At 45.2% G+C, this 60,948-nt stretch overlaps 2 protein-coding genes and 1 long non-coding RNA gene across 4 annotated transcripts in view; all 3 read right to left on the bottom strand.

Annotated features, from left to right (window-relative positions):
• Window positions 1–11,524: 11,524 nt before the first annotated feature.
• Window positions 11,525–15,852, bottom strand: LOC142823588 (uncharacterized). The gene is made up of 3 exons (XR_012898755.1): window positions 15,721–15,852; window positions 14,226–14,291; window positions 11,525–12,130 (listed from the first exon to the last, which is right to left on the bottom strand). It is a non-coding gene; the product is annotated as an uncharacterized LOC142823588 (long non-coding RNA).
• Window positions 15,853–17,163: 1,311 nt separating this feature from the next.
• Window positions 17,164–46,642, bottom strand: LOC142823584 (maestro heat-like repeat-containing protein family member 2B). The gene is made up of 23 exons (XM_075914860.1): window positions 46,616–46,642; window positions 43,098–43,205; window positions 42,640–42,759; window positions 42,273–42,395; window positions 40,965–41,117; window positions 39,626–39,652; window positions 39,197–39,319; window positions 38,703–38,782; window positions 38,108–38,243; window positions 37,843–37,938; window positions 37,055–37,159; window positions 34,485–34,608; window positions 32,966–33,075; window positions 30,723–30,875; window positions 29,301–29,455; window positions 27,600–27,762; window positions 26,960–27,156; window positions 25,546–25,683; window positions 25,226–25,337; window positions 20,603–20,749; window positions 19,413–19,595; window positions 18,373–18,528; window positions 17,164–17,340 (listed from the first exon to the last, which is right to left on the bottom strand). Exons 1-23 carry the CDS (start codon window positions 46,640–46,642, stop codon window positions 17,164–17,166), a joined length of 2,913 nt encoding a protein of 970 aa, XP_075770975.1.
• Window positions 46,643–59,985: 13,343 nt separating this feature from the next.
• The window catches only part of LOC142823589 (maestro heat-like repeat-containing protein family member 2B), a 17,613-nt gene continuing 16,650 nt past the window's right edge, over window positions 59,986–60,948 (bottom strand). For both annotated transcript variants that reach the window (XM_075914864.1, XM_075914865.1), the window contains 2 exons: window positions 60,366–60,435; window positions 59,986–60,251 (listed from right to left, as the gene is read on the bottom strand). In XM_075914864.1, coding sequence (XP_075770979.1) covers window positions 60,130–60,251; window positions 60,366–60,435 — 192 coding nt within the window. In that variant the 3' untranslated portion in view covers window positions 59,986–60,129. The remainder of the gene's footprint in view (window positions 60,252–60,365; window positions 60,436–60,948) is intronic.

The following is a 60,948-nucleotide window of genomic DNA, read 5'->3' as shown; positions in this document are numbered from 1 at the left end:
AAGCTTTCCCTGCTGCTTCCATTGGCCAGATTCATGGTGCCTGAGAGCGACAGGAGGTACAGAGCCAGGTAAGTGTCGTCCCCTCCGCCCCACCTTCATATCCAAACTTCACACTCCCATTCCCGTGAGGCACCATTACTTTTTACCCTGCAAGGTAAAGTAAGGGCTGGCAGAGCCTTGAGAAGATTGGATGGGTGGCTCACGGACTGGTGGTGTTATCGAGTTAACATCAAGTCAACTCAGGGATGGTCTAGACAGTATTTGGTCCTGCCATGAGGGCAGGGGACTGGACTCGATGACCTCTCAAGGTCCCTTCCAGTGCTAGTATTCTGTGATTCTATGATTCAAGCCTGAGAAATTCTTCCTCTTGCTGAAGGGGTAACAAGATGAGTCAGAGCCCTAGGCACTCCAAGAAAATGACATACATACCCCTGTAAGCTCCTTTTCCTCCTCCGTGTCTTGGCCAAACCCACATACGGCCAGACCTTCAAATATGTTCAAACCATGTTCATATATGTTATGGACTGTTATAAAGAGAATGTGATCAACTGTTCTCCATGTGGACTGAAAGTAGGAGAAGTAGCAATCAGCTTAATCTGCAGCAAGGGAGATTTAGGTTCAATATTAGGAGAAACTTTCTAAGTAACTATAAAAACAGTTAAGCTACGGAGTAGGCTTCAAAGGGAGGTTCTGGAATCTCCATCACTGCAGGTTTTTAAGAACCAGTTAGACAAAAGTGTGTAGGAATACTTGGTCCTGCCTCAGCACAGGGAGCTGGACTAGGGGGTCTTTCTAGGTCACTTCCACCCTGCATTTCTATGATTCTCTGTAGAGCTTAACTGGTGATCATCACAGCGAAACTGACCCTCCAGCCTTCACCCAGCTCCCGTCCAATGTGAATTATTAACAAATGAGCTGGTCCCTGATATAGAGAAGTCATAAGACCAGTGAGCCTAGCAGCTCTGTCAGTGATATCTCAGGACAGCCATTCCCTCATAGAACAGTGGGGGAAGCTAGGGGATCCAATCGTTCCTCCCTGATAAAGGTCTGCAAAGCACAAACAGGGACTTAGCTTAAAAAAGCAGAGATGCCTTCCCTCAATCACTATTACAGGCACCTATCCTAAGTCTGTAAGTAAACACATGGGCTACGTCTACATTGGCCCCTTTTCTGGAAGAGGCACGTTAATTTCAGAGGTCGTAATAGGGAAATCCGCGGGGGATTTAAATATCCCCCGCGGCATTTAAATAAAAATGTCCGCTGCTTTTTTCCAGCTTTTAGAAAAGACGGAAAAGAGCGTCTACACTGGCCCCGAACCTCCGGAAAAAACGCCCTTTTCCGGAGGATCTTATTCCTACTTATTCAAAGTAGCATCTACACAGCCAAACTGCTATTTCGAAATTAATTTGAAATAGCGGAGCACTTATTCCAAATTTGGTAAACCTCATTCCATGAGGAATAAAGCCAAATTCAAAATAGCTATTTCGAAATAAGTGCTGTGTAAACACATCAAAATAGGGGGCCTCCAGCCTTCCCAGGGTGCCCTGGTGGCCACTCTAGCCTCAACCAAGATCACTCCTCTCCTTCCTCCCTCCCCGGAGCCTTTAAGGGTTGACTCTGGCCACAGTGTCTGTGCCAGTTCCAAGCCTGCCAGGCCAGAGCCAGCAGTCACTACCCCTGACCCAGTGGCCCCCAAACATGAGCCAGCAAAGACTGGCAGCCAGCCCTCCACCACTCGCCAGGAGCAGTCTGCCAGCTCCCAGGAGCCTGACAGGGGCTGGAGAAGGCGGGCGCCTTCCTGGTCCAGGGTGGAGATCATGGACCTTATTCAGGTTTGGGGGGATTGCCCCCAATGTCCATGATCTCTGCGCTAGAGAGAGGAATGCGGCCATCAATGGCAGGATAGCTGCCAGCGTGGCACTAAAGGCCACATGTGAACCCAGGAGCAAGTTTGCGTGAAAATCAAGTTGGTCTGGAGAGCCCCCCAACCCTGAGCCTTGACCTTCCCCTTCCCTTTCTTCCCCTTGCTTCCTCCCCCCAAGTTTTCACCCTCCCCTCTCCCCCCCCTCTTCTCCCCTCTCCCGCCTCCTTTCCCCAGTCTCACCAGAGTTTCATTCTCCCCCCTCTCCCCCGGGGTTTTGTTAAATAAAGATAGTTTGTGTTCATGAAAATACGTGTATTTTATTTGACATCAGGAAGGGGGGTTAGGGAGAGGTAAGTGGAAGGACGTGAGGGAGGAATGAGGCACAAGCCCCCAGTGGGGCAGACCAGAGAGGCTCTGAGGGCTCCTCAGGATGGAAGCTCGCCCGCAGGGCCTCCTGGATACTGACAGCCCCCTGATGGACCTCTCAGATGGCAGCCTGCAGAAAGTTCAGACAGGTCCGCAGCAACGCGTCCATGAAAAGCACCAGAGTGCCCAGAGGCAGCTCTGGCTTCATGTTGCAGAGTGCTGTGATGTCCCGAGTGAAGGCAACCAGAGCACACAGAGACAAAATGGTTTCCTGTCCCTCATGGAGGTAGGCAAGCAAGCAGGAAAACCTGAGAACTGGCTGTCCAGGGGGGTGCCTTTAAGCACAGGCCTCAGAAAGCCTCAGGCAGCAGCCACACGAAGTAACTCCTGATCTGATGCCCTGCGGGACCTGGTTCTGTCCGGCCTTAAATGCGATTCACCGTCCACTCAGTGTGGACGCTCTATTTCAAAATAGCAAAAGGCTATTTCAAAATGCATTTTGTGTGTAGACGCGCTATTTCGAAATAAGATATTTTGAAATAATGCTGTAGTGTAGACATACTCTGAAAGAAGAAATCAGGCCCCTGAGTAATTGAAACAGATACTTCAAAGAGTTTAATTGGAAACATGTGCACAGTAAATACAAACACTATATTATTTACAGGGGAGGGTTATTTACAGGTGACTGTTTGTGACACACAGCATGGCCAGCACCTGAGAAATAAACTTAAAGAGTCATCAGCATTTGTACAATGCCCCTTAATAAATATAATAACATGGGTTGGGATTAAGCTGCTGGATATGGAATGGAAAACAATCTCCAAAACAGGAAACACCACAAGATTAGGGGAACTCCTATTACCTAATATAGTGAATTATCAGAAAGTGTCAATTCAACAGGGGAAAACACTGATCCCCTTCCCATATTCAACCATCACAGGAAGATTCTCTCCCCACTGAGAACCACAGACAATGATATCCCAGACCCCCTCAGCCTTTTACCCTCCTTTGCTAACTGTTGTCTGGTGACTCCTCATAGGCCCAGAACCCAGGAGGGCAAGAGTAAAGTGCTGAGAGAGACTAGAAACCTAACTATTCAGGAAACTTTTTCTATAAGGTGGAGGATCATAGCCTCTAAATTTGGAGGACGAATGATATGTGCACAGTAAAAACAAACACTATATTATTTACAGGGGAGGGTTATTTACAGGTGACTGTTTGTGAGACACAGCATGGCCAGCACCTGAGAAATAAACTTAAAGAGTCATCAGCATTTGTACAATGCCCCTTAATAAATATAATAACATGGGTTGGGATTAAGCTGCTGGATATGGAATGGAAAACAATCTCCAAAACAGGAAACACCACAAGATTAGGGGAACTCCTATTACCTAATATAGTGAATTATCAGAAAGTGTCAATTCAACAGGGGAAAACACTGATCCCCTTCCCATATTCAGCCATCACAGGAAGATTCTCTCCCCACTGAGAACCACAGACAATGATATCCCAGACCCCCTCAGCCTTTTACCCTCCTTTGCTAACTGTTGTCTGGTGACTCCTCATAGGCCCAGAACCCAGGAGGGCAAGAGTAAAGTGCTGAGAGAGACTAGAAACCTAACTATTCAGGAAACTTTTTCTATGAGGTGGAGGATTATAGCCTCTAAATTTGGAGGACGAATGATATCTGCTGAGTATCTTCTTTGAAGGGCAGAGTGTTCTGAACTCCCAATAACATCAGAGGGAGTTTGAGGACACTCAGCAACTTATGGGACTGGACAATACAAGCACAGTTAAAGGCCCTGGATATCTAAAGGAAATCACCAAAATCCACAGTTAGATGTTTAAATGCCAATTAAAGCCACCCTTAGTGAATTCCTCTGGCATGTGTAATCCCCTAAGTAGTATAAGGGCCCTACCATCAATCAAACGTTAGCCCTGCCCCCTGACCCCGGAAGTCCCGCCCCCTGACCGCCAGAATTCCCTTCTCCCCTGTCACCGGAAGTCCGGCCACTGGATGGTAGTACGTCTGGGTCAAGAGGGACAGCTGACCGGGTGTCATGTGACCCCCGTTAGGCCCGCCCCCTGTCACTGGAAGTCCCTCCCTTGGGGGTAATATATCTGGGGTCAAGAGGGGCAGGTGACCGGAAGTAAGGAGTGTCATGTGACCCCTCTAAGGACTCGCCCCGCCTCCCTCAACCAATCAGGAAGGGTTTTTCCCCTGTAGGACCGCCCCGCGAACTGCTTTGAGCAAGCGGGGGGGCAGTTCTGGGACCCGATGACCCGCCCAGCAGTGGGTCGTGTGACCCCTCTAAGAACTTGCCCCGCCTCCCTCTACCAATCAGGAGGGGGTTTTTCCCTGTAGGACCACCCCGCAAACCCCTTTGACCAAATGGGGGGCAGTTTTGGGACCGGATGACCCGCCCAGCAGTGGGTTGTGTGACCCCTCTAAGAACTCGCCCCACCTCCCTCTACCAATCAGGAGGGGTTTTTTCCCTGTAGGACCACCCCACGAATCGCTTTGACCAATCCGGGGAGTGCAGTTCCGGGACCCGTTGACCAGACCTGAGGCGGGTCGTGTGACCCCTCTAAGAGCTTCCCGTGACACCCTTTGCCAATCAGAGCATAGCACTTCCCCGTAAGTTCTAGCGCCACACAAAAGAGGCCATCTTGTTCCAAGAGCGCGTGTTTCAGAGAGCGTGCAAACGCTGAGCGGAAACATGGCTTCTTTCACCAACTTTGTTTTGGTGCCGAGAAGAAAGCGCTACATCAGCGACAGTTCCGAGGAGGAAGGAGAAGTTGAAGGGAGCCCTTTGGCCCAGCCGCTGATGGATACACCAATATCTGACGCCGAAACCCAACCGCTCACGATGCAGCCAGACAAGCTAGATGGCCTGGAGGAAGAAGGTGCCCATGGCTCTCAGGAGTCGGACAAGACGCATGGAAAAGAAGCCAAATAGGTAAATGAAAGATCGAAGTTGGGGCATCATGGGGTTAGGAAACCGGGATTTTGTAAACTTTAAAAAAAAAATGACCAGAGCGTCTTACATTATTTCTTTCTGGCAATCTTTTGACAGCTTGACGATGCCTTTCTAGCTGACCGTCAGACCCGGGACAGCATTGCATCGGACGAGGAAGACGAACCGGGCCCACCTTGTTTTTGCTCAACACCGATACAAAGCATTGAAGAGAACACCAAGGATGACGGCCATGAAGAATTCAGGAGGTGGCTGTGCATTGACCTAGTTGAGCCAGTGCCACATCATAAGCGTAAAAAAGTTATGCGCTCTATTGTACGCGTTGGTGTTTATACCGTCCTTAGTCACTGTCTTAGGGAAAAGCTTTTTGAGGACTGTGAGGGTTGTGTCATAAATGCACCAGCCCAGCGGTACCATGACTGTTTGACTTGGACTCCAGAGGGTCTAAACTGCAAACTCCGGGGCCTATGTGCTGAACTGTGTTTGGAAAGCTTATTAAATACTGTTATTGCCGTAGGTCCGTGGTCCCCAACACGGTGCCCGCGGGCGCCATGGCGCCCGCAGGGGCATTTGCATGCACCCGCCAGGTGCTCGGGGCTGACCTGGCCCTGGGTACATAGCGCGTGGCGCTTGCGCGGGGGAGGCACGCTGGCCCCGGCCGCGCGGCGCTTGAGGGTGGGGGTGCCGGCCCCGGGCGCGCGGTGCTTGGCGGAGATGAGCATTACTATGGGGTTCTGGATGTGAAAAAGTTGTTCGGAGCGAAAAATTATTGTGAGTTTTGCCACACAGTATACAGTCATGACCACTCTTGCAGGTATTGTTGCCGCCTCTGCTTGAGCGGAACGTGCTCAGACAGCGTGGGCGTGCCGCTGCGGTGTCCTAGCTGTAGACTATTTTGTCGAGCCAAAGAGTGCTTAGTCAGACACATAGACTGCGCATCGAAAAAACAAGTCAAATGCCTGTCTGAAACTTTGTGTGATGTGTGTCAGTCTTACGTGGACAAGCGGCACCGCTGTAAAGGGCGACGCTGTAAGCAGTGTAAGGGCTTGCTTGTTGGCAACATTGACAATCATTTCTGTTTTATGGACAGCCTTAGAAAGCCCGAAGCCTCAGAAAAGTATATTTTTTATGATTTCGAATGCTTAAAAGAAAGAAGCATCTGGTGAAGCAGTCTGGGGGGTTTATCGGCCCTTTGTTAAGTTTTGCTGTCCCTCTGATAACAGGGCTTTTGAATAACCGATAATGGAGTATGCAGAAAAAATGTACCTGGTGCCTAGCCATCAGCTGGAGCAATTAAGGGCTCCCCCTCCAGTGGAGGAAAATATCAGAACAACTGCAACTCGCTTACTGGATGCTGAAATGAAGTCTGTTCTTCAAAGGACTGACTTAGCCGAATACGAAAAGGCTAAACTCTACAGCGCTGTGCTTCAGAGATACCTAACGTACGTGAGGCAAAGTGATGCAGATAAAAGGAAAATAAGTCTGTTTCTACCAGAACAGAGTGACACCGCCAAACCTCCAGAAACAGAAAACACCTCAGACTCTGTGGCTCAGGAGCTGTTGGATAACGTGAATAAGCGTTATAAGAAAAACGCCTCAGTGTTGCTAAATAAGCTGGGCCAGGATAAAACTATCGCTTCCTGGAATGATAAAGGTGCATTTGTGTACAAAGGCTCGGTGGTTAATGGTTCTAACATGCTTGACTTAGTCAGAGCCGTCACCCAGACGCGTTCTGTCCCTAGCAGACATGTACCTAAAGGATGGGATGTGTTTATCAATGCCATGGCAGAACTAAACGTCCCATCTTCCATCATGGGCAGTGCAGACAACAGAGTTCTTTTGGAACGCCTGAAGGCCTCAGCCACTGACGCTGGGATGGATCGAGAAACACCAACTCCTTTTTTGCCTTCTAAAAAACAAAAATTGGCTAAACTGTCTGACTGGCTCAGTGTGTGAAGTTTGTCATGTTCTAAAAATAATTTTTGAACTTGATCACATTTTGCTTTAAATAAAACACTTCTCTATATATAGAATATCTATTTAATATATATATATTATGTCTAGGTATTTTTTCTGAATTGTTCATTGTTTTTAAGAAGAAAAATTAAGAAAAACAACCATCAGTTGCCTTTAAACCCCTCACCTGGGGTGCTTTACTGCGTGTCAATTTAATTTTCACATCCACCCCGTTCAACAAAAGTTTTTCTTGAAAAAACAGGTCGCTGTGTAGATGACCCAACAACTCCATTGTCCTGCTCTGGGACGTCAGCCTTGCACGCCTCACAAATCCTAGATTCTCACCATCCAGCTCTGTTTTTTCGTGTTGTCCAGGAGTGTCTTTGTAAAACAGTCAGGCGGAAAATTGTGTAGCGAGGGTGTCGTCTCTGTAATTGAGAACCGATTCGATAAAGGCCCTGTAAGGGTAACAGTTGTTGCTTTGGCTTACAAGGCGGTCTCCCAATGTAACGTCCAATTGACTGAAAATAGAGGCCACTGGGTAATTCACCAGGCCTACCGCGGCATCCCTGGGGAGTGCAGTCCCATCGCCTTTTACTATCTTGCAACAAAGGTAGAGTAGCGTGTTGTTTAAATCCATATAATCTATGCCATTCCCTGCTATAAAAAAGTCGATGGGGGCAGTTTCTGTCACGGCTGACAGAGGCGGCACCTCGATGTAGATGCTTTTCTCAATGCTGGTCTGCGTAGGGGCTATCTGAAACAAGTCTAGTTCAGATTTGGTGCACTCTTCCGACCCGCAGTGAACGAAAGCCATGTTGACTAAAATATATCTCTTTTACCAGGTACAGAGCGTGTCCTCTTTCTCCCTGGCTTCCTCTTGGACTTTTGCTTATGGCCTGTCCTGCGTGTCAAGGCTCTTCTTTTAAAGGGTTTCGGGGGTCCTGTGCGTCGCGGATATGACGCATTTCTCTTTCTCTTCCTCCTTTTAATATACATCAGCCCTGACCCTTCCTGTTTAGCCGGATTCCCCACCTTCTCCAAGACAGCCTGGGAAACGTGGCCTACCACATCTCTGGCTATGTTTTGAGCGGCTGTTTTTATGTGGGGTTTAATAATCTCTAGCCCTCTTCGCAAAAGCGGTACAGCTTTTCGAAAAAGGCTACGGAATATACCGCCCACGCCGGCCCCGTACATCACAGGGGCTCCATGATATCCAGGAAGGGCATATCCAGCCTGGGCTTTGTAATAGTTGCTGTAGACTTTGGCGTCACCGTAATTTTTTACGATCGCCATAATAGTGTTTTGCTTTTTAGAAACCTCGCTCTTTCCGGGAACGCAGGTGCAGCTTCACAATCACCTTGCCAAAGCGAAATGAAACGCATCTGTTTTGATCCGTCTTTATTTCAATGGTGATGGTGTCGATGTGGTGTTGACTGATGGGTACGTAATGAGGCTTATCGTAGGTGATGGTAACAAACTCATTGTTATTTCCTCTGACAGGGACGCAGCGTAACAGGGGGACAGAAAAGTCCCCCACAAACTGGTGTTCTACAATATCCGTGTATAGATACAAGGAGTTGAAACCCCCTGTGATGTCTGCTGAGAAGGGACTCTTCTGGACACTGTGCCCGGGGGCCAAACCCAGAATGTTAGCTAGCTCCCCGAGGGTAGAAAACGTAGCAGTAGCATCGGTGGATTTAAGTCTACATTTTCTACTCACGGGGTCATAATTCATGATAACATCAGGCAGTCCAGAATGACGTGCCACAATGCTATTCATATGTTCCAATAATTCAGGTATAGTTGAGTAATAACCTCGCCGTAGGATATAACTCCATGGTTTATCTCCAAAGGTGATTTGGAAAGGCGTGTCCTCAGTAATGTTGTTCCAGCTGTTTGGATATTGTATTTCCGCTAACCCCACTTCCTAGGCCCCCGGGAGATCCAACGACTTTATTAGCTGTATTGTAAAGGCCGAGCTGGTGTTTTGGGGAAAAACCCCAGAGCTGGCGTTGCTGGGCAGAGTGATGTAGAAGCCCCCGTCCTCCATTTCTCTCCTTGCAGGTGGGATTGTTTTTATTCTCGCTTAAACGTTACAGAGTTGAGAAGCTTCTACCCAACTGTTAAATTTGTTGGGCCACCCCAGCCATTTCACCAATAGCTGCTTTTTTCTTCCTTTCCCTTTCTCTGCTAGAACTTTTTCAATCCTGTAAATCCTGTCTTGTTTGGGGTTCACCTTTTGTAATTCTTCAGGGTAAAACGACCCCGTCACTGTCTCACCCTCGTAATCTTTTAATCGGTAGACAGGTCTCTCACCCCTGGTTAAGGCTTCATCCACTATGAATATCTCATCGGTAAATGTTTGTTCATAACCATTTTTAAAGGCACCTTTGGTTTTAGAGAGTCTCACGTGGTCCCCTTTTCTAAAAGGAACAACAGCCTGTTTTATTTTAACATCATCTCCATAAACAGTTTTCCAGACCTTCAGAGAATTTGCGGGGTTCACATCAGCAGGTCTGGTCCGTATAGTTCTGTGAAAGCTCCAGCTGTAACTCTTTATAAACTCAGATAATATGTCAATGTAGCGAAAGGTATTGTGGGCTGTAAAATATCTCCACATCCTAGATTTTAAAGTTCTGTTAAATCGCTCCACAACCCCCGCTTTGACTTCATTGTTAGGAACAAAATGGTGGACACCGTGCCGCTTTAACAATCCACTTAAAGGTTTGTTTAAAAATTCTTTTCCCCGATCCGTTTGTAATTTTTGAGGCACGCGACCTTCGCTGAAAATAGCTTTAAAGGCCTTGGCTACCTCCTTGCCCGTCTTGTCCTTTAGGCCTAAGGCCCAGGCATATTTTGATAAAATGTCTATCACTGTTAAAATATACTTAAAACTGCTGTTGCGTTTGGAGAACCGGTCCATATCCACCAAATCTGCTTGCCATTGTGCATCCATGTCTGAGACAATGGTCTTGTCTCTTTTAAAATGTATTTGAGCAGGCTTGTGCAAAGAGTAAGCGTCTTGGTCCGAAAGCCATGATGTTACCTGTCTTCTGTTCAAAGTTTTACTGTGCTTTTTGACTGCTTGAAACAGAGGGTTCACCCCACCAAAGCTGCCAGCTTCCCTGGGGGTGTAATATATTTTCTCTAACAGAGCAATCTGCGTAGACATGACTGTTATTTGTGTTAGTAAAAGATGCTGTAAGTATGGAAGGAACACATTCACACCAACACATTTCATACAAGTTTAAGCATCTGGATTAACACACCCTTTTACAGCCATCTGCAAATGGGCACCATGACACCCCCACCACTATCGCTATTAGGGAGTCCGAGTTAATTCATTCTTGCACGTTTGTTCTCGAGATCCATGTGTCAGATATGAGCAAAAAAAGCGGGCACAAGATAGATTTACTCCCACAGGATTACCGATGTGCAATTTCTCAAAGGTTTCTAGAAAGTCATCGTCGACCTGGCAAGAGATTGTCAAAAAAGAGAATAAGCTACAGCTGCTGGTTTTTAGATTCACAAAACACCCATGATGCCCCCCACCTCGATTTTTTCATTTACCTGTTTGACTTCTTTTCCGTTCACCTTGTCCGACTCCTGGGAGAGATGGGCAGCATCCTCCACAGGGACAGATAACGAGAGGCCGTCTAGCTCGTCAGGCTGCCGTGGGAGGAGTTGGGTTTCGGGATCAGATTCTGGTGTATCCAATAGCAGAGGGGGCAAAGGGCCCCTTTTCGCCTCTCCCTCGTCCTCGGAACTGTTGCTGATGTGGCACTTTCTTCTCATGTGGTGGAAGGCCCTCGTCACCAAAACAAACTCCAAACTTCTGGTGGGGGTGGTGAAGGAGTCCATGTTTCCGCTCAGCGTTTGCACACTCTCTGAAACATGCGCTCTTGGAACAAGATGGCCTCTTTTGTGTGGCGCTAGAACTTATGGGGAAGTGCTATGCTCTGATTGACAGAGGGTGTCACGGGAAGCTCTTAGAGGGGTCACACGACCAGCTTCTGGTCTGGTCAACGGGTCCCGGAACTGCACCCCCCGAATGGTCAAAGCGATTTGTGGGGCGGTCCTACAGGGAAAAAAACCCTCCTGATTGGTAGAGGGAGGCAGGGTGAGTTCTTAGAGGGGTCACACAACCCACTGCTGGGCGGGTCATCCGGTCCCGGAACTGCCCCCTGATTGGTCAAAGCAGTTCACGAGGCGGTCCTACAGGGAAAAACCCCCTCCTGATTGGTGGAGGGAGGCGGGGCGAGTTCTTAGAGGGATCACACGACCCACTTCTGGGCGGGTCATCCGGTCCCGGAACTTCCCCCCGGTTGGTCAAAGCGGTTCGCGGGGCGGTCCTACGGGGAAAGCCCTTCCTGATTGGTAGAGGGAGGCGGGGCAAGTCCTTAGAGGGGTCACATGACACCCCTTACTTCCGGTCACCTGCCCCTCTTGACCCCGGATGTATTACCCCCAAGGGCGGGACTTCCGGTGACAGGGGACGGGCCTAACGGGGGTCACATGACATCCTTTTTTTGCTTCCGGTCACCTGTCCCTCTCGACCCGGATGTACTACCCTCCAGGGGCGGGACTGCCGGTGACAAGGGAGAAGGAACTTCCGGGGAGTCGGGGGGGGGGGACTTCCAGGGTCAGGTGGCGGGGCTAATGTTTGATTGATGGTAGGGCCCTTATACTACTCTCCTACCCCATAGCAGAGCTGGCCGCATACCACCAATGTCTAGCTTCCCACCGAAGTATATGAGGTGCAAGCTGGAAACAAGCTGGCACAGACAGAGCACATTGTCCTCCAGCAATCCCTCTCTTGTTCCCATTCAAGGTAGCAGGAGCTCTTTGATCTAGTTGTCTGTGCTTCATTCCCCGAGCACTCATCCAGGTCAGATGTCTCTTAGGACCTGAGTTGCCACCAGCTGGACAATGGGACTTGGGTCATTCTGTAGGACCTGGAGAGCTGGAATTACAGAGAATATGACTCACTTTTCATATAGTCACCTATGCCTGCAGTAGCTGGAGATTTAGTACCAGTGAGTACCAAGCTACAGAAGCTCTCTGTACAAACAAAGCTTTAGGTTCCTCCATTGGGATCCTTCCAAGCTCCAAACTGAGATGGAGGAGGGGGGAGAGGGGAGACCCTGACCCTACCAGAAACTCATCCAATTGGAAGGTGCTCCATTGACTCAATAGCTTCTGCTTTTAAGTTATTTTACATCTCCTGACAGAAATAAATCTGATGGTGTGGAGTTTTGGGTATCAAAAAGTGGCTTCCAGGGAGCCGATGGAGCCCAAAGAGTGGATCACACAGGTTGGGAAGAGGCATTGCCAGGATAGCCAGGAGATGCACTGACTTATATCACACTGGCTGCAGTTTCCTCCAGGTACGTCTACACCGCAAAGTTAATTCAAAATAACAGCTGTTATTTTGAATTAACTTTAATAGCATCTATACATGCAAACCGCTATTTCGAAATTAATTCGAAATAGCAGAGCGCTTAATTCAAATTTGGTAAACCTCATTCTACGAGGAGTAACACCAAATTTGAAATAGCTATTTCAAATTAAGTGCTGTGTAGACAATTAATTCAAAATAGGGGGCCTCCAGCCCTTCCCAGGGAGCCCTGGTGGCCACTCTGGGCACAACCAGAAAAACTTGCTCTCCTCTCCCTCTGGCCCCAGAGCCATTAAAGGGATAGACCCTGGCCCGTGCCAGATCCAAGCCTACCAGCCAAGAGCCAGCAGTGGCCACTGGGGCCCCTGAGCCAGTAGCCACAAAACGTGAGCCAGCAAGGCACTGGCAGCCAACCCTCCACTGCTCCTCAGGAGCAGTCTGCCAGCACCCAGGAGCCTGACAGGGGCTGGAGAAGGCGGGTGCCTTCCTGGTCCAGGGTGGAGATCATGGACCTTATTCAGGTTTGGGAGGGATGCCCCAGCATCCATGATCTCCGCACTAGACAGAGGAACACGGCCGTCAATGGCAGGATAGCTGCCAGCCTGGCCACCAAAGGCCACACGCGAACCCAGGAGCAGGTTTGCATGACAATCAAGTTGGTGCGGTGAGACCCCCAACCTTGGGCCCTGATCTTCCCTTCTCCTTTCTTCCCTTTGCTTCTCCCTTCCAACTTCCTCCTCCCAGGTTTCACCCTCCCCTCTCCCACCCACTCTATTCCTCTCTCCCACCTCCTTTTCCCAGTCTCCCCAGAGGTTCACCCTGTTGTTCAATAAACCCAGTTTCTATTTTTGAACATACATGTCTTTTATTTGACATCAGGAAGGGAGGCTAGGGAGGAGTAAGTAGATGGACGTGAGGGAGGAATGGGGCACGAGCCCCCGGTGGGGAGGACCGGGGTGGCTCTGAGGGCTCCTTGGGGTGGACACTCTCCTGCAGGGCCTCCTGGATCCTGACAGCCCCCCGATGGACTCCCCGGACGGTAGCCTGCAGCAAGTGCAGCTGGGCTGATGGCAACAACCCTACGAGACGCACCGGTGTGCCCAGGGGCAGCTCTGGCTCCATGTGGCCGAGTGCTGTGGTGTCCCGAGTGCAGGCACTCAGGGCACTCCAAGACAGGACTGCTTTGTTGTCCCTCATCGGGGTAGACAAGCGAGCGGGGAACCCTGAGAACTGTCTGTTCGGGGTGGGGGTAGGGTCCCGTGAAGCACGGAGCTCAGTTAGCCTGAGGCAGCAGCCCCACACACTATGTCCTAACCTGATGCCCTGCCAGCACTGGTTCCGGCCAGCCTGAACTTCGGTTCAGGGTCCACTCAGTGTGGACGCGCTATTTCAAAATAACAAAATGCTATTTTGAAATAGGTTTTGTGTATAGATGCATAATTCGAATTAGCTTAATTCAAATTAACAATTTCGAATTAAGTTAACTTGAATTAATGCTGTAGTGTAGACGTACCTCTTTCAGAGCAGACTAAAGCTGAATCTGTCCTTTGATGTGTGGCTGATGCACTTCACACCTGTGGTATCAGTTACTGCTTGCTTGTCAGCTAAATTTCTTTATAACTCACTAATGAATGGGATTTCACCTGTATTTGTTACTTACAGGTCAACAGATGTTCCATGTCCAGCCATTTCATATTTTTGGTGTCCGTATGTTCCAGGATGATGCCTAAATAAGCAGTGTAAAATAAACATCAATAAAAAACCTTCTCTTGTTAAGTGCAAGGTGATAACATTGGCCCTTTGGCTTCTATTGTGGGTCTAAGGTGAGCTGTAGGCAAGAAAATACTAGAAAAGTTTAGCGTCCACACTGAAGAGAATAAGAGAAAAAAATTAAGAATGTTTACATAAAACCTCATTTGCTTTAAACAATCTATGTTCCTCTTGCCACTGCTGTCAGTTATTGGAGATATACTAGGATAGTGTATTAATCTAGTGGTGTGAACAAAGGGCTGGGGCCAGGAATAAGTGCGTACTAAGCAAGGATCTCACATGGATAAATTAATTAGGCCACAATGCTTGCCTGGCTTGCATGGGTGTGCTAAGGAACGGATGGCACAGGGCCAAAGGGGAGGAATCTAGTGCTTCCTGGGCAAGGCAATCAGGAACCTGCAACAGCAGGCACTGTGTGGCGGTGGCCTGCCTACCTCCCAGTGATGAAGCACCAGTAAGGAACAGTGAACAACACTGAGCTTAGGTCTATAGTTTGAGTCCACACTAACTCTGACTACTAAAAATAGAGTGCAGGTCAGATGACAGAAGCAGTCGGAGGAGCTAGACACCTTGGGTATGTCTACACTACCCCGCTAGTTCGAACTAGGAGGGTAATGTATGCATACCGCACTTGCTAATGAAGCCCGGGATTTGAATTTCCCGGGCTTCATTAGCATAAGCGGGGAGCCGCCATTTTTAAATCCCCGCTGCTTCGAACCCCGTGTAGCGCGGCTACACGGGGCTCGAACTAGGTAGTTCGGACTAGGGTGCCTATTCCGAACTACCGGTACACCTCGTTTCACGAGGAGTACCGGTAGTTCGGAATAGGACCCTAGTCCGAACTACCTAGTTCGAGCCCCGTGTAGCCGCGCTACACGGGGTTCGAAGCAGCGGGGATTTAAAAATGGCGGCTCCCCGCTTATGCTAATGAAGCCCGGGAAATTCAAATCCCGGGCTTCATTAGCAAGTGCGGTATGCATACATTACCCCGCTAGTTCGAACTAGCGGGGTAGTGTAGACATACCCCTTGAGAACAGACTTTTGGGTTTGGATGGGATCATCCTTGGAATAGTTAACCCCTCCTGCTACCCCTGCCACAGCTACTCTATTTTTAGCACACTAGTTTGATCGGAGAATAAACATACCCTACGTGACAGTGTGCCAGCCTCTGCTACTAAATGACTGCGCCATCTCAAAGCATTCTATTGCAAATTACAAATTCCTCCTAACACCACACTGGAGAAGTAGGAGAACATTAACATCTCCATTTATGCATGAGAAGTCACAGCACGGAGAGATTAATAGTAGCTCAGTGCTGCACACAGGGACTTTTTCTGTCTACCTCAAAGGGAATACCAAAAGGGACACGGCACACTTTCTCTCACCAGCTAACTTGGCTGCAACTGCCCGGATCTCTTCCCAGCTGCTGCAGAAGTATGTGATGGTAGTTTTGTAAAAGTTCTCCAGTAGCTCAGCCTTCTCTTTGGCCTAGAGAAAATCAGGGACACATGAGCTCTCTCTGGCTAGAAATGCCCTTTGACTGCCAACACATGCCTTTACAAACCACAAGTAAACAGTCTGTGTTCCTCTTGCCACTGCTGTCAGTTATTGGACTCACTCAGACTTTTTTTTTAATTTAAACAAGTAAATAAAAGAAAGGACAGGAGGCTGTGTAGAAGTGGGGAAAGTGGGAATCTATGGCAGATTTACATTCCTCTCACCCTCAGTCCTGTATCCCACTCTAATAGGGTACGTCTACACTACAACGTTAATTCGAACTAACTTAGTTCGAATTACTTAATTCGAACTAAGCTAATTAAAACTAACGGATCTAGACTAAAAAACTAGTTCGAATTAGCGTTTTACTAATTCGAACTAGCATGTCCACATTAAGTGGACCCTGAACCGGGCTTAAGGATGGCCGGAAGCAGTGCCGGCAGGACATCAGAGGAGGACTTAGAGCGTGGAGATGCTGTCTCAGGCTAGCCGAGGGCTGTGCTTAAAGGGTCCCAACCCCCACCCCGGACAGACAGTTCTCAGGGGTGCCCTGCTTGCAAAGCAGTCTTGGCTTGGAGTGCCCGGAGTACCCACACTGGGCACATCACAGCACTTGGCCATCAGACCGGCTGCACTTGCTGCAGCCTGCCATCTGGGGAGATGGGGCAATTGGGGGGCTGCACTCCTGCTCCTGGGTGGCCAGGCTGGCAGCTCTCCTGCCCTAGCCGGCCACCTTCCTGTGCCTAGTGCGGAGATCATGGACGAGGTCCACGATCTCCGCACTAGCCCAGGAGGGAGCCCGCCTTTTGCGGTCCCGGGCAAGCTCCCAGGACCCGCCAGCCTGGTCCCGGGAAGAGGGGGAGGGCTGGGGGGCATCGGGTGGGTGGCTCGATCCGCACCAGGTGCAGGGTCTGCTGGCTGGGTGCTGGCAGGCTTGCACCTGGCACGGGCACCGTAGCCAGCCCGTGCCCCTTTAAGGGGTCCGGGGCCGGGAGGGGGGCATAGAGTTTCCCTGGTGTTGGCCGGAGTGGCCACCAGGGAAACCTGGGGAGGGCTAGCCTCCCACTAGTTCGCATTAAGGGGCTACACAGCCCTTAATTCGAACTAGTAAATTTGAACTAGGCTTAATCCTCGTGGAATGAGGATTACCTAGTTCAAACTAAGCGCTCCGTTAGTTCGAATTAAATTCAAACTAACGGAGCGCTAGTGTAGCGCCTATGAAAGTTAGTTCGAACTAACGTCCGTTAGTTCAAACTAACTTTGTAGCGTAGACATACCCATAGATACTTCCATTGCCCATCACACATTCCCCCTGCTTCTACACCACAAGCCTATGCTGTCAATAATCTCATATAATTCTGTAGGTCACTCACAAGGTGTCTGCAGATATCTATCTGGAGCTCCTCAGGGTTCAGCTCGGTTCTCCAACTAAGATGCTCATTAAGTATAGTTTGGAGCCTCTTCAGTCCCAAAAATGGGGCACAGAGATGAAATGTAGCTCTGCACTCCTGAAAAAGAGGGTTGCACCATTGAATTGTTCCATAACACGTATTGTGCTCATTCAAATGGAACTCATGTCCTTGACTGCTCATCTACCCCAAGAATAAAAGGGATTCCCCTGAAGTAATAGACAGAAAATATGCCAGCATGACTTTAATAGGGGGAAAGGGATTCTACTTCTGGAGTATTGCATCCAATTCTGGGCACCCCATTACTTAAAAAATGTTGATACATTGGAGAAAGTCCAATGGAGGGCAAGAAAAATGATTAGGAGGCTGGAACACATGATTTACAAGGAGAGGCTGAGGGATTTGGGATTATTTAGTCTTCAGAAGAGAAGAGTGAGGGGAGCTTTGATAGAAGGCTTTAACTATCTGAAGGGGGATTTCAAAGAGGATGGAGAGAGGCTGTTCTCAGTGGTACTAGATGACTGAATGAGGAGCAATGGTCTCAAGTTACAGTGGGGGAAGTCTAGGTTGGATATTCGGAAAAACTATTTTACTAGGAAGGTGGTGAAGCACTGGAATGGGTTACCTAGGGAGGCAACGGAACCTCTAAATCTAGAGTTTTCAAATCCTAGCTTGACAAAGCCCTGGCTGGGATTGTTTAGTTGAGGCTGGTCCTGTTTTGGGCAGGAGGTTGGACTCAGTGACCTCCTGAGGTCTCCTCCAAACCTATGGTTCTATGATTTTATAATACTGAAAACTGGAGATAGCAGCAATGTTTTTTCAGAACAGATGTAGCTATGAAAGCTGCTTCACTAGGCATAGCTGTGGTCTTTCCTCTGTTGTGGGGAGGCAGGAACGTGGGGTGCAGAGATAGGCAGGAATGAACTCTTGGGATCAGACCCATGACCTATCCTGAACTCCAGTGAGACAACCCTGGCTGCTAAGGACCAGCCTGTCTGGGATTGACTCAAAAGGAGGGCAATGAACTGAGGGAAGAATTTAGGTCTCCACTGCGGGAAGGAATAGCAGAGCTCCCCTGGCATCAGGAGGAAGATTCTTTTTGCTTAGTAATTAAGTCACTGTCATTCTTACCATTGAAACCTCAGGGCTTGGATCTTGCAGGTGCAGCAGAAGCGTGACCCAGCTCTGTCTAACCTGCTTGGCAAAATAGTCCTTCCATTTTCTCTTTGCAGAGCCGGCCAGGATACCAAACAGGACAAAGGCCAATGCACGAAGAGTGTTGTCCTCCTATAGCCAAGAAAGCCACACAGGTTGGTAACGAAGAAATAACCACATCATGTATCTAGCACAGCTGTCTCTTCTACATTAGGGTAGAGTGATTCCAACTACAGAAGTTTAAAAGAACTGGAATTAATCAAGTTTGGGCCAAATGTGTTGATTCATCAAAATACTTTGAAGACAGTTCAATTTTGACAAAATTCTTCCAGAAGCCAAGTAGGGGTACTTGGTCAGCTTCTTGGTGACCCATCTAGCAGGCTAACTGGGATCTTGGGCTTCCTGGCCCTCACCTTCAGAACAGCCTGTCTGGCAGGCTGACAAGGAGCCAGGAAATGTGCACCCTGGCACCTCTAATTCCCAGTGTTTCCAGGTTCCCTGTCTCCAGCATAGTCTGCCAGTAGACTGCCCTCAGGCAAGGCTCCCAGTAGAGCTGGGTTGAGAATAGTATGACTGTTTCACAAAGAGTTTTGAAATTTGGGCTGGGGGGAGTGTCCCCCAAATAGGAACAAAACCAAAATTTGAAATCTCAAACTTCTCTGCAAAATGGAATAATTTCAACCATCTGACATAAAAATCGTATGGAGCAGGCCCAAAACAGTCTATTACACCCTGTCTGCCCATTTTCCTTGTTATGCAGCTACCTAATCTAGTATTCATACTTCCTTTGCCATTCTCATTGGAAATAAAGATGAACAGAAGGGTGAGACTGAAGGAGCAGGGATGGCATCCTCATTTTCTTAATTCTCTGCTCCTCCATAAAACACATCTCTTCCCTAAGGCCTAAAATCACTTCATTCTGACATGAACAATGCCCAGTGAGGACACATCATGCATTGTAAATGGAGCCTCATCAATGTCAGCTGAACTGGGGTTGAAGGCTTCTGTTCACGTACATTATCGAAGTACTTCCGGATCTGTGTGGTGAGGTCTCTGAAGGATGAACCTATGTCCTTCCCTTTCAGCTCCTTTAGGACTTTGGCCAGTGCCTTTAGGCTTTCGACAATGACTTCAGAACTGAAAGTGTCTTCTAAAGTCCTGATCAGTGCCTCCAGAAGAAACTTCTTGTACTTTTTCACCTGTTCAGACGTATGACATTAAAAACACTTTCCACTAACCACATTTTTAATATGTTTTTTTAGCAATTATGAAGCAGTGGGAATTTCATCTGCCCCCCTAGTGACCTATAGCTATATTTTACATCAGGTACTAGCTACAATAAGCCAAACTCTGTGCCATATTACACCTATGTAATCCTATTAGATTTCTAATTACTTAGATTTGAAGGCCAAAAGGGACCATTGTGATCATTCAGTCTGACCTCCTTCACAACACAGAACCTTCCCAAAATAATGTCTGTTTGACTAGAGCACCTCTTTCAGAAAAACAGCCCATCTTGTTTTTAAAGTTGCTACTGATAGAGACCCCACCACAACCCTTGGTAAATGGTTCCAATGATTAAAATTACCATTAAAATGTATGCCTTACTAGCAGTCTGAATTAGTTTAGCTTCATTCCCCCTCCCCCCCCATTGAATCTAAAGGCACATTTTCTAGCCCTTTGAAAATTCTTGTGACTCTTCTCCAATTTATCAGCATCCTTCTTGAATTGCAGGCATGATCCTGACATAGTATTCTAGCAGTTCTCACACCAGTGCCATAAGCAGAGGTAAAATAACTTCTTTATTCTTATTCAGAATCCCTCTGTCTATGCCTCCGAGGATCACCTCAGCTCTTTTGGTCACAGCTTTGTACTGGGCGCTTACGTTCAGCTGATTATCTATCATGATTTGAGTTTTTTAGTGTCTCTGTTTCCTGGAATAGAATCTCTCATCTTGGAAATAAAGCCTACACTCTTCATTCCTAGGAGTATACATTTACATATGATCATATTAAGTACATATTGTTTCCTTATGCCCAGCTTACCAAGGGAACAAACCTGCTGTGTATTGACTGCAAAGAGGTTACAGGGGTATGAGAGAGCAGAAGTTGGCCTAGTGCATTGTGCATGGCCTCTGTAAATCCTGAGCAATTGTTTCCTTTAGTTTCTCTAGTTATGCTGCATTGTATTCAGTATTCTATCTTACCTTCTCAGGTGCCCCATAGACTAAATTGCCTAGGCCTCTTACAGCCATTTGACGGACAATGCTGTTATTGTCCCGTGACCTTTCTTCTAAGCTATGTACGACAGATTTAAGGATCTTCTTCTCCCTGAGTATGGGATCAGTCATTAGCTGAAATAAAATCAACATGTCCATTAGCTCTAATATGTTCATTAAGATAGCGAATATAATTTGAGGAGATACGTAATACACTGTAATTTATTATTCTATATGAATGAGTACTGTGTTAAAAACATGGATTTTTCCTTTTAGGCACTATAATGGGTGATTGCTCATCCCTTGAAAGCCTCTCAGTGACTGTATTTGATACCACAGTCCTTTTCTCTCCCAGGTGCATCCTGCCAGTCGATCTTAGTGAGTCTTCCATGGCTCAGCCCTCTGGCCAAGTCCCAAAGTCCAAACAAATGCCTTTTAGGTCCTGTTGCCCTCACTAGGGTCTTCAGCCCCAACTCTGGACCCTTTATATTCTGTTCTTTGTTCAACCTCTCCATAAGCCTTGTCCCCTTCATCGGGTTTATGCCACTGGGGAACCTGGGCCTGCCCACTACTCTTGGTTCCAACCTAGAAATAGCAGCGAGTCATTGCTTCATTTCAGTTTATTGCTACTTTTTCCTTGGGTTCTTCCTATGGGGCCACTTTCAGTTTCTCCCTCTAATTATATGTTTAAGGCTCGTAAGGACTCTCTCTCTGCAAATTCAGCTTCAGAAAATGCTGCCTGAAATAAACCCCTGTGAATTGGTTTGGCCAGAGAATAGCATCCTTTCTTGGCCCTCCACTTCCTGAAAGGAACTGACCTAATAAAGCCCTGTAGCTCCATATATCTGAGCCAGCTGGGCTCTGATTGGCAGCTTTCATGAGGCCTCTCTAGGCAGACCTTGAAAACCCACGTTTGTGACTCCTTTCCTAGGTGGGGTGTAGAAAGATTTTGGGGCACAAACAGATTCCTAGAACCACCAGATGAGCCTCTAAAATAGCGACTTAGCGTAAATGTGAAATATGACAGACGTTATAGCAAGGCTGTGGAGAGGGAGGATGCTCCAGTAGTTAGCAGCCTAGGACTTAGGAGGTTCCAGTTCAATTTCCCGCACCCTCAAAGACTTCCTAGATGATGTTGGGCAAGTCACTTAGGCCTTCTGTGCATCAGTTTCCTGTTTGCAAAATGGGACTAATAGTGTTTCCCTGCCTCACAGGGGTGTTGTAGGGATACATACTTTTAAAGAGTTTTGAGGCACTCAGATACTACATTATCATTTTGAAGTACTCAGATAATACAAGTTTCTAAAAGGATGTTTTAAGGAAGATAGAGAAAAATTGTTCTCCTTGGCCTCTAAGGATAGGATAAGAAGCAATGAGCTTAAATTACATGAAGGGAAGCTTAGGTTGGACAGCAGGAAAAACGTCCTGCCTGTCAGGGTGGTTAAACCCTGCAATAAATTGCCTCAGGAGGTTGTGGAATTTGCATCACTAGAAATATTTAAGAGCAGGTTAGACAAACACCTGTCAGGGATGATCTAGACTGTGCTTGGTCCTGCCGTGATGGCTGGGGATTGGACTCGTAGACCTCTCAAGATCCCTTCCAGTTCTAATGTTCTATGAATCTATTATTCTACATTAATGAGAATCTAAGATAGATGTTAATGTATTTGTATGTTGCTTATTTTATAGTATTAGGACACTAGATTCATTTAGAAGATTTGCTGAGCTAGGCCAAAATCAGGAGCTGTTGGTCAGTATTAGCCCTAGGAATTGTCAGAAAAGGTCTAGTAATTCAAATTCTATGGCTACATCTACATTGGCATGATTTTGCGCAAAAGCAGCTGCCAGTCTACACTGGCGGGGAGTTCTTGCACAAGAACACTGACATTCTAATGTCTAAAATCAGTGCTTCTTGCGCAAAAACTATGATGCTCCCGCTCAGGAAAAAGCCCTCCTGTGCAACTGTTCTTGCGCAAGAGGCCAGTGTAGACAGGCCACATTAATTTCTTGTGCAAGAAAGCCCAATGGCTAAAATGGCCATCGGAGCTTTCTTGCGCAAGAGAGCGTCTACACTGGCACGGATGATTTTGCAGAAAAGCGCCTCTTAGCACAACAGCACATGCCAGTGTAGACGCTCTCTTGCGCAAATATTCTAACGCAAAAACTCTTGCGTTAAAAGTATGGGTATGTCTACACTACAAAGTTAATTCGAACTAACAGCCGTTAGTTCGAATTAACTTTAATAGCGGCTATACACACAAACTGCTAGTTCGAATTTAAATCGAACTAGCAGAGCGCTTAATTCGAACTAGGTAAACCTCATTCTACGAGGAGTAACGCCTCGTTCGAATTAAGTAGTTCAAATTAAGGGCTGTGTAGCCACTTAATTCGAACTAGTTGGAGGCTAACCCTAATCAGGTTGCCCTGATGGCCACTCTGGGCCAAACCAGGGAAACTTTTCTGCCCCTCTCCCAGCCCCAGAGCCCTTAAAGGGGCATGGTCTGGCTACAGTGCCTGTGCCAGTGGCAAGCCTGCCAGCACCCAGCCAGCAGACCCTGCACCTGGCATGGCATGAGCCAGCCACCCGCTGCCACCCAGCCCTCCGCCTCTTCCCAGGACCAGGCTGGCGGCTCCTAGGAGCCTGCCCAGGGCCACAAGAGGCAGGCGCCCGCCTGGTCTAGTGCAGAGATCGTGGACATTATCGAGGTTTGGGGCGGGAGGCCTCCAGCGTCCACGACCTCCGCACTAGGCACAGGAATGCAGCCGTCTAGGGCAGGATAGCTGCCAGCCTGGCCACCAAAGGCCACATCCAAACCCAGGAGCAGGTTTGCATGAAAATCAAGTTGTTCCAGTGAGACCCCCGACCCTGAGCCCTGCGCTTAGTACATAAGAACATAAGAATGGCCGTACTGGGTCAGACCAAAGGTCCATCTAGTCCAGTAGCCTGTCTGCCAACAGCGGCCAACACCAGGTACCCCGGAGGGGATGGACCGAAGACAATGACCAAGCAATTTGTCTCGTGCCATCCATCTTCAGCCTTCCACAAACAGAGGCCAGGGACACCATTCCTACCCCCTGGCTAATAGCACTCCACGGACCCAACCTCCATGAATTTATCTAACTTCTCTTTAAACTCTGTTATAGTTCTAGGCTTCAAAGCCTCCTGTGGCAAGGAGTTCCACAGGTTGACTATAAGAAGAACTTTGTGTGAAGAAGAACTTTCTTTTATTAGTTTTAAACCTGATGTCCATTCATTTCATTTGGTGTCCTCTAGTCCTTATATTATGGGAACTAATGAAGAACTTTTCTTTATGCACCCTCTCCACAACACTCATGATTTTATAGACCTCTATCATATCCCCCCTCAGTCTCCTCTTTTCTAAGCTGAAAAGTCCCAGTCTCTTTAGCCTCTCTTCATATGGGACCTGTTCCAAACCCCTAATCATTGTACTTGCCCTTTTCTGAACCCTTTCCAAGGCCATATCTTTTTTGAGGTGAGAAGACCACATCTGTACACAGTTTTGAAGATATGGCGTACCATAGTTTTATACTTCCCCTCCTCCTTCTTCCCCTGGCTTCCCCCTTCCAGCTCCCTCCTCCCAGGTTTCCACCTCCCCTCTCCCACCCTCTTTCTTCCCCTCTCCCACCTCCTTTTCCCAGTCCCCCAGAGGTTAATCCCCCCCGCCCCCAGTTTTGTTAAATAAAGATGGTTTCTTTTTTTGAACACGTGTCCTTTATTTTTTACATCAGGAAGAGGGGGCTCTGGAAGGGTAAGTGGAAGGAGGTGAGGGAGGAATGGGGCAGGAGCCCCCGATGGGGAGGACTGGGGTGGCTCTGCGGGCTCCTCGGGGTGGAAGCTTTCCTGTAGGGCCTCCTGGATCCTGATAGCCCCCTGATTGACCTCCCCCGGATGGCAGCCTGCGGCAAGTGCAACCGGGCTGATGGTCGAGTGCTGAAATGTGCCGAGTGTGGGCATTCAGGGCACTCCAAGACAGGACTGCTTTGATGTCCCCATCGAGTTAGACATGCAAGCGGGGAATCCTGAGAACTGTCTGTCCGGGGTGGGGGTCAGGTCTTTTTAAGCACAGCCCTCGGCTAGCCAGAGGAAGCAGCTCCACACCTTAAGTCCTAACCTGATGCCCTGACGGCACTGGTTCTGGCCAGCCTTAACTTCGGTTCAGGGTCCACTCAATGTGGACATGCTATTTCAAATTAGCAAAATGCTAATTTGAATTAGTTTTTAGGTCTAAATGCACTCATTTGAATTAGCTTATTTCAAATTAACTAATTTGAATTAAGTTAATTCGAATTAGTGCTGTAGTGTAGACATACCCTATTTGCGCAAAATCTTGCCAATGTAGACGTAGCCTATCTATATCTTGCTCACTCTCTCTTAGCCAGCAACTAGAATAGGCAGCTAGGCTAGGCTAGTTTAGGCCCCAAAAATAACAAAGAGAAAATGATTAAGAAAGGTGTAATGAAGTTCCTTATGAGATTTCCTTATAAAGGACACATTCTACTATCTAAAATGAATTCCTGTGAACTGAACTGTACAATTCCTCAGAGAAAGGTAAACAACAGATAACAGCCTAATGGTGGAACTGCTCATACCTGAGCAAAGAAAGCTGTGCTGGTGACTCGCTGGTTTTCTGATGGGGAATTTACCCAGGGAAGGAGGCTCTGTATGATCTCCACTGTTATTAGTCCAGATCTTTGCAGAACCCTGGAAGACAAAAGGAACCACTTATGGGGCAGACTGTGCACTTCAAAAGCTTAGCTGCTATGACCATACAACTCTAAAACCTACGCATGGAAGCTCTGTGTTTCTCACCCAGGGCACCCCGCACAAAGCTATACCTGAAAGTTCCCTGTCAGTCACTCTATTTGTTGCCAATCCCTGAGGATGAAGTGCTGTCTCCTAGATCTCTTACCTCACCAGCAAACACACCCCCTCGTGGTGAGTCTGCGGATTTTCAAGAAGCATCCAAGTTTTCTGCTTCCAGAGAGTTCTTATCAGCTTCTCATTCATAGCCTTGAGAAGCACAGCCTCTAATGCTTCAATAGAAAGCCTGGGGGAAAAGAGGCACAGAACTGTAGTAACCAATAGAAAGGCACAGCCTAAGCAGTTACTTGTCAGGTCTGTTGTTCATTGACAGTTCATCCATTGACAGTATCCTGGGGACCACTGTTTTTGGAAGGACTTAATTCCAGGAGGTATTTCAATCTCATACATCTCATATTACTAGTGTTGCTATGGACAACATTTTGCAGTCACTTTCTCCTATCTGCAAGGTGTATGGGCACTAGCACAGTACAGTAATATGGAAAAAATACACAACCAGACCCCAAAAGCTGGGACACAGAGAGATTAGTGATCACTAATGGTTATTTTGGGGCCCTATGTCCAGCGAGATGTGACAGGGTGCTGAGAGCTTGTACTTGGGGTCAGCACTCTGGTAACTACTAGTACTAATTAGCTTCCCCAGAGAAAGCCTAATTGGATAGAAATGTACCTGATTGCCTGGCTAGAGTGGGGCTATAGAATCAACAAACCTATTATCCCATTAATAAGGAATCTGCCTAAAGGGACACCCACAGGAGTGTTTGAGGGAAACAGAGAGCAAAAGAGACAAAATGCTAGAGGCATCTAGATAGACTTATGTGTAGTGCTGGGGAGGAGCCGGTGGTCGTGGTACATGTAGGTCTCAATGACATAGGGAAGGGTAGGAGAGATGTCCTGGAGGCCAAATTTAGGTTGCTAGGAAAGAGACTGAAATCCAGGACCTCTATGGTGGCATTCTTGGAAATGCTTCCAGTTCCACGCGCAGGACCAGGTAGGCAGGCAAAGCTTCAGAGTCTCAATGCGTGGATGAGACAATGGTGTAGGGAAGAGGGGTTTGGATTTATCAAGAACTGGGGACACTTTTGGGAGAGGGGGAGCCTATACAGGAAGGAAACCAGGGTGGAACCAGACTACTGGCACTAAACATTTAAAAGGCTGTAGAGCAGTTTTTAAACTAAGAGATGGGGGAAAGCCGATTGGCGGGGAGATGCCCGTAAATCGCAGGGAGACTTCTCTTAGAGGAGAATCCGTTGATAGAGATTCTCTAAGCTGTAGTCAGAAAGAGAGGACAAAGAGACTGAGGCCTGAGGAGGCCTAAATAGTAGTGTTTGTGTTGCCAGAGGTTGGTGGTTTCAGGGAACTGACCTATAGCAAGCACAAACAAGACTTTCTCATATTAAAAGCAGGTGATGGTAAGGTGCCTCATAACCCTGAGAACTCCTGGGGAGTGTCACACAAATGTACTGGGATTCTCTTTGTTTTGCTCCCTTTCTTCTAATTACCTGCAAGGGTTGCCCTCACATAGTTGTTGTCCTTTTCTAAATAACCTCCTTCGGCTGCTCATCCTGGGCAAAGGCATCTTTTGTCCTAGGGTTTGGCTGATCTGCTGCAGAAGAACAGTGAACAACTCCGGGAACAGCTCCTGCACAGTTTTGCTCAACTGCAATGCTGACACCACTTCAAAGATGGCACATGTTGCCTGAAAGGAGAGCATGGTAAAAGAAGAGGTCTCTTCCTAACACTATCACACTCTCTCCCCTTCTGATACCTGCTGGACTAAATTCCCACTCCTGTCACTAACTTGATGAATGACCGAGAGCAATTCACTCCATGTGTGCCTTAGCGTCCCATATCTGTAAAAATGTGTACGACCTATCAAGGCATGTTATGAGTTACACAAAACATTTGCAAAGCACTGTAAGAAATCCGATTCAAAGACTTTCTAATTGCCAGATATTATTAAGTGAATCAGCCACATACTCTAAATCTTCCATCTGTTGTTCCACAGAAAGCACAGCTGGAATCCAGGAAACAGTACTTCAGAAAAGAAGTGCCCATATGACAATATTATACCACTCATCTAGCTTTCCATCAGCATGTTTGTCACAAGACAGAGAAATACATGTCTGTCGTCTAACTTACTGTGAGAGGTTCAGCAGCTGCTAAATGCAGGTCAGTTTCTGTCTCTGAGGTCGTGCTTCCTTCTTGGCTTGTTGGAGTCTTTATTCTTTCTATTAGGACCTTCAGGACTTGAGGGGCGAGCAAGGGATCTGTCCCCAGAGATCTCCACAGCTCAGTGGTGTCACTGCAATTTAACATAAGTTATATGTGACCCCTGGAGACTTTTGTGGCTCTGACTATATGCATCATATTCAAGTAAAGAACAAATTTTCTCCTTGACTATGATCAGGGCTCACCAACCGTGCTGTCCAGCGATCTGTGCATGCGCAGATCGTTCTGCGCATGCACAGATCGCCCGAACCCGGCTCTTCCAGGTTACAATCTACACACCATGGGAGAGTAGATTGTATTATTTATCAAGCCCTGCCTATGATGAGCAAGTTCAGAGTGCTGTCCTCCTTATATGGTCCTCATGTTTTACATATTGAGTTTCTAGTTACAGAACTAAGTTAAGTTACATTTCAGGTTACATTTCTACAGTGCATGACTATTTGGGGATCCTGGAGGTATCCCGAAATAGCTACCCCACATTTACACAAGCAGCCCGTTATTTTGAAATATTTTTCAAAATAATGGGCACACTATTTTGCCATCCCAATAAACTTTGTTGCATGAGGGATAAGGGATAGCTTTAAATAGCACATTATTTCGACATTTGGTGCTGTGTAGAAGCGCCACATTTCAAAATAGTCTATGCAAAATATGATACGCAATTTGCAGAGTGCAAATTGTGCATCTTATTTCAAGTTTAGGGTGCTGTATAGACACAACCCTAGTCTTACTGCACCATAACCATTAATGCTAGACTTCAGAAGGAAAGGACACAGAGCTCTAATCACAGTTCCTGTTTTCCTACTTCTCAGTAGATATGGAATCATGAGCATGTGATGCCCAAAGATCTACGGCCTGGGAGACAAGTTGAAGAAAGAAAAATGATCTTCCTACTAACTGGATGTACAACTATGAGAACAAATATTTGTGTCTAGCCCATGACCTCTTCACAAATGGCATTCCCTGGCCTCTATTTGCCAGAATGGGCATGTTCTGTTCACTCCCTATGGGGCACCTGGCATTGGCCACTGTCTGAAGACAGGATCCTGGGCTAGATGGACATTTGGTCTGACCCACTACAGCCGTTCTCATGTTCTTAGATTCCTGCACTGATGACTGATAATTCAGCTAGGGATGTTTGAATGAAATGATAGATATGCTTACCGCCCTGTCTTTAAGTACCAAGAATGACAATTCCATTCCAGCAGCCATACCCTTGCTGATACCAAAAGCCTGGTGCCCTATCCTTGCTAATCAGCCAGGAATTTGGATCTGAAGCTTTCATGCTACCAGAAAACGAACAGTCACTGGCAATTTCCAGGGTGATGTTAGTTCAGGGATCTGGAGAGGCCAAACTCCACTCCAGTGATGCCAGTAAAGGGAAGTCTTTAGGATGCCAAAGCAACTATTAATTAATGGAAACAGAATGACACTTAATTTCTCCCTGCACCCACCTTGACATGGTCTTGGACCTTTCTGCAGAAAGACCCAAGCTATTAACCTTTAGGAATTATCTCAAACTGTCTGTGGCTTAAATGAAGCCTTACATCTTCCAGTGAAGCTGTGGGATCCATGGTTACCAAAATGAACACTGTATGGAGCAGTATATACCTGTCCATCGGCAGACGTTTCATGAGGAGGCTGAAGATCACTGCCTCTAGGTGATGGTGACCTAGAATGGACACTGCCTCCACCAGGAACTGCCTCAAGCTACCCTGCTTGATGGTAGGCATATGAATGTATATAATACTCAGGATATCTGGCACCTGGACAGAATAAAACCAGAAAAAATGTCCCTTTTCCATTCTCTCCATTCATTCTGCAGAACCAAAACGCTTATTTAGTCATTTAGCAATTTGCTGTTCTTGTAGAAAATCCTCCCTTCAAAAAACAAGTATTTAGACATGGCTGCATAGATTTAACCCACAAAAATTATACATATCTCTGCCCATACCTGGCTGCAACACCGGGTTAAGACATGCTGAGGCCCTAAGCTATGTCAAGTTAAAGAGGCCTCATTGCATTTCCAAAAAAACATGTATTATTCTAACAGAAAGGACAATGAAAATAGAAATAATCAAGTTATCTATCTATCTATCTATCTATCTATCTATCTATCTATCTATCTATCTATCTATCTATCTATCTATCTGTCTGTCTGTCTGTCTGTCTTTCTGTCTGTCTGTCTGTCTGTCTATCAGTACATAGGCAAAGAGGCAAGTAAAAACTAGTAATTTTGGGGTATTTTTAGAGACCCCTCATTATCTGAGGCCCTAAGATGTAGTTCACTTAGCTTGTCTCTTGGGGCCGGATATTCTCTTTTTGCATTTTACTCGGAGTCTAATTTTTCCAAGCCTTTCATGGCTGGAAACTGTGACAACAAGATAGACAAATAATCAAGCATCTTCCTTTTCCCTTGGGGTACGGCTACACTAGCTCGTTAGTTTGAGCTAGGTAGAGTAATGAGGGCAAGCAGAGTTGCAAATGAAGCCCAGGATTTAAATATCCCAGGCTTCATTTGCATGTTCCTGGGTGCTGCCATTTTTAAATCCCCCTTCATCCGAACTCCGTGCCTGCAGCTACACGTGGCACGGAGTAGGTAGTTCTAATTAAAGATCCTAATTCCATGAGGAGTAACTGTAGTTCGAATTAGGATCTTTAATTTGAACTACCTAGTCCATGCCGCATGTAGCCGTGGGCACGGAGTTCGGACTAAGGGGGATTTAAAAATGGTGGCACCAGGGAACATGCAAATGAAGCCCGGGATATTTAAATCTCGGGCTTCATTTGCAAATCCGCTTGCCCTCATTACCCTACCTAGCTCGAACTAACGAGCTAGTGCAGATGTACCATTAGATTATCTCTGTCTTCTGCTGTTGATTCCCCCGTTGCCTGACTCAGGATAGGAACACAGATGGAATTACCTTCCAATCCCAGAGGGAGAAACAGCAAGACTTGTGTTCACTGCAAATGATGGCAAAGACCTGAAAGCCTGCAGGTTAGCCAGAAAAATCTCTCCAGCTTCTATTTTACCTCATCCAGCATGGCACCTCCACACTCCTTCAGGATGATCTTCATCCACAGACCGGCTGCTGTGGCACAGGAGGGGCTAGCAGACAGCATACCATCCAGTATGGCCTCAATAAAATCTGTGGCTTGTTCAGAGGGAAAGTATTTACTAACCACCTGTGGACAGATCAAAAACAGGAAAGATTGCAATGATAGTCGGCTCCAGTACTTTTAAGAAAGGAGGCCTAAGAGCTGTATAGGAAAATAATGTATTCATCAGCAAATTGCTAATTGGGCTCATATCTGGCAAGGCAGTTGCAATTAAAATTTTCTCTGTAATCTTTCTAGCTACCACATCTCTATTCTACACTAATAATATCAGGTTAGATCTTAGGTTGTACAGTTAGCACAACATTGTATGGGACAAACAGGATGTAAATTTCCAGTTTATATTCTATTATGTACATGACATCTTTTCACAAAATATAAAAATATGCAAAGAGATGCATGCACACAAATATAGGTTCAGGTAAACATACAAGGTGCCAAGACTGGTTTCTTAGCTTGATATCCTGCTCACATATTTTCCCCCAGGATGGATGGATGGATGGATGGATGTGCGCATGCACATGCATGGGTATGTTCATGCAACTGTCTGGAATCTGTTTTTTACATGGCATTCATAGCATATACCTATGAAAAGCATGTTACTAATTACCCATGAATGCCTCACTCCCATAGCTCGCTCCAAGTGTGGAAAGACATCACGAAAGCATAAAACAATCATAGAATCATAGAATACTAGGACTGGAAGGGACCTTGAGAGGTCATCGAGTCCAGTCCCCTGCCCTCATGGCAGGACCAAATACTGTCTAGACCATCCCTGATACACATTTATCTAACCTACTCTTAAATATCTCCACAGATGGAGATTCCACAACCTCCCTGGGCAATTTATTCCAGTGTTTGACTACCCTGACAATTAGGAACTTTTTCCTAATGTCCAATCTAAATCTCCCTTGCTGCAGTTTAAGCCCATTGCTTCTTGTTCTATCCCCATAGGCCAAGATGAACAAGTTTTCTCCCTCCTCCTTATGGCACCCTTTTAGATATCTGAAAACTGCTATCATGTTCCCCCTCGATCTTCTCTTTTCTAAACTAAACAAACCTAATTCCTTCAGCCTTCCCTCATAGGTCATGTTCTCTAGACCTTTCATCATTCTCGTTGCTCTTCTCTGGACCCTCTCCAATTTCTCCACATCTTTCTTGAAATGCGGTGCTCAGAACTGAACACAATACTCCAATTGAGGCCTAACCAGCGCAGAGTAGAGCGGAAGAATGACTTCTCATGTCTTGCTCACAACACCCCTGTTAATGCATCCCAGAATCATGTTTGCTTTCTTTGCAAGGGCATCACACTGCTGACTCATATTCAATTTGTGGTCCACTATAACCCCTAGATCCCTTTCTGCCGTACTCCTTCCCAGACAGTCGCTTCCCATTTTGTATGTATGAAACTGATTGTTCCTTCCTAAGTGGAGAACTTGGCATTTGTCTTAAACTTCATCCTATTTACCTCAGACCATTTCTCCAATTTGTCCATGTCATTTTGAATTATGACCCTATCCTGCAGATTAGTCGCAACCCCTCCCAGCTTGGTATCATCTGCAAACTTAATAAGCGTACTTTCTATACCAATATCTAAATCGTTGATGAAGATATTGAACAAAGCCGGTCCCAGAACAGACCCCTGTGGAACCCCACTTGTTATGCCTTTCCAGCAGGATTGTGAACCATTAATAACTACTCTCTGAGTATGGTTATCCAGCCAGTTATGCACGCAGCTTATAGTAACCCCATCCAAGTTGTATTTGCCTAATTTATTGATAAGAATATCATGCGAGACTGTATCAAATGCCTTACTAAAGTCTAAGTATACTACATTCACCACTTCTCCCTTATCCACAAGACTCGTTATCCTATCAAAGAAAACTATCAGATTGGTTTGACATGATTTGTTCTTTACAAATCCAGGCTGGCTGTTCCCTATCACCTTGCCACTTTCCAAGTGTTTACAGACGATTTCCTTAATTACTTGCTCCATTATATTCCCAGGCACAGAAGTTAAACTAACTGGTCTGTAGTTTCCTGGGTTGTTCTTATTTCCCTTTTTATAGATGGGCACTATATTTGCCCTTTTCCAGTCCTCTGGACAAGGGAAAATGAATGGTGCACAGCCACTAGGACAGTCACCTAGTGTCTGTTACCTTAGCCATTTCACAAGATGCTTGAAACAGAGCCTCAGGGTCTGGAGTTGTTAGTGCCTCACGGAGACATCTCAGCTCCTCCTCTGCTGACCCCAGGTTTGTGCACTGACCTAGGATAGAGAAAAGGAGAAAAAGTATGGCAATATTTAATAAAACTGAACCTCTGATCCATAGATAATCATACAGGAGGATCTATGGGGTATGTTATTACCAGCTCTGTGTGAAATTTTGGCCCCACTAAAGCCAATGATGAAATTCTTGTTGACTTTAATGGAGTCAGAATTTTACCATCAGGCTATGTCTAGACTACATCCCTTTTTCGGAAAAGGGATGTAAATTAGACGTATCGCAATTGCTAATGAAGCGGGGATTTAAATCTCCCCTGCTTCATTAGCATAAAAATGGCTGCAGCTTTTTTCGGCACGGAGTTTTGCTGGAGAAAAGCGCCAGTCTAGATGCTGATCTTGCGGAAAATTAAGCCTTTTCCGAAAAATCCCTTATCCCTCCGAAAAAGGGATGTAGTTTAGACGTAGCCCCTATGTCTGAAAGTTAACGGTAATGGCATGTGATTCATTGTGATTCATACAGGATTAAACAGGCACTGTATTCTGTGTGGAGCATCTTTCTCTGTATATCTGGTTTCAGTAGCCACTCTGCTCTCAGTATTTAAATCTAATCTCATAGTCAAGCACAACTCATGTAGATTGATCTGAGGTTCTGATTTGGAGGAGAATCCCTCCACTGAACTCTCATTGTAAAAGAGATGGGGCTGACCAACAGCTTAGGTAGGAAACCCAGGCTCTTCGCTCACTTCTAAATCATGAACTGTCTCTTTAAGGGAAAGCTGTCCTGCTCTGTCATCTCCCTCTCCCCACCCCACTCTGCAGAGGGGGGGCATATGGGCATATGGCGGGGGAGAGAGTGTGTGTGAGACAATGTGTGTGTGTGTGTGTGTGTGTGTGTGTGAGAGAGAGAGAGAGAGAGAGAGGGACATGCTGGCTGCCAGAGAAATCTTAGCAACAGTGCACTGCCTCTTTAGATAGGCACTCCATTACTCACCATACTTCAGACTGGAGCAGCACTATTGTATGTGTTCCTCTCCCCAAACTCTGCTCTGCAGAGATGATGACAGGGGCAAAGGGGTCACCCTGACTTCTGCACGTCTCCCTGCTCACCTCCCCTCCACACACCACTAGCAGCAGATAGGATGGAGCAAGGTCGGAGAGGGGCAGCTGAACACATGCTGCTGGCATGCTTGCTAATCAGCTGAGCGCTCCAGACAGAAATTCTGGGGAGAAGAGCAGATCTGGCCTGTGTGCTATATTTTGTCCACCCTCTAATATTTGCAGATTATTTATTATTTGTGCAGTTCTCTTCCAGCAATGTACTTACAAGGCCCCAATCATTCTGTTATGTAAGTGTCGCTAACAAGACAGAAAGAATTACAGATGGAAAAAATGGTCATTACAACAATGAAAGAAAGTGAAGGGTTACTTACACCTGCTCATGGTCTCCTCACCTTGTATATTGAGCAGACAGTTGATACAGTCAACCACCCACTGACGCGATGAGGTAATTGAAGCACAGGTATATGGTGCTAATAGCCCAATCAGAGATCCAAAGTGATCAAAAGTTTCCTGAGGCTAATTAAAAAAGAATGAAGAATGAAAGTTCTCCGGCTATACTAGACATTATTTGCCTTCCTTATTGTGAACTCCATTACTGTACCTGGGTACGGCACATTGGAAAACATAATCCTTGTTGTACATGCAAATTGATGGGGTCTAAATTAGCTGTAGCACTCAAGAAAAATCTCAGAGTCATTGTGGATAGTCCTCTAAAAACATCTGTTCAACACGCAGCTGCAGTTAAAAATGCTAATGGTATGTTAGGAACCACTAGGAAAAGGGATGAATAATAATATGATAAATATCATCATGCCACTGTTTCAAATCCATGGTACACCCACACCTTGAATACTGCAAGCAATTGTAGTCCTCCAACTTAAATAAAGTTAGGTTATAATTGGAAAAAGTTCAGAGAAAAGCAACAAAAATGATATGGGATATGGGACAAGTCATACAAGGAGAAGTTAAAAGGACTGGGACCATTCATCTTAGAAAAGAGATGCTTACAGGGGGGTATGATAGAGCCATATAAGATGATCAGAGATGCATGATATGGGTGTCCCTATATCTCTGACTGCCTGGGGCTGGGACTGGACAACAGGGGAGAGATCACTCAACAATTGCCTTGTTCTGTTTGTTCCCTCTGATGCATATAACACCCACCACTGTCAGAAGACAGGATACATGAACCATTTGTCTGGGGGATCCAGAATGGCCATTCATGTTTTATGTTCTTATCTGATTAAATAGAAATAGAAATTCAACTTTAACAGCCTGAGAGTATAGGAATGCATCTATGAAACTGACACAGCCAACCTATGTGTGACCCACAATAACTTAACAAGCGGCACTGCAATTGTATCAAGACAAGTCACTTATATGTTATTTCAAAGGGTGTGTCTAGACTACTGAGTTTTGTCGACAAAAGTGGACTTTTGTCGACAAAACTATACCTGCGTCTACACTACCGCTGAGTTCTGTTGACATAACGTCGACAGAACTCAGCAATTTTGTCGACGCTGGTAAACCTCATTTTACGAGGCATAACACCTTCTGTCCACAGAGTTCTGTCGACAGAAGGTGTTATTGCATGTAGGGTTGTGTCTAGACTACAGGGTTTTGTCGACAAAGCAGCTTGCTTTGTCGACAGAACTGAATGTGTCTAGACGCTCTTTGTCGACAGACGTTTTGTCGATAGATACTGTCGACAAAACTTCTGTTGACAAAACCCTGTAGTCTAGACGTACCCAAAGAAAAGTCCTAGACTAGCGATCACCAACATCATGCATTTTGGTAATAGATATGAAAGGTAGATGTTATGTATTATTGTCTGTATTTATATCTTGCTAGAAGTTTAACATAACGAAATTAGCTTGTAGATTCCAATTCCTTTTCATGTCTTAATTGCCTTAATTATATGCAACTGTCTTCAGTTAACCTTAAGATCAAAGATATAAGATAGTACAAGAAAATATTTTTTACATTGCCTTCAGCTTAACTATCTGTGTTGTAATGGAAGACCACGATCGGCTAATTACCTTATGTGAATGACCATCACCCATTTACCAGTGTATGCATAGGAAATAGAAAATTAACTTCAAAACAAAGTACGACAGGAGATCTGCATGACCTATTCTTTCTCAGGGAGAGATCCTGCTTAGACAATTTCTGTGAGGAGGCTTGCCAACCGGCTAGAATAGCTATAAAAGACAAGTTATGGGACTGATCTTCTCTCTCCAGTCTGCTTAAACTTTGAACAGGGGACGTGTAAGCCATAGGACATGGATCTTTCAAATAATTATTTGGAATAGTCTGGGAAACGCATGGAAAAACTAACAGCCTTTGCATCTAAACTGGCTTTGGATGTTGACCGGTTAGCATGATTCCAGAGAGACTTTTACACGCCAGCCGTTTATTCCACCATGGTTGTGATCCTGAACTATGAAAAGTGAAAGTCATTTTAACAAATATCTATCACTTAACCATTTGTAACTCTCTTCTTTTTCCTTTTAACAACAAATCTTATATTCGGTTATTAAGGATTGGCTGATATTTAGGGAAGACCTGTGATTCATATTAACCTAAGGATAAGTGTCTAGTCCTTTGTGATTGGTGATTATATTAGACTTAGTTGTCTAGATGGGAACCAAGGTCTGGAATGCCTAAAGGGTACTATTGTTTGGTATTTTGTTAACTAGAGTAGAAGCTCTTTTCTTACTGGTTTGGTGAATCTAATTATAAAATCACTAGTCTGGGGAACTGCCTGCCCTGTTTCTTACAGTCTGGCCTGAGTGCTGTCACAGCACTATTATGGAAACCTTTCTCTTATGGAAGCAGAGGGATCTTAGTCACTTTGAGGCCCCAGCTGCAGGCCTAGTAGAATTTCTCATGCATTCACGTTGAATGTCAGATTTGATATAATCGGGGAAGTCAGCTCAAGGAAGAGTAGAACTATACTCACTGTGCTCTTAACTATCTCCTGATAGGCAGTTAGCAGCCAGACACTGGCCTGCAAGGCCCTTTCTCTCTCCCACTCCTTCCCTGAACTGAGCCAGGTCTCCAGTAGCTGTTGGCAAAGCAGGAGAATGGACAAAGTTAGTACCAGAAAATCCCTCCCAAAGGTTTCTTTTAAATAGGTTTGATTGTCACTAAAATCCCTCTCCAAAGCATTTAACTTCCATATAGCAAAAGATTTATATGTCTCCAAAAAGAGACCCTTGTATATACAAGTCCCAGGGACCAGATTCACCTCTGGTGTACGTAACTCCATCAAAGCCAAAGGAGTTACATGAGAGATGAGTCTGGCTCTGTGTATGTGAGGGCTTCTGTAGACCTAACTCCCCTCCCCTCAGCTCTTCAAACTATTCTGTTTATGTCTGAAGAGCAGGAAGTCTTTGGTGAATGAGTTTCCATACACAGAGCTTAACTCAATACTAATTCATTCCTTTTACAAGAGGTGATCAGTTCTCGCCGGTCCTCTTGAATTTGGTTTCTGCACTGATGATTTTCTTTCCTGTCCATGTAGTGTTAACTATACTGGAAAAACTAGATCTCAGTCCACCACTGGCATAAAATGGAACAGCTCCCATGGATTTCAATGGGACACATTCCCACTTACTTCAGGAAAAAATTGATGCTTTCTCCCTAAAATTCACCCGCTGCGGAAAATTCCTCCACAACAGAAGCTTGAGCATCATCCCTGCTATAACACAAGAAACAATTATCACCCTGGTCCTATGGGCTACTCACATGAAACATTTCCTGGAACCAGTCTGGGGTTGGTTCTTCCTCAAGCAGGATCTTCATTAGCTCACTAAGGGCTTCTAAGGAGCACTCATACAGCAACTGAAACCAGAAGAGAAGGAGCGAGGCTCAACACCAGATAATTTCTGCGGGAGGTGGAGGTGAAGTTAGCCATGACTTTGCAGGGAGGCCATGTGTGGCTGCTATCACCCAGTGCTTGCTGGGCAGAGATCTCAGTGGAGTCTGCCAGAGGGGAATTGGTGTCATATACCTCTATGTGCAGAGTATCCTCTAGTTTCTTGCCTTCCTCTTTCATCTTCTCCAAGGGAGGAAGGGGAAATATACTTTTGAAAGACAGATCAAGGATCTCACGGTTTTCCTCCAGGGTCAGAGATGGTTTGAGTTTGCTGTCAGAAGACAGAAAGAGAAGTCACGTGTTAGATTCAATACCATAGCCAAGTAAAAAATGGGTTAAATGACTAAAGATTATCCCAATCTAGAACCCCAAATGCAAACAGCCCTTCACTTTGCAGCTGTGCACCTCTTTGTACCTCTGTTAATTATTTGCTCATCTAGAAGTAAAGCTAAAACTTCAATTCCCTTTTTAGAGAAATCCACCAGCTTCCTTCCCCCTGCCAGCTAGCCAGACACCTCCATCCCCACCTGAACTCTTCTCCGTAGTATGGCATGCCCCACAACCTCCACTCTTGTGCCTTTCAAGCACAAATCTCCAAACAGACATGACGCATTCAAACCCTCAAAACAAAAACACCATGTGAGCATCAGCCTGCTCCCAACCTGACACTCATGAATTAACAAATGAGAAGACATCACAATGCCAAGAAATCTGGCATAGAATATCCTACCACAGCTGTCCAATCGCAAAAATTGCCTTGTAACGAACTGGAGACACCAGGGAATCCAATGGTTCCTTTTTAATGAAGTCCTGAAATGCATGAACAGAGACATAAAAATAGGAAGTGGGTTTGAAAGGCAGAGAAGCCTCCCCCTCACCTTCTGAAACAGGGCTTTATGCCAGACCTGTAAGAAACAGACACTGTTTCAGTGGCTCTCTGCCTCAGAAATGGACCGTAGAGTCATCTGCTATACACAGGTCAGCAAGCTGTATCCTGGTAACTCATCAGACACTATCCATTCCTTCCAGTTACAGCCCACAATATGCCAGCATCCCGGCCAAGCACAGTGGACCCAACATTCTGGGTGCCAGGCAGGTAAATCATGACACTGCAGTAGTATAGCTACAGCCAATGGAAAGAATAACATCTACCTGGACAATCAGTCTCATTACATAATAACAAAATCCCTTGTAGCTCAGGCTTCAAAGTTCCTAATCACTCACCATCATGTAAGCAAGGAGCTCCAGTTTGTAAGAGAATTCAAATGCCTGGGAGTCTCCAGTCTTCAAAACTGCACAGCTAATCTCTGTTGCATTCTGGATGAGGGTTAATTTCAGGTCCATGTCCTACATTTCCAGGAAAAACAAGAGGATGTGGGTGAGAAACTGAGAGAATCAGATTCCAGAAGAGTAGAAATTAGATCTAGACTCAGGACAAGTGTCTGCAGACCCCAGAAGACAGAGAACCCCAGCTCTACACCCATCTCAGAAAAAGAAAAGGCCCAGGTTGATCAAGTAAACTCAGGTCCATTTACACAGAGTAGTCATGACTCCTGCTTGATGTGGGAGGGAAAACAAATCTTATGCAATTTAAACAAGAAACTTGTGCATAGTAAATGCACAAGATACGAGGGCAGATTATTTAGAATTTACCTTGTTCGTAACATTGATCCCCAACACCTGAAAAACAAAATGGAAAACCGCTACTAGCAATTTCTATTGTGCCACATTATTCACATTCTACAAATATCCTGGTTAATGAATATGAAGTAGAGAGAAATCACTATTACTGAATCTTCCAAAAAAGCAGGAAATGTGCCCAGTCTGGGTGTGTTGCAGTGGACAATATCAGGGGCCATAGTTCTTAATATTTGTATTTGTGAACTACTGGAAAATGTCAACTTGGTTCATTTGTGATCAACTTTTTTTGACAATGAGAGTCTCAGTTAGGCTAAGTCTAGACTGCAAAGTCTGTATCTTTCTCTGCTTTTCTTTCAAAAAAGGCTTTTTCAAAATTTGGAAAAACCTGCTCTTTCAAGCCATCCCTTCCTTCCTCATAAATCAAGGTTTACAGGGATGGTGAAAGAACGCATCCACTTTTCCAAAAAGTGGATGCGGCATTACTTTTCTGGGATACCTCTGGTATCCCGGAAAAGTACTGCAGCCTAGACATAGCCTTAGACAGAGTAGACTGGAATGGCAAAGTGATGTGGAAAGATTAGAACTATGCACTGAGACCAGAATCAGGGCTGGCAAGTGGACAGCCATATATCTAAGGAGCAGAAATAATGAGCAGGCAGACAAATAGGAAGACAGATATGGGGAAAGGGAAGTAGATAGTCCAAGAAACAGTGATAGCAAATAAACTAAATACAAGCTAGCATTATTCTCCCTTGAGTAGCAAGAGGTAGAGCTAGATACTCATACATATTAAGGAAATTAAGGTGCATCGACAGGTCACCCTTACCTCGAAATAGCTTATTTTGAAATTTGGCATTGTCTACACAGCAACAAATTTTGAAATGAAGCACTATTCCAAAAAGTCCCTTAGCCCTCGTGGAACAAGGTTTACAGGGATGTTGGGATAGTGAGCCCGTTAGATTTCAAAATAACGGGCGCACTCAAAAGATGCGGAATAGCTATTTCGGGATACTTCTGATACCCTGAAATAGGTTCACAGTGTAAACATAGCCTTAGAGTGTTATACTGCACAGCCTGAGTGTGACTGCATCTGAAATACTATGTAACTGTGACCTAGAGAATTTCAGAAGAACACAGAAAAACTAGAGAAAATACAAACAACAGCAACAAATAAGATATTTGTTACAGCTCACACTCCATCCATGAAGGTTTTAGATTTGATGCACATGACAAACGGTTGTTCAAAGGAGATTTTTAGAAAAATAAGCCCTCTCTTAGTAAACTCAGGTCCAGTGGAGGCACTGATCTAACTTCAGAGTAATATCCCCAACACTTATGCAAAAACTCTTACTTGGCAACCGGTTCTATAATGGTGTAGGATGTTCTCTGTGATGTCTGCCTCCACCCGAGACAGAAGTTGCTCTTTTGGAGCATGCATAGCCACTTTGCTGTATGTCAGCATCAGCGTGCTGCGGGTCTTGGCTCTTTTCCCATAATGGTAGTCCTGGACAATTGGAAATGTCACAAGAGACAATTACTCCTGATTCATTTTGCCTTGAAATTCTGATCTGTTGCTGACTGAGGAATTGCTTTTGGCAGCGATAATAGCTTGTACTTGAAAAATGTATTTAAGCAAAACCATAACTGCGTGAGGCAGAGAGGTATTGGTGTCTCAAACATACTGATTGGATAATTCTGACACAGAGAGCACAAAGTTTTGACCCTACCCCAGTGAAATAAATGGGAGATTTGTCATTGACACTGATAGGCACAGAATTAGGTGCTAAATGATATGCCTAAATCTGCACAGTGAGTAAACAGCAAATCTGGCAATGGTGGCCAAGAGACCTAATATGCTGTTTTATCCTCTGAATAAATGGTTCTCAACCAAAGGTACGCAGAAGTTTTCGAGGGGGACAGATCAGATCATTTCGATATTTGCCTAGTTTTAGAGCAGACTACCTAAAAAGCACTAGCAAAGTTACAAACTAAAATTTCATACACACAATGACCTATTTACACTGCTCTGTATACTGCACACTGAAATGTAAGGAACATATTTATATTTAAATTAATTTATTTTAATTGGTATGGCATATGAAAATGGGAAATTAAGCAATTTTTCAGTAATAGTGTGTTGTAACACTTTTTTGTATTTTTATGCCTGATTTTCTAAGAAAGAAGGTTTAAAATGAGGTGAAACTTGGGGCACACTAGACAAATCAGATTTCTAAAATGGGTCTATTAGTGTGGAAAGTTTTAGAACCGCTGCTCTAGAGCACAGGGTCCATAACAGTTGTCCAGAGAGCAGGTTGGTTAGTCACATGTTGCTTGCAACACCTCCTCCTTTACAGCTACTAACCTGGATTTAAAAAACAGCTACAAATACATTCAACACTTTTCCATATAATTAACTGGTATAGTTCCTACACACTGTGCATAGGAGAGGCATTCAAGCCATGAAACATCAGATGCTAAAAATCAGTTGAGAGAACCATGGATCCAGACTGTGCTCCTCTCTACTTAAATGTAAGCATCACACAGAGCACATCCATTGGGGGACAGTGTTAGCTGACCAATGAGACTCTACTGGGGGCAGGAGATACTGTCTCTAGTTTAGAGGGAGAGGAAGTTTGAGAGAACCCCCTGGCTCCTTTACCTTCAGGCGACCAATAAACCCAGAAATCTGAACTTTGTTCATTGCTGCCCCAAACTCCTGAAGTATGTTCAAGATGAGGTCCAAGTGGCTCTCGGCAGAGAATGCAAGGATGGAAATGACTCCCTGTTACCCAAGAAAAATATTGGTTAGTGAATCTGACCAGGTGCCCAATAGACCCCACAAGTCAATTCCTTTCACCCAAAGTAGTGTAAAGTGCCAATGGGAGGGGGGAGCAAAGGGTGAGTGAAATAGCAACAAAGAGGACATGAAGCAAAATGGCATCTGTCCCAGGACAACTGAGAGCTGAGTTGCCCAGGGGACATTCAGAGGGTACATGATAAGGTAGGGAGAGGGACAGGGTCCTTACCAGTCTATCAGGGGCTTCCATGTAATCTGCTGTCTTCAGAAACTTCTGAATCTGTGATTTAATATGGACCAGGTCCTGACAAACTGCCAAGCAAATTCCTAGTGCCTTATACAGGAAACACTGAAAGAAAGAGGCCAGCATTGAGATATCAAGAATACCACATGCTTGTCAGTATAGAACCAACCCAGCAACACACACTGACACAGGAAAAAACAACCGAGCCAAGACCAAGCACCCCTGCTGCAGACACATCCCATCATCTTCCGCCACCCAGTTAGGGAACAATTCAGTACCAATAGTTGCTCCAAGCAAATGCCAGGAGGGGAAGAGCAGGGAACAAGCAAACACAAATTTTATACACAAAAAAAACCAATGAAGCAGAGAGAAGTCTCATGCAGCCCTCCAACAAGAATTCCAAGAGCAATTAACTAGAAACTAAACCTTAACAGAGAACAAACCTTCTCTTTGGAGGGGCTGGCATAGCCGGCCATCTGCTGGCTCAACTCAAAGCTTAGCTGGCTGCTCCAGGCATTGTCATTTATCTGCTCCAGAGATGTTCTGAGGAACTGTGTGTAAAACAAGAGCTGGTTTATTGAAAGAATTTTTGGTTGGGGCTTGAGAGTTTTTTCCCTTCCTTGTTCTCTGTTGTAACCATTCCAATATTCAGGTGTCATAGGAAGATTATTTCCCTATTGAGAACTATGAGCATTGACCACCCAGACTTCCTCTGCTGGTTGTTCTTTAACCTTTGCCTTATGATTCTGCTCAGTCCCCAAACTCAGATGCACAGCAAATTGGAGAATGAGATCTGACCATTGATTTTATAGCAGACAGAGGCTAGGTCTAGTGAACTTTGATCAATGGGCCATCATTAACAAAGAGCCAAGCACCTTCTCTGAAGTGCTACAGACTCTTCGTAACACTTTCTGCGGGTATGCAGGGTTGGGAGGTATCTCACTACCACCTGCCCTTGGCATGAGGAAGCATTCTCTATGCCTGCCAGGTGTCAGCTCCTGACTCTGCCAGACACAGGAAATGCAAGCACACCCTTCTCACCCGGACCCAGCTTTGCTGTCCTGCAGATAAGCAATAGGCATGCTTCAATCATCACACCCTCTACATATTCCCAGAAGGTCCAGCCCCTGTTCCACTGGACACTCCCAGAATTCACAGGTTTACTACTTACCACCTTACTATTTTCACCTCAGCATCACTGATCCATTTAACACATCGCTCTTAGGTGCATATACAGTGAAAATAAGTAGAATTTCATTCACAAAGAATGGAAATTTGAGAAGCAGCAAGCAGAATTAATGTAAACAAAGATTACATAAAAGTAAAATCACCACACACTTCCTAAAGGTTAAACTTAGACAACCAAACATTCCTCTGTCTCACAAAGGATAGCTCTCCCAGCTTGAAGCACCCAGACCAAATGTGATCCTCCTAAGTCAAGCAAGCTGGCAGCTTATTCCCTAGATGAAGGATAACTGGTACAGGATACCTCTGGACCTCCCAAAATAGTTTCAAGCATCTCACTAGTAAACAGGTATCCCCTATTGTTTGGTTTTCTTGGATAGAGTCTCCTCTGGAGACTTTGCAATTACTTAATTAGAATTTTCTCAGTCGATTAACATCCATTGTGAATAATTACTCAGCCTACATACAGCCAGACAAAGTTGCTTTTCACCTTCTGGTGACCAGCCTCAACTCATAGACCTCAAAAACATAAATTTTCAGTATACATCCAGAAGTAGTATTCCCTCTAAGGCTACGTCTAGACTGCAAGCCTCTTTCGAAAGAGAACATCTAGACTGCAACCACTTATTTCAAAAAAGCGAGCCATTTTTTTGAAAGAGAGCACCCAGGCAATCTGGATGCTCTCTTTCGAAAAAGCTCCATTTGCATTCAATAAAGCCTTTTTTCGAAAAAGCCCCATTTGCATTCAATAACACCTCTTTTCAAAAAAAGGCATTATTCCTTGTAAAATGAGGTTTACCGCAGTCGAAAAAACTGCTGCATTCTTTCAATTTAATTTCAAAAGAATGCAGTGGCAGTCTATATGCAGAGGAAGTTTTTCAAAAAAAAAGGCCACTTTTTTCGAAAAAACCCTGTAGTCTAGACACACCCTGAGATTTCCGATCCATAAACGGAATGAGTTTTGTCTTGTGCGCTGCTGTGGCATCTACCAGTTATTAACATACATATAGATACTGTATATATATGCAGTCTTTTTCTTTGTTGAGACTGCCATCATATTCTCTCAAATCATAACTTTTTAAAAAGTGTGCAGAAAAGAAATGTCTGTTCTTTTTAAAGTTTGCAAAACATTATGGTGATACTTAAAATAGTGTGCATTCTAACCTACTTGAAAAAGCACATTTGTACAATTTAAAAAAAAAACTCTTAAAACCCCCAAAGCAGTTGAAATTTTAAAAATTCAGGTTTTTTCAGAGAGCTGTAGTTGTGAAGACTCTTTAAAATGTGAAGCAAGTACAACTAAGAGACATGGTGATAGCTGCACGTATTTTCAGAAAATCATAAAAAATAGCTCTGCTACACGTGAATTGCCTTATTTGGGTCAATCATGAATTAAGTTGGATGCCCAGTGATGATATTTAAATGTATTCATTGGTTATTGTGTTGCTCATACAAAGCATGTAATATAGTGAGGACATCATTCATAGTCTATTCTGAAAGGCACTTCACTTTGGTCTTAGGAGTGAGTGGCAGCTGGTTACCATAATTTATGTCTTCAATTTGACCTGTAAAGCCATCAAACCAGAAAGAAGGAACAGAGCCTGAGGGACTCTTGATCCCTACCAAGAGAAGCCAATCCCTCAGGGCCCAACAGAACTGACTAAACTGGGTTTCTGTGCCCAAAGTATCCAGTACAAGCCAATTCAGGAGCCAAGCTTGAGAAGCTCAGCAGAGCCCATACGTCGCAACATGAGGAAATTAAACCCAAGATGCTTGCCAGATCCCACTGCAGTATCCAAACTCCACTGAAGGGATAGCAGAGGACTGAGGTATTTGTGATGTTACTTGTTTGTGATGAAGGTGATCGGTCCTGCCTCAGCTTATTACTGGAAAGTTAGGAGGGCGGCCAAAGCCACCCAAACAGCCGCTGCTGGCAGCCACCACTGGCCACACGGCTCGAGCCCCGGCCGTCCAAGCAGCTACCCCTGGCCACCTGGCCCCACCAACGGGGCCATGGTGGCCTGTCCACTCCAGCTGGAACTGGAGCAGCGAAAGCCTCACCATGCCCTGGCTCCAGCCGGAGCAAACAGGGGCAGGGCAGCCTGCTTGCCATCATGCGGCCCTGCTAAACTGCCTCTGTCACCGCTCACCTTCTGATCCAGCAGGACAGAGAGAGGTGAGTGCTGCTGCGTGGCTCTGCAGGCGAGGTGTGTGGGCTTAAAATTTGTTGTGCGTGGCCATGCAGACACGCAGCTTGTAAGGCCTGTCCAGAAGGCCTTATATATTATCCATCCAGACATTTTGCAATGATTATGATGATCAGTGTGGCCAGCAGAGGCTTTACATGATACTCTTTGATGAACTGAAATGTAGAGATCAGCTCTAGAGGATCCTGGTAATTCTATGCGCCCCGCAACCTCTGTCAGTTTCCAAAGTCATACCCTCAACTCCCATTGAAGTCAGCAGGAGATCCAAATTTTGAACAGCAGCCAGGTTATATTGGAAACCTCACAAGAGAGCCTTCATGGAGACATATATAGGTCCGTGCTGATCTACCGTCCATCCAGTTCCTTCATGCCAGCCTACTCTGACAGTGGGGAGGAGTGGGATTTGGAAAGGACATGACCACACATCTCGAACAGCAGTTACAAAAAGGTAGGTAACTGGTTTGTTTCTTTTTCGAGGGCTTGCTCATGTCTATTCCGATAGATGACACCCAAGCAGCTCCCATGGAGGAGGAGGCCAGAATTAATTGAAACATCACATCACCCCTTACCTGTTGGGTGATGGTGTGGTGTGACATGACGGTGCAAATAGAGGAACACGTTGCTGCCCTGCAAATATCCTCAATGGGAATCTGTAGGAGGAATGCTGCCAAAGATGCCTGTGCTCTGGTGGAGTGAGCTGACGGCGCTGGAATTTTGGCAAAGTAATAACAGGAAATATCCACAATGAAATACACTGGGATGAGATGAGAAGTCCCTTCATTCCTTCAGCCATGACAATAAAGAGCTGTGGTGATTTACAAAATGGCTTTGTGCATTCAGTGTAGAAGGCTAGGGTAGGGGCTGTCTGACACATGGTTGGCATGACGTTTTGGGAAGAAAACCAAGAGGAAAATGTCCTGGTTTAGATGGAAGAGGGAGACAACCTTGGGTAGGAACACCAGATGCGGACAGAGCTGCACTTTGTTCTTACAAATGACAGTGTATGGAAACTCATAGGTAAAGGCCCGGAGCTGTGAGACCTAACTAGCCAAGGTTATAGCCACCACAAAGACCACCTTCCAAGAGAGGCAAGCTAGAGGGCAGATTGCTAGGAGCTCAGACAGCAGTCCCATAAGTCTAGAGAGGACCAGGTTAAGGTCCCACTGTGAAATGGGGATGTCTGACCTGGGATACAGCCTCTCCAAACCCTTAAGGAAACATCCCAGCATAGCATTGCTGAACAGAGATCTTTCCCCAGCCCCAGGATGGAAGGCAAATAACCACTACGTGGACGTTAATGGATGACAGTGTCAGTCCCTGGCACTTTAGGTATAAAAAGTAGTCAAGCACAAGGGAGATGGAGGTTTCTTGTAGGGGGATGTACTTTTGGAGGGACCAAACTGAAAATCACTTCCAGATTGTTAGGTATGTTGCCAAGGGGAGGGTTGCCTCCTGCCCATCAGAACCTTTCTAGTGGAGTCTGAGCACTGTAGCTCGAGCTGGTTTAACCATGGAGTTTCTGCACCATGAAATGGAGGTGCCCCAGGTGAGGGTGCTGTAACTAGTGATGGTCCTCGGTGATGAAATCAGGATATGGAGCAGAAGGATTATCGGTCTGTCTACAAACTGAGCCTATGCTGCTGCAGCTACACTGCTGCTATGAGGATGAGTTCCGCCTTGTCCTGCCAGATCTTGAGGAGAACCTTGTGTACTAGAGGAAAGAGCAGAGACATGTACACCAGGTGACTGGACCACGATATCTTGATTGCATCTGCTACCGATCCACAACTGTGGGTCTGGAAGGAACAGAACTGGATGCACTTATTGTTGCTCCTTGTGGCAACCAGGCCCATTTAGGGATAACACCAACTTTGGAAGACAGAAAGGACAATATCTGTCCTGAGGAACCATTCACGGGTGTTGACTGAGCAGCTGAAATGGTCTTCTAGGTTGTTTTGCATCCCTGACGGTAAGAGGTGAACAGGTAGATGTGGTGATCTACACCGAAGTCCCACAGGTGAAAGGGTTCCAGGCATAGAAGAGAGAAGCAAGCACCGCCTTGTTGGTTTATGCAGGGCATCACTGTGGTGTTGTCTGTCAGTAATGAGACGCACCTGCCCTGCAGTTGGGGAAGGAAGGCGAGGTGAACTGCCCTGAGCCCTCTGACACCAATGTGCAGCAGTAGTTCTGACTGTGACCACAGGCCCTTAGTTCTGAGCTGCTCAGGTATGTCCCCGCAGCCTGTATCCAATGCGTCCAGGACCAGAGAAAGAGAGTTGGGTTTGGCAAAGGGCACTCCCTCACAGACCCCTGAGGTTGAAGCCACCAGTTGAGATATTCTAGATTAGAACTAAGGTGAGAAGGGTGACCAAATTATGCAACAAATCCTTGTTGGGCTCGTACACTAACCAGGCCTTTAAAAGGCAAAGCCACAGCGTGGCATGCTATCGGACAAATTTGCAGGCCTCCATGTGCCCAAGAAGCCTCATGTAGCTCCTTTCTGCAGTGGTGGTGAACCACTGGAGGCTGCCAATGAGGTCTATGATGGTGTGAAACTAGGATTTGGGCAGGAAGACTCTTGCCCACGTGGAGTCTAGAACTCTGTCTCTTGCGTCGGGAGGGACCACTGTGGACTTAGGTACATTCAGAATGAGACCTAGGTCACTGGAAGTGGCTTACATCAACACCCCAGGATCGAGAGCCTGTTTCTAAACTTGGCCATTGATGAGTCAGTCATCCAAGTACGGGAAGATCTGTACCCAATTTTTGTTCAGGAAGGCTGCCACTGCACTCCTATGCACTTTGTGAATAGAGGTGGGGTCATGGAGAGACTGAATGGGAGCAGAATGAATTGGTAATGCAGGGCTGTTGAGTACAAATCTCAGGAATTTGCTGTGTGCTGAGATGATTGAAATATGGAAGTACGTATCCTTCAAATCGAGGGTGGCATTCCAGTCCCCCGGGTCTAGGTAGGGGATAATGGTGGCCAGAGAGGCCATATGAAACTTGAACCTTCTTACGAATGTGTTGATGTTTTGAAGGTCCAGAATGGACCTGAGCCCACTGTTGCCCTTGGGGATAAGGATATATCAGGAGTAGAAACTCCTGCCCCTGAACTCCTGAGGAACCCCCTCTATCGCCGCCAGTGTAAGGAGCGATTGCACCTCCTCTACAAAGAGTTAATTGTTAAAGAGTCCCTGAAGAGGGATGTGACAGGTGGGTGGGAGGGTAGGCGGGTAAAGAACTAGACAGAATATCCCACTTCTACTGTGCTCAGCATCCAGAAATCTGTGGTGATCTGATCCGATGCCAGCTCCAGAACTGGAGGTAGAAGTGAGACTCTATAAGCAGGAGTTTCAAGTGCCAGTCTCTTTCTTCCTTTGTTCTGGGCTTAAAGCCTTTGCAAATGATGCACTTATTTAGCAGATGGCCTCCACCTAAGCACGTGAAGCAAGCAGCATGCAAGTCCTCTCTGGGCCTAGTCTAGCCTCAGGAGTCACAGTGCTTAAATCCCTAGGGTTGCTACATGCCCCATGAATGGGGAGAATGGAAAACAAAAAGGGGGAACCCCCCAAGGAAATTTACTATTGACTACTAAAAATGCTAATTATTACACTGAAATGACAATTAAGTCAGAACAACGTACAACAATTACAGCAAGAGATGCCTTGCAAAACATGAAATCAAATTCTCCAAAGACCATCACTGGCGGTAGGAAGGACCTGGACGGCTGATCAGCTCAGGAGGGATCAACATACATTGCTCACCCTGAAAGCGCCACTCCAGAAGTTTCCAAATCTGATCCAACAGTACTGCTAGTAAAAAAAAAAAAAAAAGCTACGTCTATATTGGCATGATTTTCCGGAAATGCTTTTAACAGAAAAGTTTTCCGTTAAAAGCATTTTCGGAAAAGAGCGTCTAGATTGGCACGGACGCTTTTCCGCAAAAGCACTTTTTGTGGAAAAGTGTCTGTGGCCAATCTAGACGCGCTTTTCCGCAAAAAAGCCCCAATCACCATTTTCGCGATCGGGGCTTTTTTGCGGAAAACAAATCTCTGCTGTCTACACTGGCCCTTTTGTGCAAAAGTTTTTCGGTAAAAGACTTTTGTCCGAACGGGAGCAGCATAGTATTTCCGCAAAAGACCTGACAATCTTACATGAGATCGTAAGTGCTTTTGCGGAAATTCAAGCAGCCAGTGTAAACAGCTGGCAAATTTTTCCGCAAAAGCAGATGATTTTGCGGAAAAACTTGCCCGTCTAGACACAGCCCTAGTGATTGTGTGCATGGAACATGCACACACGTATTGGAATGGACAGGAGCAAGCACTTGAAGAAGAATGGAAAATTCTGGTGAGTAATCCAGAATTTCCCCAGATCTTCTCAGGCTTATCTGTCACTAAGTTCTTTCATTTCATTTTCAGCACTTGCCACAAAAATGTTCCTTGTCTCGATTTACACAAGACTGTAAAGAGCTCTAACTAGAAAAAGATACATGAGAAAGTCACCAAACCTTGTCTTGTCTTTGCTGCTTTTTAGGTTTACACATAATAGATTTTCCTTTGAATGTAAAAAAGTAAGAAAGACTCCTTTACAAGTACCCCAGTGATGCACTACCATCATTAGCATGCTGGTTTTCAGGGTAAGTTCTGTGTCATTCCCAGTGGTACTATGAAGCTATTTATAATTATAGCAGTCTGAAAAATGGTAAGTCTGTTTCGCAAAACAGGAGGAATTTTTTGTTTGTTTGTTTTCTTGATTTTCAATGCCACAAACAAAAAGTGAAAAACTAAAACCATTTTTCAGTTCTTTGTTTTCTCCTTTTCTTACCCCTCATCACCATCCCTTTTTTCCCTCTTCCATTTTCTGATTGAAAAGAGGATTAAAAAAAGAAATAAACAGGAAAACAACTGGAAAAAAAACCCATCTGTTTAAAAAAAACTAAATATTTTCTGTTTGGGTTGGGGTTGTTTTGTTTTTGGTCGAAAGATAACACAAAATAAAAAGTTTCCGTGAAAATGTTTTTGAAAAAAAAAAACCATATTTCATTAAACAAACATTGCAAATAAAATGATTTGTCCCACTCTGCTAATAATGAATAATTTATAATTAATTCTTTCCCAGCTGATACATTTGGGCGCAGGGATGTATACTAATACACCTGAAAGTCATCCTGTACCTGAAGCAGCATGTGCTCCCACTGTTCGTGGTTCAGAGAATTCTCTGTGTTTCCTATAAAGCAGGAGGCAAAACAACAGTGTAATTTACAACAGCAAGAATAGCTGTCCCCAATATACCCTCTGCAGTCAATCTTCTTAAAACTATCTGAGTTTTCAATGATAAAAGGGACCTAGGCCAATGTAACATACCTGGGATTTCAATGATAAAAGGGACCGATGCCAAAGATCTCTACTGGGCTAAGAAAAAGTATCACGTTATACATTTTTATTCAGAGTCAGTCAACCCACGAGGAGCGAGATGCTGGACACTCCATAGGATACTTTGGGGTTGCCACCCCAGCTCCTACTTTGGGAGAGCCCATGGTGGCCACCTCAGTTGTCCTATGGATGGGTCCAAGAGAGACCCAGCAGCCTGCACTGCCCTGCCCCACCCTGCCACACTGCCCTCTCCCAGCCTGCTGTGTGCATTGTATCTGTGGCAGTAGGAAGCAAAGTGCCCTGGTTCCAAGGCAATGCGCTTCCCATGGCCACGGTGATGCTGGGAGAGGTCTGTGGGGCAAGGCGCAGCAAAGCGGGCTGCCGAGCCATTGTCACTCCTGTTGCTTTGGTGATTGCGAAGGCAGGAGCCCATCCTACTGCCATCCTGCACCAGGACCCCCCCAGTAATCCCTCAGCTCAGAAGAGGGGGCTTCAGCAGCAGGGCAGAGCAGGGGCAGGAAGGGATAGGGTAGGGCAAAACAGGGGCAGAGTTTGGAGAAAAGGTGAAGCAGAGGCAAGGTGGAGCCTGGGGCTGGTGGGCTGCCCTAAGCCTCGCCCCTGGGGAGTGCCCCAAGCCCCACAACCCCTGACAGCCCTGCTCCTAATTACTTTTGACTTTAATGGGAGCTGAGGGCACTTGGCGTCTCATCAAACTATTTAGCACTAGGGACATTAAATATAGTTTAATTGACTAATCGACTAGTTGATGAATTTTCCATCGACTAGTTGATTAGTCAATAAGCGGGGGAGCCGCAGCAGGGTTAGCTCTCAGTCCCGGCAGCTAACCCTGCTGCGGCTCTACCTTTAAAGTGTATTAAGAGCTGACAGGCTCTTAATACATATAAAAGGCTGAAGCGCGAGCCGGGATACCTGACTGCTGGCTCACGCTAGCTCTCCCCTGCTGAGCTTCTGATTTTTTAATGTATTAAGAGATGGCAGGCTCTTAATACATTTAAAAAGCAGAGTCGCAGCATCTGGGATGGAGCACAAGTCAGGAATAAGCTGATTTCCGGCTCGCATCCAGTACCCGCTACTACCCTGTCTCCTGCGGAGATGGTGCTTGGGGGAAACCAGCTTTTAAGCCGGCTCTCCCCAGCACTGGCTCCTGCTCCCCCCACTTGCTGTTGCTGCTAGAGGCAGCAAGAGGGGGGGAAGCAACTGGTCAAGGAACTAGTCATCTATCCGATAAGCTTTTGCTTATCAGATAGTCAACTAGTTACTTACATTCCTATTTAGAACATCAGAAAACTGGACTTAACTATGCATGCACATTTTTCCTGCATAATACAAGATTCTGACTTGATCCTAAACTGGTGTAGCTTTACTGAAGTCAGTGGAATTATACTGATTTACATTGACTAAGAATCTGGCGCTGTTTCTGAACAGCCAGCTCTAACTTACCCTTCTTTAATGTCTGCAGAACATAGTGCTGTGGACTATGTACAGAAACAGCAGCCAGGGAAGATACAGCTTTTTGTTTTTAATAGCAAGCCCACTTGAAAATTGTAGGGTCCAATATATATCAGAAACACATTGGGATTGTGCGTCACTTAGGGTATACCTACACTAACCACTGGATCAACAGGCAGCGATTGATCCAGAAAGGGTCAATTTATTGCCTCTAATATATATACGATAAATTGACCACCAAGTACTCTCCTGTCAATTCCAGAATTCCAGCAGAATGAGGACAGTAGGTAGAGTTGACAGGAAAGCATCTGGTAAGTAGATCTAAGTGTATCAATTTCAGATACATTATTCACATAACTGAAGTTGTGCAACTTAGCTTGCTGGCTCACAGTTACATAGTACAGAGACTATATTGTCCTAGCTTTGTATATTGACATAACCCTGTAGTATAGACACAACCAACGCTAAGTTTTTTCCCACTGATGTCAATAGTTTCATACGACTGTAAAATTGGTGAAAGACATCAGGCCTACAATATGTAGATTACACATTATACGTAGGGCACCCACTTGGTCAACATAGCTTTGTTGTGACAGGCATGGATTCTATCGCTAATATATGGATTAAGTTTCCTTACAGAAAGAAAAACTGTGGGTTTTTAAATTGAACTAATCTTGACAAGAAACATAGGCTGCGTCTAGACTGGCAAGTTTTTCTGCAAAATCATCTGCTCTTGCGGAAAAACTTGCCAGCTGTCTACACTGGCCGCTTGAATTTCCGCAAGAACACTGATGATCTTATGTAAGATTGTCAGTGTTCTTGTGGAAATGCTATGCTGCTCCCATTCAGGCAAAAGCCCTCTTGCGCAAATGCTTTTGCGCAAGAGGGCCAATGTAGACAATGCGGTATTGTTTTGCGCAAAGAAGCCCCGATCACAAAAATGGCGATCGGGGCTTTCATGCGCAAAACTGCGTCTGGATTGGCACGGACGCTTTTCTGCAAAAAGTGCTTTTGCGGAAAAGCATCTGTGCCAATCTAGACGCTCTTTTCCGCAAATGCTTTTAATGGAAAAACGTTTCCATTAAAAGCATTTGCGGAAAATCATGCCAGTCTAGACGTAGCCCTACGGTTTAATTTTTCAGAAAAATTCAGTTTGCAAAAATCAGACTGTACTTGTGACCACAAAAACAGTGCATAAGAGTTTCGCAAACCTCCAGTTTCATGTGTATTGACCTTCCTAAATAACCACCTAGCTAAGATCAGGAAGATACTGCTGTAAAATGGTCATTCAACTGAAACCTTACTGGCCTGATTCCATCCTAAGTGGTTGGCCCCCGGTTTGACACTGGAGTTAGCTCACTGGTTCACAATTGTAGAAAAAGTGAGGTGTCTAGAACCCCAGTTTCAATTCCACACTATTCCCACGGACTGCAACATGGATGGCACCACACATGTCAATAGGAATCTGCATTTTCTGCTTTCTCTTCTATCCTCCATGGACCACGTCACTCCCAACTAGCACGTTACCTTCAAGGTGCTGCAGCAGAGCTGGAATCTTTACTCCCCACATCTCACCCACTGCTGCATGGATATTTTGGTGCAAGGCTTTTAGCAGCTGCAAGACAGAATATCCTTGTCCTTCTCTCTCATAAGGAGATGAGGCTACAACCTGTCAATGAGGGAGAAAGCACAGGCTAAGTTCTGCAGCAAGATACCAGCTTGTTCCTGAAGGAGGAAATATTTCAGATTCTCTCACTGTGGAGACTACACACTGTAGAGCTGCTGCTTCTACTGCAGTGACTTCCTAAAGAAGAAAGTATTCTAACTAGCATGAGGGTGTAGAACAGTGTGTCTCTGTCTGATCGGGGAGGGTGGAGAGAGACCCAATCATACACATTCTTCAGCCTAAAGCATTTAGCTGGAAAACTGATTTTTATACTTAACTGTTCCACTTCACATTTCTCAGAAAACCTGTTCTCCATGGTCTACTTACCAGGAGTCGTGCCAGCAATCCCTGAGGTGTAGGGAGTTTCCCTGGGAAAAGAAATAGAAGATCCTTAATTATGCCAGACTTTGGAGAATCCCGCTGATGTTGTTCACCTAGCCATTTCCAATATGCCCACCAATGTTGCATGCAGCTGATAATATTTGCATTTCCATAGAGTTTTCAGGCAGAGCATCTCAAAAGTGTTTTACAAACATGAGTTAATTCCTCCTCCTAGCACCTCTAAGAAACTGGCGTTAATTAGTCCTCAATTTCACAAGTGGGAAAGCTGAGCGAGAGCAAGTGATTTCCCCAATGTTATATCAGAATTTTGGTGGTGATCTGGAACCAGAACCCCCAATTTCTAGCTCCCTCCCATTGCCATGTTTTAATCCCAAGACCATCCTGCATTCCTTTTAGTCTCTTGACTGAAGATGAGAGAATTGGAACAGGCTGAATCTGGTCATTTCATAGTGGCTGGTGAGAATAAATGAAAGAGTTTCTGTTATAAACCTTGTCCACTGTAGTCCAGGCAAGCAGCTTCTCCTCCTTCTTGCATCTTTTTCTCAGCCATTTCCTGGAGGCATCTGCAGAGAGGCTTCAAAGTGCCAGTGTACTGAGTTGGCACCACATACATTAGAAGCCTTGGCCATAACACCTGCACAGAAGAGCAAGACAGTTCAACACTTGGCTATTTTCATTCCCCCACCTCCTACTGGCTGAATCCTTCTGTCATGCACCTTCTCCTTTTAGTCATCACTGACCCTTCCCTATCTCATTACCTTATCTCGATCTCACTTTCTCCTCCCCTCCGCCATCATCTCACTCTACCTGTCCCAGTGATCCCTCTCTCTACATTTTAAGTACGCTGCCTTGTTTGGTGAGCATTAGCAATCTGGTTTTCATCTGGAGATGAATCATCTTTTCCTGCATTATAAAGCTACTTAGACAGCACCATAAATTCATCCTGCACTTTTCAGACATACGGAAGGCACAATCACGGCCCCAATAACTGTTTAAATACAGGATCACCAAGTCTACATTTCCAAGGTATTCATGGGGAATCTAAGGAGACGTTGCACTCAGGCAATGGTGGTAATTAACAGAAGAACACTGCATTATGGTTCCTTCCAGTGAAGTTCCTTTTTATCTTGTCTGTACTGTGAATCGCTTCCTCCATGATACAGAGGTCCCATCATCTCTGACATGAACTTGACATGCTGTACCTCCATTATCCTGACTGGCAAGAAGCTTCCTTATGGAGAGGTACAGTAGATATACGGAAGAATGTCTTTATTTCACGAAGCAGTAGCAACATGTCACTTACTTGGGTCATTCCAGTGATTGATACGTCCAGGCCTTGCAGGATGTGAATGCACATAGTTTGGATAGTGCTTTCTTCCTGAACATCCTGGGAGGGAAGTTTTGTCCCCTGCTATGAGATAGATACATAGAATTTACTAGCTAGTGGGAAAACACTGGCTGAAGAATCGGTGTCTATTTCTAACAAAGCCTTTCTGAATATTGACCTATGAGAGCTTTTCCATTGCATTAGGAGTGCACAAATCATAAAATCATGGATTAAGGATGGAAGGGACCTCAGGAGGTCATATAGTCCAACCCCCTGCTCAAAGCAGGGCCAGCCCCAACTAAATTATTCCAGCCATGGCTTTGCCAAGCCTGGCATTAAAAACCTCGAATGATGGAGATTCTTAAGGGAAGAGAATAACAGAAACACCTAACTGGTGGGTCAGAACCCAGGCTTAGGAAAACCCCAGCACAAGGGGACACAAAGAAGATGGAGAGAGGCTGTTCTCAGTAGTGACAGATGACAGAACAAGAAGCAATGGTCTCAAGTTGTGTGTGGGGGGGTGGATCTTAGGAAAAACGATTTCACAAGGAGGGTGGTAAAGCACTGGAATGGGTTACTGAGGGAGGTGGTGAGATCTCCATCCCTAGAGGTTTTTCAGTCCCAGCTTGACAAAGCCCTGGCTGAGATGATTTAGTTGGAATTGGTTCTGCTTTTAGCAGGGGGTTGGACTCGATGACTTCCTGAATTCTCTTCAAGCCCTATCGTTCTATGATTCTATAAAAGAGTTCCCTGAACAGTATTCATTTTTTGAAAAATTTTCAAAAAAGAACATTTCTTCTTTTTATCTCTGAGGAGAGCCACTCAGACTCTGCCCAGTGGAAATAAATATGCAGAACCTAGAGGGAGCCATTCTGTTTGTTCTGATGCCCCAAGCAGCTTGATCATTCTGTGCATAGTGAATGTGAGTCTATCTATAGGCTAAATTCTGTTCTTCCTTACACCAAACTAAATATTGATCAGCTCTACTGATTTCAGTTTAAATAAGAGAAAATGTGGCCTGATGAGAAAGAGTTGCCTCCTACTTTCTTTGAGATGGGTAGGATGAAAAAGAGGCAGTTGGTGAGTACTGCCATAAGCTCCCACTTCGTAGCTAAAGGGCCAGGCAGAGCTAAGATCCTCAACAACTTACTGTAAAGTTAATGTATATCATGGATCCCATCATGGAACTCTGTGTCTGGAGTCCATGACTCTGCCCATAGCTGGAAATACCCATTGAAAAGATTTTGAACTAGTACACATAGAACAGAGTATGAAGTGTGCAGCAAACTTTTCCAGGTTCTAGACATCTTGATGTAGGCTGCATAACTTCAGTGTTTTGCTAATAGTTGATGTATGCTTCAGCAGCCACAGGATTGGGCACCATTGTGTTCTTTGGAGAGTCTATTTATAAAAAAGATGTGCTTCCTTATACAAGAGCATTTCACTGAAAGATTGTGTTGTCAGAATTTTCACTGACTTGCCCGAGGTCTAAGGAATGTAGGTCGCACTGTCAGATGTAAATATCCAGAATCAGATTCTGGTCTCTGTTACACTTGTGTAAATCCAAAATAATGCCACTGAAGTCAGGGGCATTACCCTGGCTTTACACGAATATCACTGATCAGATTCTAGCTCTAATCCTTCAGTCCAGCTGCATCCTTGAGCATCCAAAGCTCCCACTGAAGTCAAGGGGAACAATCAGCATGCCAGAATGGCAGAACTGAGTCCTAAGTGTTAAGAACTCTCCTTACCAGATTTCTGGTGGACACATCGAACTCTCTGAAAACGTATGCAACCATATCCCCTGCTGCACAATTCTCCACACTTCCTGAACTGAGCAGCTTCAGGACAAAATGGAGAGCTGCCATCCTCACCTGCAAGGGTAGAGATTATGCACGAGTTATTATTATCCCTTCTGCATGCAATATGAGACAGGATATGAGAGTCCTTTTGCTTTTGTTTTTATCTCTTTGGAATGGTGGCTGAAGTACAAATGATTAACACATCTGTTATGTAAATTCCTTGCAACACTGGCTACAGAAGTACCATGCAAATGCCAGTTTTCACTTTCAGGTGACACTGTAATTAGGAAAAAGGCAGCATTTTCTCCTATAAATGTAAACAAACTTGTTTGTCTTAGTGTCTGGCTGAACAAGAAGTAGGTCTGAATGGACTTGTAGACTCTAAAGTTTTACATTGTTTCGTTACAGTTAACAAAAAATATCTACATTTGTAAGTTGCATTTTCACGCTAAAGAGATTGCTCTACATCACTTGTATGAGATGAATTGAAAAATATTATTTCTTTTGTCATTTTTACAATGCAAATGTTTGTTATAAAAATAATATAAAGTGCATAGTACACACTTGTCATTGTGTTGTAATTGAAATCAATATATTTGAAAATGTAAAAAACCACAAAAATATTTAATACATTTCAATTTTTAATCGCATTAATTTTTAGTTAACTGTGATTAATTGAAACCCTATTAATAATCTCAGCCTAAAAATGTGTCTCATTGCCAGACTCTCCACTGAGTGAAATACTTCCCAGATATTAACAGCAATACCACTATTCCACACACAATCTTACCTTAGCACTCTGATCACTGAGAGCAAATTGCACTGCCTTCACAATCAGAAACTTTCTAACTCTTGTCTCAGGCACTGAAAGATAAGGAGAAGTGTGCAGTATAGTATATCTTTGTTCCAAACACTCATGCTCCACATTAGAATGTGTCCTGGGCACTATTTAAGAGTACTACCAAGCTTCACTCATATACAGAATCAGCGGGGAAAATATAGGACCAGACTCTGATCTCAGTTACACCAGTCTAAGTCTGAAGTATTTCCACTTCTGTAAATAGCACCATCATACTATCCTGATGGAAATATTGTAAGAGAGTTAGACAAATGGAGGTTAGTGAAGTTAGTCTGTGTTTACCACCAGTATAGCAGAATTTGGAATCTATTCTAGAGTGTCTAATACTTATTCAGTCAGGAGTACTATTTTGTTTTTATCTCATTATTATTAACATGCATCCGCCACAAGATTACCTTTGTATTTGAACCTTGAAAATATCTTAGGCTACATTCAGCACTTAATTAACCCTGTTGATTTCTGTGTGACCACATGGGAGTAACTTAGAGCAGCACTGGGTCCCTTTAGTGAATTTCCAACCCTCTGGTGAGCATGCATCTAAAAGGGTGTCGCAAGGAGAAGGGAGAAAAATTGTTCTCTTTGGCCTCTGATGATAGGACAAGAAACAATGGGCTTAAATTGCAGCAAGGGAGGTTTAGGTTGGACATTAGGAAAAACGTCCCAACTGTTAGGTTGGTTAAACACTGTGAAAAATTGCCCAGGGAAGTTGTGGAATCTCCACCACTGGAGATATTTAAGAGCAGATTGGATAGACACCTATCAGGGATGATCTAGACAGTGCTTGGTCCTGCCATGAGGGCAGGGGACTGGACTTGATGACCTCTCAAGGTCCCTTCCAGTTCTAATAATCTATGACTATATGACTCCATGTGTTACAGCAGGAGCAGATGACCGTTTTGCGGGGCTCCGGGCAGCATAATTCCACGCCCCCCCCCCCTTTGACACGGCGCATGCACAGTGACGCCATGCACATGTGCGGTGGCACCACGGCGCGTGCGCGGGGCTTTTTGAAGCGCGGGACCCGGGGCGGCCACCCCGCTCGCCCTGCCCTATATCCGCCCCTTTGTTACAGATCCTCTGTGCCCCATTTGCAGAGATCATGAGTATGTTATAGCCCTACCATGCCTGCAAAGCCTTGGTTCTTTAGATCAACCTATAGCAGCTCATGCTTTTAGCTCTGGATGTCCCCAACTCAACCCCCAGCACGATGGCGATGATCGCAGCAGTCACAGTTACTCCTGTGTTACTTACAGTCAGCACCAATAATAGCTGTGAGCAGATTCAGGGATGCCACACGAACAGTCTCATTCTTAATCTTCAGCTGCGAGTGCAGAAATGCTATGAGGTCATCAGGAGAAGAACGGGCTGCAAAGGAAGAAATCACATCCTCACTAACAACTGAAAGCTCATTCTTACTACACCTACAAAAGAAGGAAGTTACAAGGAAACTACTGTGTAATTTGGAGTCTCTTCCCCTACCTAGCAGTAGGATACAATAGCACAGCTCCATTTGATTTTCCATGATGAGCTGCTGAGTTGGAGAACAGATCTGTGGGAAGAAGAGAAGTGATCAAAGGAAAACTAATCAGAACAAGCAACTGAAAAGAAGATGCTCAATTAATTTCTAAGCACTCACTTCCTACCTTTCCAAATAGAGCTCTGAACCCAAAATAAATGGTACTGACTGCACAACAAAAATCAGAAACAATGACCGATACATTGGATAACAGAAGTTCCTGCTTTCAAAGTGTTTTTAGCAGCAGAGCTAATTGAATCAAGACTTGACCCTTGGTAACTGGTTCAAATGGTTAATTATTCCACCATAAAAATGTAGGCCTTATTTGCAGTCTGAATTTGTCCAGCTTCATTTTCTAGTTATTGGCTCACGTTATGCCTTTCTCTGCTAGATTATTACATATGTTTCCCCACATAGATATTATAGACTGCAATTAAGTCACCCTGTCACAGGATAGGTCCTCCCCATTTGGATGGGATCAGTTTTTACTATATAACTCTAACTCCCTCTAATAACTGGCTTATGCTAAAATTGCTTTACAAACGG

Source organism: Pelodiscus sinensis, unplaced genomic scaffold, assembly GCF_049634645.1.
Source record: "Pelodiscus sinensis isolate JC-2024 unplaced genomic scaffold, ASM4963464v1 ctg109, whole genome shotgun sequence".
Lineage (NCBI taxonomy): Eukaryota > Metazoa > Chordata > Testudines > Trionychidae > Pelodiscus > Pelodiscus sinensis.
The sequence above is the reverse complement of the archived record's forward strand: the minus strand, read 5'-3'. Positions and strand labels throughout refer to the sequence as shown.

Excerpts from the sequence above, each read along its gene's own strand:
- LOC142823584 (XM_075914860.1), bottom strand. The coding sequence starts at position 46,642 with ATGTCACACCACACCATCACCCAACAG. Across the intron at positions 42,396-42,639 it reads TGGAAGCCCCTGATAGACTG|GGAGTCATTTCCATCCTTGC; the intron begins GTAAGGACCCTG and ends CTTGGGTAACAG. Across the intron at positions 33,076-34,484 it reads CTGTCTGCTCAATATACAAG|GTCAGTGCACAAACCTGGGG; the intron begins GTGAGGAGACCA and ends TCTCTATCCTAG.